The sequence below is a fragment of the Indicator indicator genome, chromosome 33 (assembly GCF_027791375.1).
Source record: "Indicator indicator isolate 239-I01 chromosome 33, UM_Iind_1.1, whole genome shotgun sequence".
Classification (NCBI taxonomy): domain Eukaryota; kingdom Metazoa; phylum Chordata; class Aves; order Piciformes; family Indicatoridae; genus Indicator; species Indicator indicator.
The window spans coordinates 294,781-365,034 of record NC_072042.1 but is presented as its reverse complement, the minus strand read 5'-3'; the positions used below and the strand labels follow the sequence as shown (position 1 = coordinate 365,034).

The 70,254-nt window shown below is 52.2% G+C and overlaps 1 protein-coding gene across 1 annotated transcript; it reads left to right on the top strand.

Annotated features, from left to right (window-relative positions):
* The first annotated feature begins 42,525 nt into the window (after positions 1–42,525).
* On the top strand, positions 42,526–46,380 carry EDN2 (endothelin 2). Its single transcript, XM_054395477.1, has 5 exons — positions 42,526–42,589; positions 42,926–43,058; positions 44,202–44,321; positions 45,105–45,209; positions 46,269–46,380. Exons 1-5 carry the CDS (start codon positions 42,526–42,528, stop codon positions 46,378–46,380), a joined length of 534 nt encoding a protein of 177 aa, XP_054251452.1.
* The last annotated feature ends 23,874 nt before the right edge of the window (positions 46,381–70,254 follow it).

Below are 70,254 nucleotides of genomic sequence, written 5' to 3'. Positions count from 1 at the left end.
TCTGTGGCCATGGCAATTGAGGCCATGGTTTAGTGCCCATGGTGGGGTTGGCTTGATGGTTGGGCTGGATGATCTTAGAGGGGTTTTCCAACCAAAACAATTCTGTGAATCTATATTTCCACCTCTCATCTCCCTGGGCAACCTGGGCCAGTTTCTCACCACCCTCAGCACAAAACCAACCTTCACAGGATCACAGAATCACAGCACTGTCAGGATAGGAAGGGACCTCAAGGATCACTCAGTTCCAGCCCCCCTGCCATGGGCAGGGACACCTCACACTACAGCAGGTAGATGTTGTCCTTCTCTGCAGTCTGAATGCCTCTCTTTTAGTGGAAACCATCCCCCCTTGCCCTGTCACAACAGGCCCTGCTCAAAAGCTTGTCCCTCTTTTCTCTTTCAATACATACAGACCCCCCACAGACCTGTGGTGTGGACTCATAGACCTCCCACACAGACACAGAGAGCATTGGTTCTGATGTTTGAAAAACAGGGAGAATCATAGAATTGTATTGCTTGGGAAAACCTTCTAAGGGCATCCAGTCCAACATCCACCCAATCCCACCATGGGCACCAAACCCTGGCCCCAAGTGCCATGGGCACAGGTTTCTGGAACACCTCCAGGCATGGGGACTCCACCACCTTCCTGGGCAGCCTGTGCCAATCCCTGACCACTCTTGCAGCAAAGAAATTTCTCCAAGTACAGAATGATTTCTTGGATACCACAGCATCCCTTTGCTGTTGAGTACCTTCATTCCTGGGAGCTACAACAGCTTGCCAGGGAAGGAAGAAGTTCTTCCCCATGAGAGTGGTGAGAGCCTGGAATGGGTTGTCCAGGGAGGTGGTTGAGGTCCCATCCCTGGAGGTGTTTGCAGCCAGGCTGGATGAGGCTCTGGCCAGCCTGCTGTAGTGTGAGGTGTCCCTGGGCATGGCAGGGGGTTGGAACTGGCTGAGCCTTGTGGTCCCTTCCAACCCTGACTGATTCCATGATTCTATGATTCTAAGGAAGGATCAGAGCAGGGTTTTGGCTGCTTGACCAGGTACATAACAAAGAGGAGCAGTCTCTGGAGGCCAGGTGGTTTCACAGAACCATAGAATTGTTTTGGTTGGAAAAGCTCTCTGAGCTCATCCAGTCCAACGTTAACCCAACCCCACCATGACCACCAAACCCTGGCCCCAGGTGCCATGGCCACAGGGTTCTGGAACACCTCCAAGCATGGGGACTCCACCACCTCCCTGGGCAGCCTGTGCCAATCCCTGACCATTCCTGCAGCAAAAAAATTTCTCCAATATCCAACCCAAACCTGCCAGGTCCATCAGAGCTACCACAGAACCTGGTGGGTTGACTGTTTCTGCCCACTCTGGAAGTGTGTTTGATGCTTGCAGTATTTTGGCTGTCAAAAAAGCTAAGAGCTGGCAAAAAAACTTCTTCCCCTTCCACCTTCTCTTTGTGCTGATAGGTCTGATTGCCTGAAGTCTAAAAATCAGGAAAAAATAATCGATTTTCATTTTCTTTTAAATAAAGTACTGAAAGTGAGGCTGCCAGAGGGGTATTTTGTGTCTGCTGCCTGTCATGGGCCCCATAAGCCTCTCTCCCAGCACAGATCCTCGATAGCATTAATCACATTTTACTCACTCCTTACTCAAATCACCACCCACAAATCACTTATCTGAGGAAAAGCTGAGTAAAGCCCTGAGAAGCTGGCAATCTGAAGTGGTAGATACTGAGCTATCTCCCAGCTCTCTGTGCACACTCACCCTCAGGAGATCCCAGAAGGACAACATTGCATCACCTCCCCACCCTGGATCCTGCCTGCAGCACCAGACCCAAGCTGTGGCCATGTGGCCACAGAGGTTGCTTTGGAGGGTCAGACCAGGTCAACATGAGTTGTCTCCTCTGTTCTTCATAGGATCAGAGAATGGGTTGGGTTGGAAGGGACCTTCCCTCACCACTTTGTTGGAGAGATTCCTGCCTCTGCTGCAGAGGAGCTCTGTGTCTGTGATAGGAGGAGGCAGAGGCAGCAGAAGATCTGAAACTGCACAAACAGTTGGCAGACCCAGAGCCTGGAGGCAGGCCCCCTCCCCATGTGTCATGGAATCACTGAATGGTTTGGGTTGGAAGGGACCTCAAAGCTCAACCAGTGCCAACCCCCTGCCATGGGCAGGGACACCTCCCACCAGCTCAGCTTGCTCAAGGCCTCATCCAGCCTGGCCTTGAACACCTCCAGGGAGGGGACAGCCACAGCCTCCCTGGGCAACCTGTGCCAGTCTCTCCCCAGCCTCACTCTCAAAAATTCCTTCCTCATCCCCAGTCTCTGTCTCCCCTCTTCCTCCTCCTACCCAGGAGGCCCCATGCAACAAAGAGAAAGAGAGAAAGGCTTCCCTGAATCGCAAACCCAGCTGGAGGCTTAGATTCCCAAGTGGGATGGCCAAGCTTGAGAACATTTAGCTTGGCTCTGGCTTCTGTCTCCTTGCTTTTGGCTGCTCTTGAGCTCTCTTATTTGTGTAATTCCTCCTCAGATAGTGCTGGTGCCTGGAGGAGCCTCACTGTGAAAAGGCTCCGTGTTTATTTGCTGGATCAACCCTGTTGCTCCACTCAGGCCATTCCTGCCCTTGTTTCTCTTGTAGGGGAAGGAGAAAGAAGTTTGATTTATGCCAAGTGAGTTCCCCTTCTCAGTGAGCCTGATGCTAACAGTGGTGGGGACCTGCTGGTGGTGACTCCCAGCTGCAGTACTGATTTGGGATGGGCCAGCAGAGGCTTAAAAGGTCATCACCTGAAATTGTCCTGTCTGTCCCTAAAATTACAGCCAGAAGCAATTGGTCAGTGGGATGCCAGAATCAACCCAAGAGAGACAGGAAACTACTGGAGAGAGTCCAGTGGAGAGCAACAAGGATGAGGAAGGGCCTGGAACATCTCTCCTGTGAAGAAAGGCTGAGAGTCCTGGGGCTGTTGAGTCTGGAGAAGAGAAGGCTGAGAGGGGATCTGATCAATGCCTATCAATATCTGAAGGATATCTTTTGGGATGAAGGACTTCACGGTGCACTCCATGCATGGTGGCTCCACAGCCATTGTCATGGGCTACCAGCCTCTCTCCAGCAGAGCTAGGCTGGAGGCTGGCTCAGGCTGCTGGGCACCTGCCAAACCCTCACATGCTGTTTATCTGCAACATATTCCAGCTTGGACCAATCTGCTCTCAAGAGACCTTGGCCACAGCCATCATGGAAGCAGAGAAGAGACCCCTTTGGGAATTTGGCCCAAACAGAGTCCAAGCTGTTGGTGTGGATCCAAGAACATTAATTGGTGCTGCCAACACACACACACACACTCAGCACTGGGGGGCTCTATGCTGCCCCACGTGTGCCAAAGCTTCCCCCAGGGCCCTGCTGGTGTGGTGAACTCTTGGCATGCTCAGCACCCAGCACTGGGGCTCTGATCTCAGCATCTTTGTTGGTGACATGGAGAGTGGCACTGAGTGCAGCCTCAGCAGGTTTGCTGCTGACACCAAGCTGTGTGGTGCAGCAGACAGGCTGGAGGGAAGGGATCCATCCAGAGGGACCTGCACAGGCTGGAGGGAAGGGATCCATCCAGAGGGACCTTGACAGGCTGGAGAGGTGGGCACAAGCCAACCTCAGGAGGGTCAACAAGACCAAATGCAGGTCTTGCAGCTGAGTCAGGACAATCTCAGGCACTGATATAGGGTGGACAGGGACTGGCTGGAGAGCAGCCCTGAAGAAAAGACCCTGGGGGCTGGGGGAGGAGAAGCTCAGCAGGAGCCAGCAGTGAGCACTTGCAGCCCAGAGAGCCAAGCAGAGCCTGGGCTGCAGCAGGAGAAGTGTGGCCAGCAGGGCCAGGGAGGGGATTCTCCCCCTCTGCTCCACTCTGCTGAGACCACTCCTGGAGCTCTGTGTCCAGTTCTGGAGCCCCTGTTCCAGGAAGGATCTGGAGGTGCTGGAAGGTGTCCAGAGCAGGGCCAGGAGGATGAGCAGAGGGCTGGAGCTGCTTTGCTCTGAAGACAGCCTGAGAGAGTTGGGGTTGTGCAGTCTGGAGAGGAGAAGGCTCCAAGGAGACCTTCTTGTGGCCTTCCAGGATCTGAAGGCGGCTACAAGAAAGCTGGGGAGGGACTTTTGAGGGTGTCAGGGAGTGATAGGACTTGGGGGAGATGGAGCAAAACTAGAAATGGGGAGATTCAGATTGGATGTTAGGAAGAAGTTTTACACCATGAGGGTGGTGAGAGACTGGCACAGGTTACTCAGGGAGGTGGTGGAAGCCTCATCCCTGGAGGTTTTTGCATCCAGGCTGGATGTGGCTGTGAGCAACCTGCTGTAGTGTGAGGTGTCCCTGCCCATGGCAGGGGGGTTGGAACTGGCTGAGCCTTGAGGTCCCTTCCAACCCTGACCATTCTGTGATTCTGTGTGTCTATGGGAACACGGTGGAAGGGCCATGCTTGGTACCAGCTGCCAGCACCTGTGGGGATGCCATATACACAGCAGAGCATCCAGATGGGATCTGCAGTGAGTGATCACATCAGGGACACTGCTGGCTTTGCCTGGGTGTGAGTGGTGCCCCTGGGACAGGGCTTGGGGAAAGCTGCTCCCAGACCTACAGGGAACAGCATCACCAGAGGTGGCCAATGAACATCTGTGGCCCTTGTACAGCAGCATCCTGAGGACCTGCTGAGTGTTGCAGGCAGGCTGTGCAGCAGGCAGTCTGTGAAGCAAGCAGCTGTGATTCTCAGTGCAGCACTGGAAGGCTTCGCAGCCCTTTTGCATTGGCACAGACTACCCAGAGAAGGATCAGCCCTGGGGCTGCCTGCTCGTGTCTCCTAATTGAGGTGGGGATGAGGGAGTGAGGCACTGGGCCCAGATTCTCTATCTCTAATTAACTGCCTTGACTCATCCCTACTCGCCTGTGTGAAGCTCCAGCTGCTGCTGCACTTGCTGCCCCTCAAAAGAGCAGGAAGGAAGTTCCTTCATCTGAGGGCTGCTTGGTTGAGGGGTCTGGAGCACATGCCTGGTCAGGAGCAGCTGAGGGAACTTCAAATTGTTTGGTCTGGAGAAAACGAGGCTCCAGGGAGACCTTCCGCTCTCTGCAAATCCCTGAAAGGAAGCTGAATAGGAGTTGGTCTCTTCTCCCAAGTAGAAAGCGATAGGACAAGAGGAAATGGCCTCAGGTTGCCCCAGGGGAGGTTTAGTTTGGACATGAGAAACAATTTCTTCCCCAAAAAGATTGTCAAGGCCTGGGACAATCTGCTCAGGGCAGTGGTGGAGTCCCCATCCCTGGAGGGATTTCAAAGCTGTGGAGATGTGGTGCTGGTGCCCTGGCAGTGCTGGGTGAAGGGTTGGACTGGATGTTCTTTGTCCAACCAAAATGGTTCTGTGATTCTAAGCAGCTCAGAGGGAAAATGGAGATTGCTGGTCCATACAAAGTGAACCTGCTCACACTGGGTTGGGATAAGCAGGCTCTGTGCAGAGGGTTTTTTTTCTCCAGTCTCCCCTGAGAGAGCTGGGATCTGGAGCTCTCAATGGTGTTGTTTGAGCAGCCTTTGTGATGGTGATTCTGGTGCCAGTTCAGAGAATGCAGAGAAATGAAACAGAGCAGAAAGATTGACCAAACCCCTGGGAAACCTGTGGCTGCTCAGCTTGTGCTTGGCAAGGGGCAGAGGAAGAAGTTCCACTGCTTGCCACCAGTCCAGTTCTGCCTGGTCTCCCACTGCTTCTCCTCATGCCCACACACCACAGCTGTGCCAGACAGATGGGGAAACAGCTTGGAAATTGCCTGATATTCCCTGGCAGATTGCCTGGAGCTCTGCTCTCTGTCCTGGAGCTCTGACACTCTGGAGTACCAACACTTCAGGGAGCTCCTGACCGGATCCTGGGGCGGCATGTTGAAGCCATGTGGCCGTGCAGCCTCTCCTAGCCTGCCTTACATCACCATGCCAGAGCCAGCAAGCAAAATGCATGCAAGCAGGAGAGGAGAACGTGACAGGAGCGATAACTCACATGCCACTCTGCTTGCTCACCCCCAGCAAGGCAGGCAGAAGCTATATATAGCAGGGAGATTGCAAACAACTGGCACGGGAGAGCCTTCAGCGTCTCTGTTCAGCTCATTTACACCTCCCACAAAGAAGACAAAGAAAGCCTCTTTGAAGGATTGCCAGCCTGCTGCCATCTGAGTCACTCACTCTCAGCCACAGCCTCCAGAGCAGCCTCCACCACCCCATGTTGTGCACGTCCAGGGCTGGATTCACAGCTTGCTCACCTCCAGGTGAACTGCTGAACCAAGGTGGTGCTGCTGCTAAAGCCAGCATCTGGCCTCTCCAGCCCTCCCCTCCTTAGCAAGACTCCAAAGCCCTCTGGTCAGCAGAAGATGGCATAGGGGAGACCTGTTGGAGCAGGGCCAGAGGAGGCCACAGCAACGCTGGCAGGGCTGGAAAGTCTCTGCTGGGAGGCCAGGCTGAGAGAGTTGGGATTGTGCAGCCTGGAGAAGAGAAGGCTCCAGGGAGACCTTCTGGTGGTTCAGTGCTTAAAGGGACTGAGAAAGCTGGAGACAGACTTTTGAGCAGGGCCTTTGGTGGCAGGACAAGGGGTGATGGTTTGAACTGAAAGATTCAGACTGCAGAGAAGGAAGAAATGTTTGACACTGAGATTGATGAGACCCTGTCTCAGGTTGCCCAGAGAGGTGGGAGCTGCCCCATCCCTGGAACCACTCCAGGTCAGGCTCTCTGGGGCTGTGAGCAACCTGCTCTAGCTGTAGATGTCCCTGCTGAGTGCAGAGGGTTTGGACATTTAAATGCTCCTTCTAACCCAAGCCATTCTATGAGTCTATGATCACTTAGCTTTGATTTTGGAGCTCCCTTTCATGGCCAGGTGTCACAGGCTCCTTGGTGCTGGAGATCAGCTGTGAGCTAAGGCCAGCAAACAGCTGCCCATGAACCTCATGCTGAAAAGTTCCTCCTTTGTCAAACAAAGGGACATGTTTTCAGCACCTGCATGTTTTCTGCATGGCAATGTTTTAATTGCTGCAGAGATAATGAAGATTTTCTGTTATAGTAGGTTTCTGTAGCTCATTGGTTTGAGATGATGGCTCCAAAGGGATGCATGAGAGATAAGAACAAATAGCTCCTCTTGAGTTTTATCTACACAGTCTCCTCCGTGGGACCTCTGGAATAGGCAGTGCCAGGATGTTTCCCCATCTGCCTGGCCCAGTTGGGACTTGTGGGCATGAGGAGAAGCAGAGGGAGTCCAGGCAGCACTGGACTGGTGAAACTTCTTCCTCTGCCCCTCGTCAAGCAAAAGCTGAGCAGTCACAGGTGGGTATCATGGAATCATGGAATGGTTTGGGTTGGAAGGGAGTTGGGGCTGTTCAGTATGCAGAAGGGAGATGAGGAAGAAATAGTTGAGAGTGAGGCTGGGGAGACACTGGAACAGGTTTTCCAGGGATGCTGTGGATGTCCCCTCCCTGGAGGTGTTGAAGGCCAGGCTGGATGAGGCCTTGAACAAGCTGGGCTGGTGGGAGGTGTCCTGCCCATGGCAGGGGTTGGAACTGGATGATCTTTGAGGTCCCTTCCAACCCAACCCATTCCATGGCTCTCTGATTCTGTGTTTCCCACAGGGCTGTCAGCCCAAACACTCTCTGACTGGATCCTCAGAGGACAACAGCTCCTAACTTTCCTCACTGGACTGGTGGTAGAGAAGGTGGTGCCCATAAGGCACCCATCAGTACCTGGATGTAGGGAAGCTGCAGGCCATGAGGGCTTCTTGTTTCTGCCCTGAACTGCCTGTTGGTTTCAGCAGTGTGTGCTTCAGGAGGGGTTTGGTGCCTGCTTGTGTGACTTGGGACCACTACTGGAGGTAGTGGAGGTCCCTCTGGATGTCCCTTCCAACCTTTACCATTCTGATTCTGTCAGCCTGCACTGGGCCTGCTGTGTGAAGACAGGTCCACCACTGCCCCCCAGACACACAGACACTGCAGAAAGGTCAGAGGAGCAAAGCAGACAGAGCAGCTGTCCTGTGCTTAACCTTGCAGGCACCTGTGGTGTGGCTTTGCCCCAGTGCCACAGGTGAGGGAGAGCTGTGCTCACTGGCTGGGCACACAGCAGGTGCCATTAAGATCACAGCATCACAGAATCAACCAGGCTGGAAAAGACCTCAGAGATCAAGTCCAACCTATTTCCTGATACCTCACGCCTCCTGACAGCTAAACCATGGCTCCAAGTGCCACATCCAAGCTTTTTTTGAACACCTCCAGGGATGGTGACTCCACCACCTCCCTGGGCCATGGCCAATTACTCTTTCTGTGAAGATCTTTCTCCTCACCTTGAGCCTAAATTTCCCCTGCAGGTTGAGACTGTGTCCTCTTGTTCTGTCACTGCTTGCATGGGAGAAGAGACCAACACCCACCCGGCTACAACCTCCCTTCAGGTAGATGTAGAGTCTGTGGTGGTTAATCTACTCCAAACAGAGCTTGTTTCCCAACTCCCACATGGAAAGTCAAGGAGATGAAGTCCAACTGCAAGACAGGTTGTGGTTTAACCTCCTGACAGGCAGCTGCCCAGGCTAGATGGAGGTGAGGATGTGTGTGCAGTGTGCTGTGTGTAGGAGGCTGAAGGCTCTTCTGGCTGCTGCATTCACCAGAGGTCCATGACTCCAAGTCACCCCCAGGGCTTCGACTGTGGACACCAAGTGCTGGCAAGTCAACCCTTGCCCAAGTCAACCCTCGCCCAAGTCAACCCTTCCTCAAGTGAACCCTTGCCCAAGTCAACCTTTCCCCAAGTCAACTCTTCCCCAAGTCAACCCTTCCCCAAGTCAACCCTTCCCCAAGTCAAACCTTCCCCAAGTCAACCCTTGCCCAAGTCAACCCTCCTCAAGTGAACCCTTGCCCAAGTCAACCCTTCCCCAAGTCAACCCTTCCCCAAGTCAACTCTTCCCCAAGTCAACCCTTCCTCAAGTGAACCCTTGCCCAAGTCAACCCTTCCCCAAGTCAACTCTTCCCCAAGTCAACCCTTCCTCAAGTGAACCCTTGCCCAAGTCAACCCTTCCCCAAGTCAACCCTTGCCCAAGTCAACTCTTCCCCAAGTCAACTCTTCCCCAAGTCAACCCTTGCCCAAGTCAACCCTTCCCCAAGTCAACCCTTGCCCAAGTCAACCCTCGCCCAAGTCAACCCTCACCCAAGTCAACCCTTGCCCAAGTCAACCCTTCCCCAAGTCAACTCTTGCCCAAGTCAGCCCTTCCCTGCAGCAGCATTCCAGGGCTGAGCTGTGCTCCCTCTGAAAGCCCTCTGCCTTGCTTGCAGCCACAGCCACAGCTTCTCCAAGGTGCTGATTTGGGAATGGCTGTGGTGCCAGCCCCTGCACAGGTGAGAGCAGACGCCGGCGCTGATCGACGGAGGCGCTGAGGGCGATGCTGCAGACAAGGAAGTGTTGACAGAGGCAGAACTGAGATCTGCCCAGAGCCTAACAAAGGTGTGAGGCTGGAGCCACTCCAAGGAGCCATGGGAGAGGCCACTGGGTTGAATGTTGTTTTCTCTGACCCTTTGCCAATGCACTTCCCAGATGGTGACAGACGATTTGGGGTTCCATTTGCAGCAGGCACTGTTTTCCTGACTGCCTGGTCCCTCAAGCTTCCACACCTGACTGACCAGAGGGAGCAGAGCACTGTGCCCATCAGCATCTTGGCAAGGTTGAGGATCAAAGTGTGGCCACATTCCAGGGAGCTACAAATGTCCCAGCAGCAGCCTGCAAATAGGAGCAAAGAAAACATTGGAGGTGCATTTATGAGACTCCCAGTGGGATTCTGTCTCCTTTGGACATCCCCCAGGGACTGATACTAATCTTGCTGAGATTCCTTCAGCTATAGCTGCTGTTTTCAGCTTCTCATGACCTCAGGCATTAATGAGGCTTGGACTGCAGTGGGTCCCATTTATCAGCCTCCAAAGAATTCCCCTCTACTCTAATTCAATGAGCTGCAGAGAAGTGGTATCTGAAACCCCACAGATTGCATTCCAGTGGCCAGCAAAGACCCCACAGGGTGCCCACGTGGGGCAGGAATACCTGCAGGAAAGTGGCTTTCAGCCTGGAGGAAGGAAGAAACTGGACATGCCCAGAGAGTCTGCTTGAACCCTGACAAGTGCACAAGGCCAGAAATGATCTCTTCTCCAACCTAGAGTGTCAGCAGCACTGGGATTCAGCCACCTGAGCATGTATCTTGGAAAAGCAGATGTCTGTATTCAAAGTAGTCAGTCTTTGCCCCAGTGGTGTGCAGGAGACATCTTCAGAGGGTGGGGCAGCTCAGAGGAAAGCCCTTCAGAGGCACATGGAGCCCTCCACAAGGGCTCACCAGATGCAGTGGTCTGGTCTCATGCTAAAGGGGATGATGCCCAGCCCAAGTGTCCTGCACTTTGGGGTGCATTAACAATCACAGGAACACAGAATGAAAAAGAAGGGACCTCCAAAGCTCATCCAGTCCAACCCCCAGTCCAACCCCCTGCACTCAGCAGGGACATCTCCACCTAGATCAGGTTGCCCAGAGCCCTGCCCGGCCTCACCTTGAATATCTCCAGGGATGGAGCCTCAACCACCTCCCTGGGCAACCTGTTCCAGTGTTCCACCACCCTTATTGTGCAGAACTTATTCCTCACATCCAATCTAAATCTGCTCTGCTCTGGTTTGCAGCCATTGCCCCTGGTCCTGTCCCTGCAGGCCTTTGCAAACAGTCTCTCTCTATCCTTCTTGTAACCCCTTCAGGTCCTGGCTGGCTGCTCTAAGGTCTCCCCAGAGCCTTCTCTTCTCCAGGCTGAACACCCCCAGCTCCCTCAGCCTGTCCCCACAGCAGAGCTGCTCCAACCCCCTGATCATTTTGGTGTCCTCCTCTGGACCCTCTGCATCAGGTCCATGTCTTTGCTATACTGAGGGTTCCAGATCTGTACACAGTGCCTGTTGCTGGACCAAGAGCACAGGGAAGAACAGGAACCTACTCCCTCTCCCCAAATTTGCTTCACCTTTATGGATTTGAAATCACTGATTCCACTACTGATATGCAGCTAATTCCAGAATGTTGAGGATAGCAGAGGGGTTGGAGTGGATGACCTTTGGAGGTCCCTTCCAACCCAAACCATTCTATGATCTGTGATCTAAAGGAGATTTCTGCACCTGGTGCTCTCCCCACTCAAAACAGGGAACAGCTGCTGGACAACAATAAGAATGTGGTTAAGATTTGCCACGCTGTGCAAAGCTAAAGCTGGACAGTGGTGAGCAAAATGGTCCCATCCATGATCACTATTGATTAGTGGAGATCAATAAATGGCTGACAGAGTTGGGACTGTTCAACCTGGAGAAGAAAAGTCTCCAGGCAGACCTTAGAGCAGCCTTCCAGTACCCAAAGGGGCTCCAGGAGAGCTGGGGAGGGACTTTTGGCAAGGCCTGGGAGTGACAGGATGAGGACAATGGCTTTGAGCTGGGAGAGGGGAGACTGAGAGTGGAGATGAGGAAGAAATTGTTGAGAGTGAGGGTGGGGAGACACTGGAACAGGTTGCCCAGGGAGGCTGTGGCTGTCCCCTCCCTGGAGATGCTCAAGGACAGGCTGGATGAGGCCTTGAGCAAGCTGGGCTGGTGGGAGGTGTCCCTGCCCATGGCAGGGGGTTGCACTGGATGATCTCTAAGGTTTCTTCCAACTCTTGGCCATTCCATGAATCTATCATTTTATGGGAATGGAGATCACTCTTCCCTTCCCCCCTCCACCCTTAACTTTTGTGGTTCATGATCACAAGAAGTTTATTGGTGGTTTGCTGCTTTTGTGCTCCCTATCCTCACCTCCCAGGCCACAAAGTCTGATTCCTGCACACATTTTCCCATAAATGAGCAACCTGCTGAAAACTTGAAGCCACTGCCAGAGGCAGAAATGCTCATTGGAACCCATGTGTGAAAAACTGCACTGGGAGGAGTGGTATTGGCCATGCCAGGCTCTGTGCCTGGATTTGGGCTCAGAGATGTCTTCCAGGGGCACATGAAGATCTCAGTGTCCCTGTTGACACTGAGGCTGGTCACAACAGCTAATTATCAAAGCTCGGAGTAGACAACAGATCCAAACAGCACAAGGACATAGAGGCCAGTGCCCAGCCCTGCTTTGGTTATGCTTCCATCTGACATCCTCATCCTTCCCCTGTGGGGAAGGGCATTGCTGCCAGCCCCTCTTGGAAGCCAGGCAGCTGAGCCACTCTCTGTGGCTGTAGCAGCCCAGAGAGGTGAAACTCAGTGCTCTGATTTCCTGTGAAATCTTGACTGATGTCAGTAGAGATAACTGTGAGGAAAAGCCAGCCATGAACATTCCCAGACCTGGAAGCTCATTGTAGTGCAGGGACTGCAGAGAACAGCCTGTGGGGCAAGAGCCATAGGTGATTAATCTCCTTGTAGGAAGCCAGCCTGCTCTCTTACTCATGCTTGGTGAGAACAGCAAACAAAGCCTTTGAGCCAGGCTGATAACAATGGTGTCTTGCCTTCCAGCCTCCCAGGCACCCACTGCAGCAGGGACATGACTCTTCTTGTCCTCCTCTGCTGCCCAGTGCACAGCACCAGAGGCAATTCCTCCCTGCACTCACAGCCCTCTGTCTTCTTCACTCCACTGAGGTCACCTGGGGCTTTGAGCAGCTATTGCTCCTCACAGTGCATTCACTTTGTGGTTGAAGGGCTTAGGCTAAAACAACTTCCAGAGAGCTCCTTTGAGACTGTCTCCCCCAGCATCCTCCTTCAGGAACTCCTGGCACAAGGCTTGGCTCAGTGCCCTCTGCTCTGGGTCAAAAACTGGCTGATGGCTGGGCCCAAGGAGTGCTGGGGAATGGAGCTGAACCTGGCTGGTACCCAGGCACCAATGGGTCCCCCAGGGCTCAGTCTGGGGCCAGTGCTCTTTAATGTCTTTATCAATGATCTGGGTGAAGGCATTGAGGCACCCTCAGAAAGTCTGCAGATGGCACCAAGCTGGGTGGGTTAGAGGGCAGGAAGGCTTTGCAGCAGGATCTGGACAGGTGAGAGCCATGGGCCAAGGCTCACTGGGTGAAGTTCAACAAGGCCCAGGGCCAGGTCCTGCACCTGGGTCACAACAACCCCATGGGGAGCTACAACTTGGGGATGTGTGGTTGGAAAGCTGCAGCTTGGAGAGGGACCTGGGGTTGTTGGTTGGCAGTCACTGACCATGACCTGCAGTGCCCAGGGGGCCAAGAAAGCCAAAGGCCTCCTGGCTGGGATCAGAAGCAGGGTGGGCAGCAGGGACAGGAGGTGACCATCCCCCTGTGCTCAGCACTGGGGAGGCCACACCTGGAGTGCTGTGTTCAGCTCTGAGCCCTCCCTGCAGGAAGGACATTGAGGGGCTGGAGCCTGTCCAGAGAAGGGCAACGAGGCTGGAGAAGGGCCTGGAGTCCCTGGGCTAGAGGAGGGGCTGAGGGAGTTGGGGGTGCTTAGGCTGGAGAAGAGGAGGCTGAGGGAGACCTCATTGCTCACTGCAGCTCCCTGAAGGGAGGTTGGAGTGAGGAGGGGACAGCCTCTGCTCCTTGGTGACAAGTGACAGGAGCAGTGGAAATGGTTCCAAGATGCCCCAGGGGAGGCTCAGGCTGGATCTCAGGAAATATTTCTGCACTGGAAGGTTCTCAAACATTGGAAGAGGCTGCCCAGGGCAGTGCTGGAGTCACCATCCCTGGGGATGTTCAAGTAGGTGAGGACCTGGTGCTTGGGGACATGGTTTGGTGGTGACCCTGTAGAGCTGGGTCAAGTGTAGGACTGGATGAGCTTGGAGCTCTCTTCCAACTGGATGGATTCTGTGATTCTGTAGTATTTGAATCTCCATGGCCTTGGATGGGAGGGTTTAGACCATTATAAGGACCTGGATAGGGAGGTCTCAGCCCAGCTTCACCACCTCCCTGGACAACCTGTGCCAGTCTTTCACCACCCTCATGTGGAGGAATTTCTTCCTAACATCCAATCTGATTCTCCCCATTTCTAGTTTTGCTCCATCCCCCCCCCAGTCCTATCACTCCCTAAGGCCCTAAAAAGTCCCTCCCCAGCTTTCTTGGAGCCCCCTTCAGATAGTGGAAGGCCACAAGAAGGTCTCCTTGGAGCCTTCTCCTCTCCAGACTGCACAACCCCAACTCTCTCAGGCTGTCTCCAGAGCAGAGCAGCTCCAGCCCTCTGCTCATCCTCATGGCCCTTCTCTGGACACCTTCCAGCACCTCCAGATCCTTCTTATAATAGGGACTACAGAACTGGATGCAGTGTCCTCTCTTCCACCTCCTTGTCACCCCACAGGGCTAATCCAGGCAAAGTCATGGGCAGGTCAGTGATAGAATTTAGGCTCTGTGGCCACTTGTAAACTCAAACATTTAAGTGCTTGGTTCCCACCATGGAGCTGAGAGGTTGAAGCCTGCCTAGGGACAAGCAGGGGGATAATGAAGAGCATGTCTCAACTCTCCCTGCTCACAGAACATAAGGATTTGGGAAAGCTACAGGGAATTTCCTCTTCCCAATGGCACAGCTCTGCCCTGAAAGAAGGCTGAGGTGTATATCAAATATAGAGTGAGTCCTTTTGGACAGGACACATTTGGTTGGTCTCTTCTGCCAAGTAACTAATGACAGAACAAGCGGAAATGGCCTCAAAGGGAAGTTTAGGTTGGATATTAGAGTCAAGTCAAGAGTGGTCAGGGATTGGCACAGGCTGCCCAGGGAGGTGGTGGAGTTACCAACCCTGGAGGTGTTCAGGAAGCCTGTGGCCATGGCACCTGGGGCCAGGGTTTGGTGGCCATGGTGGGGTTGGGTTGGCACCTGGACTGGATGATCTCAGAGAGCTTTTCCAGCCTTAATGATTTGATGACTCTGGGAAGAGCTACTCTCCAGCTTTAGGAAGTAACTCAGAGCTTTAGAGAATTGCACAAGCACTTGGTGACCAGAAAGCAAACTCAAATCTATACCATTCCTAACAGCCTGGGTTAAAACTAGGGTGGGAGAAGTGTGCAGAGTTCCCTGCTCCTCCTGCACACCTCGGCTTGAGCAGCAGACTTTGCACCTGTTTGCAGAAGCCCAGCTTCATGGAATCACATAATCATAGTCTTGTTTGGGTTGGAAAAGCCCTCTGAGATCATCCGGTCCAACCTCAGCACAGCCATTAAAGCCTGTTCCCAGGTGCCATGGCCACACAGTTCTTGCACACCTCCAGGGATGGAGACTCCACCACCTCCCTGGGCAGCCTGTTCCGACTCCTGACCGCTCTGGAAGCAAAGAAACTTTTCCTCATCTCCAACCTAACCCTCCACTGACACGATTTTCAGACCCAGCTTTCCTCCTGCTTGCATGTCAGAGGTGCTGAGGGTCCCACCCCAGCCCTTTGCAGGCTCTGCCTCCTTGCTGCCCCCCAGGAGCCCTGTGCTGGGCACTCCACGGCGGGGCAGGTGAGCCACGGCGCTGCGGCTGATCGATGAGCTCCGCCTCGCATTGTTTTCATTCCTGCCCGGTGCTCATTGCCCAGGGAGCCGATTATGTCACTCATTAACCTCCCAGACCTCTCTGTTTTCGTTGTGCAGAGCCTGCTTTTGTCAGGCCAGCACGTTCATATTTCGGCTGAGCTTCCAGAACAAAGAGTCCTCACCAATTCCTTTCTGCTTAGTCAGACCCGAGTCACGTAGAAGGCTCTTACCAAAATTGGTACAGAAAGGTTGCCAAGCACAGGGCTGCAGCCCAGCTGCATGTGGTGAGATTTGCATATCAGGGAGCTGAGGAGAAGGCTGGGTGCAGGCAGCGCTCACCGCAAGAGCTGTTTTTGTTCATTGCTCTGAGTGAGTGTTTGTAAAGTCAGAGCCTTTCCCAAAACAGTGGAGATAATCCTCCCATCTGGCCTGTCCTCCCAGAAGCTTTTATCCTTTCTCAGCAGTTCTGTCAAGGGCAAACTTGAGCTGGTATCTCAGTGGATTAAAATCCAGTTTGGTTTGGATTGACCACATGGAAGTATTTGCTTCCCGGCAGCTGAGGAACTGTGGTGCCCTGGAAGCAGCCCACAGCCTTCTCCACCACTACATGCTGCAAAGCATCACCTCAGGAAGGTGCTCAGGATCTGCTGCATGACTGCCCCATTCCAGCCAGGATTAAGGCAGGCAGCACATGTGGCAGCAGCACAGCAGTGGGGCAGCAAGCTGGGGAGATAGTCACATCTAAGAGGCCATGAACTACTCTGCTTCATAATCTCTTCATTGATCTCCCCCTGTGACAAGAAGACCAACTGCTGGATGAGGGAAAGGCTGTGGATATTGTCCCTAGACTTTGGAAAAGCCTCCCCACACAACCCTCATGGACAAACTGGCTGCTGCTGGCTTGGCTGAGCAACGCTCTGCTGGGTAAAGCACTGCCTGGGGGAAAGGGCCCAAAGAGTGGAGCTCAATGGAGCTACATCCAGCTGGCAGCCAGGCACCAGTGGTGTTCCTCAGGGCTCAGTGTTGGGAGCACTTCTGTTTAACATCTTCATTGGTGACCTTGAGGAACACAGAGTGTGTCAGCAGGAAGTTCACAGATGACACCATTTAGGTGCAGAGTTGATCTGCACCAGGCTAGGGAGGCTCTGCAGAGGGACTCGGCTAGGTTGGATCCATGGCCAGCATGAACAGGAGGGGCTTCAACAAGGCCAAGTGCCAGGTCCTGCCCTTGGGTCACAACAACCCCAAGCAAGGCTCCAGGCCTGGGGCAGTGTGGCTGGAAAGCAGCTGGCAGAAGGGGACCTGGGGGTGCTAATGGACAAGCAGCTGAACAGGAGGCAGCAGTGTGCCCAGGGGGCCAAGAAAGCCAAAGGCATCCTGGCTGGGATTAGAAATGCTGGGTCCAGAGGAGCAGGGAGGGGATTGTCCCCTGGGACTCAGCTCTGGGGAGGCCACACCTCGAGTGCTGGGTTCAGTTCTGGGCACCTCAATCCAAGAGAGATGTGGAGGTGCTGGAGGCAGTGCAGAGCAGGGCAAGGAGCTGGGGAAGGGCCTGGAGAATAAATGGGATGGAGAGTGACTGAAGGAGCTGGGGATGGTTGGTGTGGAGAAGAGGAGGCTGAGGGGAGACCTCATTGCTCTCTACTACTACCTGAAAGGAGGTTGTGCAGAGCTTGGTGCTGGTCTTTTCTCATAGGTTATTAGTGATGGAACAAGAGGGAACAGCCTCAAGCTGCCACTGGGGAGGTTTAGACTGGACAGTAGGAAATGTTTTTTCATGGCAAGAGTGGTCAGGGACTGGAACGGCTGCCCAGGGAGGTGGTGGAGTCACCAAGCCTGGGTGTGTTTAAAGGTGGTTTGGATGTGGTGCTTGGGGATATGGTGTTGGGGTGACCCTTGGAGAGTAGGGATAATGGTTGGACTTGGTGATCCTGAGGGGCTTTCCAACCTGAATGCTTCTGTGATTCTGTGATTCCATGATCTATAGAGTGAGGTTTCTGCAGTGGTGGTCTCCCTGTAGCATCACTGCAGCAGCCACAAATGTTCCTCCAGAAGGAAGTCAGGTCCAGGCTGCATTCCCAGCCCCTTCTCTAAAATCATGGAAGAAGCTCCTCCACATAAATATTTTTTATCTGAGTTAGGATTTTTGCCATCCAGTTTTACCTTGAAGCTACACAGACTAAGAAACCTCCGTTCAAACCATGTGAGCTGAGGCTCTCACAGCCCCACATGAGACCAGAGCCTGGGATTTTAAGGAAGATTTTCGTAAGATTTGCATTTGTGGAATCATGGAATCCCAAACTGGTTTGGGCAGGAAGGGACCTTTAAAACTCACCCAGTCCAACCCCCCTGCACTCAGCAGGGACATCTGCAACTACAGCAGGTTTCTCAGAGCTCCAAAAAACCTGGCCTGGGATGGTTCCACCTCTCTGGGCAATCTGGGACAGGCTCTCACCACCCTCAGTGTCTAACATTTCTCCTTCAGGTGACCAGCCTGGTGGACGTGGGAAAGGCTGTTGATGTAGTCTACCTGGACTTCAGCAAGGCCTTTGACACTGTCCCCCACAGCAAACTCCTGGCCAAGCTGTCAGCCTGTGGCTTGGACAGCAGCACTCTGCGCTGGGTTAGGAACTGGCTGGAGGGCCAAGCCCAGAGAGTGGTGGTGAATGGTGCCACTGCCAGCTGGCAGCCTGTCACTAGTGGTGTCCCCCAGGGATCAGTGCTGGGCCCCACCCTGTTCAATATCTTTATTGATGATCTGGATGAGGGGATTGAGTCCATCATCAGTAAATTTGCAGATGACACCAAGCTGGGAGCAGGTGTTGATCTGTTAGAAGGTAGAAGGGCTCTGCAGAGGGACCTTGCCAGGCTGGACAGATGGGCAGAGTCCAACAGGATGGCATTCAACAAGTCCAAGTGCCGGGTGCTGCACTTCGGCCACAACAACCCCATGCAGAGCTACAAGCTGGGGTCAGAGTGGCTGGAGAGCAGCCAGGCAGAAAGGGACCTGGGGGTACTGGTTGGCAGCAGCTGAACATGAGCCAGCAGTGTGCCCAGGTGGCCAAGAGAGCCAATGGCATCCTGGCCTGCATCAGGCATAGTGTGGCCAGCAGGAGCAGGGAGGTCATTGTACCCCTTGTACACAGCACTGGTTAGGCCACACCTTGAGTACTGTGTCCAGTTCTGGGCCCCTCAGTTTAGGAAAGATGTTGAATTGCTGGAGCATGTCCAGAGAAGGGCAACGAGGCTGGGGAGAGGCCTTGAGCACAGCCCTATGAGGAGAGGCTGAGGGAGCTGGGACTGTTTAGCCTGGAGAAGAGGAGGCTCAGGGCAGACCTCATTGCTGTCTACAACTACCTGAAGGGAGGCTGTAGCCAGGTGGGGGTTGGGCTCTTCTCCCAGGCAACCAGCACCAGAACAAGAGGACACAGTCTCAAGCTGCACCAGGGGAGGTTTAGGCTGGGTGTGAGGAGAAAGTTCTTCTCAGAGAGAGTGGTTGGCCATTGGAATGTGCTGCCCAGGGAGGTGGTGGAGTCCCCATCCCTGGAGGTGTTCAAGAGGGGATTGGATGTGGCACTTGGTGCCATGGTTTAGATAGTCATGAGGTTTAGGGTGACAGGTTGGACTCGATGATCTTTGAGGTCTCTTCCAGCCTTCTTGATTCTTCTTGATTCTTCTCTCCACTCTGAATCTCTCTTTTTCAGTTCAAACCATCCCCCCTTGTCCTATCACATCAGGCCATGCTCAAAACTCTGTCCCCAGCTTTCTGCTCAGCCCTTTAAGCATTGCAAGGCCACCAGAAGGTCTCCCTGGAGCCTTCTCTTCTGCAGGCTGCACAACCCCAACTCTCTCAGCCTGGCCTCCCAGCAGAGGGCTTCCAGCCCTGCCAGCATTGCTGTGACCTCCTCTGGCCCTGCTCCACCAGGTCCCTGTCTGTGCTGAGGGCTCCAGAGCTGCCCCAGCACTGCAGGGGAGTTCAACAGAGCACAGCAGAGAGGCAAAATTCCCTCCCTGCCCCTGCTGCCCACACTGCTGGGGATCAGCCTGAGTGACACCACTCTTCACACATCTCCATATGGAGTTGAAGTAATTGACCATTACCTCTGGATGTGACCATTCAACATCTGCACATCAAATCCCTATCTCTCCAGTTTGGAGAAGGATGTTGTAGGGGATTCTGCCAAAGGCCTGACAGAAATCCAGATAAGTGACATCCAGAGCTCTCCCCTTGTCTACTGAGGTAGTCATTTCATCACTGAAGGTCACTAGGTTGGTCAGGCAGGAAGCCATGCTCCCTGCCCTCCATATGCCTCAGCACAGCTGCTACTTCCATGACCTTCCCAGGCACAGAGATGAGGCTGACAGGTTGGTAGCTCCCAAGTCCTCCTTTCTAACCTTTAGAACCCACACTCTTGCAGTAGGTGCTGGTGCATTCCTCAGGTGAGAAGATGTCCTCCAAACCAGTGCTGTACCTCAGCCTGAGCCCCTGCTCTGCTTGCACAGGGTTAGAGGATCACAGAATCACAGTCACAGAGTCACAGAGTCAGAGAGTCACAGAATGTTAGGGGCTGGAAGGGACCTCAAAAGCTCCTCCAGACCAACCCCCCTGCCAGAGCAGGATCACCCAGAGCAGATCACACAGGAACACATCCAGGCAGGTCTTGAATATCTCCAGAGAGGGAGATTCCACAATCCCCCTGGGCAGCCTGCTCCAGTGCTTTGTCACCTTCACAGGGAAAATGTTTTTCCTCATATTTCCATGGAACTTCCTATGCCTCAACTTCCACTACTGCCCTTGTGCTGGCATTGGGCATCACCCAGCAGAGCCTGGCTCCAGCCTCTTGGCACTCACTCTGCACATCTTTATCACCAGCAATGAGGTCACCCTCAGGCTCCTCCTCCCCAAGCTACAGAGCCCTCAGCTCCTTCAGTCTCTCCTCCTAAGGAAGATGTTCCACTGCCTACATCATTTTTGTGGCTCTGTGCTGGACTCTTTCAAGCTAAAGCTCTCCTAAGTGGCATCCAGTGGTGATGACTGGGTCCAGAGGGCAGTGATCTAAACTCAAGGTGGCACAGGGTATAAGGGAGGAACAGCTCCCTGGCTGCAGCAGTCATGACAAATGCTCTCAGGAGCAGTCATGCTCAACCCTTGATTTGCTGAGGGGAGCACCTTTGTGCTTATCTTGCCACCTTCACCAGCTAGGAACCTGCTGTGTGTAACCTGACTGCAAATCTGCTCTGCCATTTCCATGCTTGGCAGGTGCATTGATGGACATTTCTGCTGGAGCTGATGGAGCCCAGAGAAGCAGGAGGGAAGCTCTGAGCAGAGAGAAGTGCAGAAGCTGCAGAGTCTACAAGCCTGGAGCAGTTTGTAGAGGGGGGACTCTCCCCTTACCCCCATGCCCCTCTGCTTCTGTGGTTGCCTCTGGCTCTGTGCTGTGTTTCCAAACAGCACTACCTGGATCTTCTCTGGGAGAGGAGAGCAGATCTGGGGGCATCATGGATGTTTCCTGGGCTAGAGGTTCTGGTCCCATCACTCCAGCAGCAGGACAGTCTCCCAATGCCTTGGCTGTTTGTCTCAGTCTTGGGCTCTCAGGTGTCTGGGGCAGAGCCTGGCCAGAGACATGGGAAACAGGGTGGGGTCAGACAGGTTGGAGCAGATAATCCTTGAGGTCCCTTCCAACCTGGTATTCTATGATTCTATGATTCCATGACTCCATGATTCTATGACTCCATGATCCTATGACTCCATGATTACATGATTCTGTGACTCCATGATTCTATGATTCCATGACTCCATAACTCCATGATTCTATGATTCCATGACTCCATGATTCCATGACTCCATGATTCCATGATTCTATGAGTCCATGATTCTATGACTCCATGATTCCATGACTCCATGATCCTATAACTCCACGATTCCATGATTCCATGACTCCATGATTCTATGACTCCATGATTCCATGACTCCATGATTCTATGATTCCATGACTCCATGATTCCATGACTCCACAATTCCATGATTCTATGAGTCCATGATTATATGATTCTATGACTCTATGATCCTATGACTCCATGATTCCATGACTCCATGATTCTATGTTTCTATGACTCTATGATTCTACTTTTGCTGGGTCATGGCCAAGGGGGAGGTACATCCACCAGTGCTGTTGTGCCTGTGACTGTTGGTTGCAATCACCTTTGGAGAAGCTGAGGACCCTGCCAGAGTGCAGGGCTGGGTGCACCATGCCCTTCTCAGGCAAAGCCTTGTGCCTCTGTAGGACTGTGCCTCAGGGCTGCTCTGCAGAGCTGGGTGGGAATGTGCTCCTGGTTGCAGCTTCTCTGCCTGCAGGGATGTGTGCTCTCCATGAACTGTCATCTGAAGAGTTATTGTGAAGTGTTCACTGAGGTTTGTGTTACATCATCTGTCTGTAGCACAGATCCTTCTTCCTCAGGTGGCATCTGTCACCAGGTAGATAAAGAAGATGCCTCCCAGGGCTGCCACAGCTCATGATTTTCACACCTCTCTCATTATGCCATTAACCTAGGGCAGATCTGCCTGCTAGTGTTTCTGCTCATCCCTCTGACACAGCTAGACCAAGGCTTTGCTGTATCATGTCCAGGCAATCCCAGCACAATGAGGCATCTGCTGCTGCCTGCAATTAGATGTGCAAGCAGCCTGTCTTATTGGCACCAAATTACAGAGGTTTGAGCCTAAAAACACTGTGATTTGAACAACTGCAGAAGCAGGGCAGGGGATGACTGAGCCAGAGCTGAGCCTTTCACAGCTACACTCAGCTCAGAATTTACCAGGGTAAATGTTAACAGTAGGGTTAAAAGCTGCTCCTGGAGGACTCCTTTCACTCTTGCTACACACAGGCAACAGCATCAGGTCCTGCTGAGAGCAGGGTGAGAGCAGGCAGAGCTGTGTTGGAAGCTGCAGGGCTCTCAGAGAAAGGAAGAGCTGAGCTCTCTGCTTTTCACACCAGGTCATGTCAAAGCTAAGGATGGAAAGACTTTGCTGAAGCTAGCTTTGCAAGGTGGACAGATCTGCAAAGGCAACAAACAGCTTCAGGTGTTTTGATAAATGTTTTAAGACATTAGATCATGAGAAGTTCCATCTAAACACAAGGAGGAACTTCTTTACTGTGAGGCTGGCAGAGCCCTGGAGCAGGCTGCCCAGAGAAGTTGTGGAGTCTCCTTCTCTGGAGACTTTCAAACCCTGTCTGGATGTGTTCCTTCCCTGGGTGACCCTGCTCTGGCAGGGGGGTTGGGCTGGATGATCTCTGGAGGTCCCTTCCAACCCTACCATGCTGTGATTCTTGGGTGTCCAGTTCTTCAGAGGAGTATGAGTTTGCAGTGCAACAGCAGACCCTGCTCTAAATTCAAGTTCCCCTCCTCTGGATGCTCAAGCAATGCCAGCAGACTCTTCAGTCATTTTGATGCTGTAGTCTTTTGAATAGAGTCTTCTTGTCCAGTCACTTGGGCCCCCTTTGATGTAGGCTCTTGAAAAAGTCTTGGCTTATGAGGAGCAATCAGTACTGACACACATCACCCCACTCTGCAGCCAAATTCCCCCCTTCCTTTCACAAACAAAGCTCCAACTGGAGTGGGAACAAGGTGTCCTGCACAGGTCATCCAGGAGAAGGCCTTGGGTTTTAATTTCAAAACTCTGCCCCCCTGGTGGGAACTCCAAGGGGAGGATGTGCTGAGCTTTCCTACAGAAAGGAGCTCTGATGCCTCTCAATGACCTGCAATTTGCAGTCCAGCCGTGCATGGCCTTCTGCAAACACCAACTTCACCCTAAGCATCTGCTGGTGTTTCCTCATGAGTTCCCTCACAAGACTCATATCCCCTTGTTGTCTCTAAGTCTGTGGGGACAAGATTGAGCTCCACAACCAACCAACCTTGAGTCACACCTGCAAACACCTCCCTCCTGCTCTTTCAGTTCAAGAAGAGGATCAGAGAGCTGAGAATCTTCCCTATGAGGACAAGCTGAGAGAGTTGGAGCTGTTCAGATTAGAGAGGCGAAGGCTCCAGAGAGACTAGAGCAGGCTTCCAGTACCTGAAGGAGCTCCAGGAGAGCTGGGGAGGGACTTTGGACAAGGGCTGGGAGTGCCAGGACAAGGGGGTTATGGCTTTGAGCTGGAAGAGGGGAGATTGAGACTGGAGATGAGGAAGAAATTGTTTCCAGTGAGGGTGGGAAGACACTGGAACAGGTTGCCCAGGGAGGCTGTGGCTGTCCCCTCCATGGAGGTGTTCCAGGACAGGCTGGATGAGGTCTTGAGCAAGCTGGGCTGGTGGGAGGTGTCCCTGCCCATGGCTGGGGGTTGGAACTGGATGAACTTTGAGGTCCCTTCCAACCCAAACCATTCTGAGATTCCATGAAGAATGTCCTGAGGGATGTGTGAGGCAGTGAGGGGTGTGTGAGGCAGTGAGGGATGTGTGAGGGATGTGTGAGGCAGTGAGGGATGTGTGAGGCAGTGAGGGGTGTGTGAGGCAGTGAGGGGTGTGTGAGGGATGTGTGAGGCAGTGAGGGATGTGTGAGGCAGTGAGGGAGGTGTGAGGCAGTGAGGGGTGTGTGAGGCAGTGAGGGAGGTGTGAGGCAGTGAGGGATGTGTGAGGCAGTGAGGGGTGTGTGAGGCAGTGAGGGAGGTGTGAGGCAGTGAGGGATGTGTGAGGCAGTGAGGGATGTGTGAGGGGTGTGTGAGGCAGTGAGGGATGTGTGAGGGGTGTGTGAGGCAGTGAGGGGTGTGTGAGGCAGTGAGGGATGTGTGAGGCAGTGAGCAGTGCCATGCAGGGAGCTCCTGGTGTGCAGTGTCTGCTGATGTCTACAGTGAGGTTAGGTTGCAATGCAGAGGCACAGGCAGCCAGTTGCAGGTCACTCCATTGCAGACAGCTGGAGGAGCAGCACAGGCACACACTCCTCTCATGAGCACTACTTCTGTTCTTTCTTGTTTTGTTCTCTTACCCAACACAAGCCCCTCCTGGCTCCGAGCACCTTTGCTCACCGTGGATAGAGAGGAACACAGAGTTTTGCCAGCACCTCTCCTGAAGAGACAGCCTGCAGGGATATCCTGTCTTCACTTTTCCTGCCATGAAGCAGAGGGTGGAAGCCTCACTGGGGGAGCCATCAAGCCCCCACTCTGCTCACTGCTCTGCCAGCACTATCAGTGTTTGTGCCTCGCTCTGCTCCGTGTCCTTCGACCTGCCGCTGGGTTCCTTTCCAAGATGCCATCAGCCAAGGGGACAGCTCTGTTGTTTTAGGAAAGAGGAGCAGAGTCTGAGTGTGGTGGGGAATGTTTGTGCCATGGGGATGTGCACGTACCCTGTGCAGCAGCAGAAATATGAGTGGCAAAAGGCCTGAGGTGTGGAGGGTTTTGTGTGAGCTCCTTTGGAGGAGTGTCAGCATCCAGGCACCTAAGGCACCTCCAGTGTTCGGTGGCAGCTCAGGTTTTAGGTTTCTCAAGGATGCCTACATGCTAGGCTTGAGCACTTAATCCCCTCTGGATTTAGCTCTGTTGGCCATGGAGAGCTGCTTGTGCACAAGCCCTGCAGAGCCTCTTAAACTGGGCGTTCCCCACTCTCTGTTTTTGGCAAGACCTGATCCATTAGGCATGTGCAGAGCTTGCCAAACCCACACAAAAGACAGCAGAGACGAGCCCTCAGACATGTGTGTGTACAGCAGACTCAAAGCCTGCTGCTTGCAGCCCTTCCTGGGCTCTGGGAGAGGCCAAGTGTGAATGACTTTACCTGTTCTGTGCTGTGGCTATTAAACACAGAGCCCTCCTGGCAGGAGACAGGGAGGTTATCAGGGATGGGACTTTCATGTCTTTCCTTGTGTTTTGTACAACTAATGAAACATTGGCTAGAGATGAAGCTTGGAAGTAAGGTGGCTGGTGGACAGAGAGAGAAGGGAAGGAGACACATTTACAGAGTGAGAAGGCAAGGAGAAACTTTTACAGAATGAGGAGGGAAGGAGAGACCTTTACAGAGTGAGAAGGGAAGGAGAAACTTTTACAGAATGAAGAGGGAAGGAGAGACCTTTACAGAGTGAGAAGGGAAGGAGAAATATTTATAGAGTGAGAATGGAAGGAGAGACCTTCTCCTTCCCAGACATCATTTCCTATGGGGAGTACACAACCTGTTCTCATACTGAACCTAGAGAGTCATAGATTCATGGAATGGGTTGGGTTGGAAGGGACCTTAAAGCTCATCCAGTGCCAACCCCCTGCCATGGGCAGGGACACTTCCCACCAGCCCAGCTTGCTCAAGGTCTCATCCAACCTGGCCTTGAACACCATCAGGGAGGGGACATCCACAATCTCCTGGGGAAACCTGTTCCAGTGTCTCCCTACCCTCACTGTCAAGAATTTCTTCCTAATCTCCAGTCTCAATCTGCCCTCCCCAAGGTACAGCCTATTCCCTCTCATCCTATCACTTCTGGGGAACCTTCACAGTTAACACTTCTGCTGCCTACCTCCCTTCTTTGCATTTCGTACTAACTCAGACAACTCACACTGGGGCTTCTCTGAGTCCTGACTCCCCCTTGCCCATGGCAGCACTTTGTGGAGGGCAGCATCTGAAGAAGAAGCACCTCTGAAAATTCATGGCTTTGAAGCATCTTCACCTTGCCATGCTGGCAGCAGACTGGCTAAAACTTTGAAGTCTATGTTTGGGCATTTCCCAGGGCCCTGGAGGCAGCTTGCAGCAGAAAAAAAAAATGAGACCAACCTCAGTTTTCCAGTGTAGAGGTTTTGTAGTCATTGATTCATGACCTCTGTGAGAGCAGATGAGGTTTGTTGAGGAGAGGGAAATGGGGGGATGTGGAAATTTGGTTCTGTGAGAGGGCAAGGAGAAAGAAACTTGCCATATGGCTGAGCAGAGATGCTTCTGTGAGAGGGGAAAGGAAAGCAGTGGTGGAAGGATGTGGCTTGCTGAGCCTCTGCTGTGGTGGGCAGCTGCAGAAGGAGCATGGAGGAGAGCAGCCATGGCTCAAGTGAAGGAGAGCTCAGCAGAGGTTACTGAGGACTATGGAAGGGCTGGGTGAAGATATGGCCCAGGCCAGTCTGCTCCCTTGATAGTTTGGGCTCAGTGGAAGTTTCCACTGAAAAAATGAGGTAGTGACCACCCCAAGGACTGCTGAATTTCCTGACACCTCCTCAGGCCACATCCCTGCTTGCAGATGAAGATGGGATTTGAGCAGGCTGCTCCCTGCATCCCTCTGAGCTGAGAAGTTCTTCTCCATGAGAGTGGTGAGAGCCTGGAATGGGTTGTCCAGAGAGGTGGTTGAGGTCCCATCCCTGGAGGTGTTTGCAGCCAGGCTGGATGAGGCTCTGGCCAGCCTGATGTAGTGTGAGGTGTCCCTGGGCATGGCAGTGGGGTTGGAACTGGCTGATCCTTGTGGTCCCTTCCAACCCTGACTGATTCTATGATTCTATGATTCAGGTTGTAGGTATCCATCCTGATCAGATGCAAAATACAGCTCTGGGCCATCAGGATGGGCTGGGACCTGCCTGCCCAGCCACCCTTGGCTGCAGAATGCATTGGTGACAACTGATGTCTCTGGGTCTGAGCTTTCCCCATCAGAGGAGCTACAGCACCTGGCATCAGCTGGGCCATGAGTGGACAACAGATGAATCAAGGTGGGTGAGAGGCTTGGACTTGCTCCAAGCTGACAGCATGATGCCCCAGTGGTCAAGGAGAGGAGTTGGCCTACGAGTAGCTAAGGATGGGTTTGGGTGTCCTTCCTCATGGCACCATGAAAATTTCTTATCCCCAGCCTCCTGCCAGGGCTGAGCTGGGGAGATCCCAGGAGCTGTGGTCAGTGCTGAGCAGGAGGAACACGGGTCTCTGTCTGATTCATGCCAAAAAAACCACCACCCTGTAAACACAGCAGAGGCTATTTTGAGGAATCCCTAAAGTAAAAATAGTAACAGCTGCAGGGGAGCTGAGTCCTCTCACCTCCTCTGCTACTCATCTACCTTGTTTTCCCCCAGACTTTCTATTATCTCCAGCAACAAAGGAGATGGTTTGTGGCATCCAGGAGACGTCAGACACAACTAACCCATGGCCTTCAGAGCAAAACCACTCAATGGTCTGCTCCCAGCTCAGCAGCTCCCGTTGGAGACCTGCTCTCTGAGCTGCAGTCAGAGAGCTCAGAACCATCCCAGACAGCCAAGGAGACAAAACAAGCAGTGGGAAGCAAAAAAAGGAGATTTCCTCCTTTCTCCTCTGCTCCACTGGGAAAGGGACCCCAAGTGAGTGTGAGAAATGCAGCAGCTCTGGGTGAGTGGCAGACACAGGCAGTGTGGGCAAACAGCCTTCACAAATGCACTGCCTGGGCTGAAACCACCAAATTAAGAGCAGAGCTGAGAGAATTGAGCACTGTTCTGAATCTGCAGGGTCTCCTGCCTACACTTTTGGAATGGATTCATTCATTTGCTGTTTCAATTTACTTTTCCAAGTGAAAGCTTTGCTTTAATGTAATGAGATTCTTTTTTAAAAGACCAAACATTTCCAGCTGCTTGCTCAGAATAACAAATTTCTGAGCCCTGGCACAATATTGCTGATGAGATTATTATGATTTTCTTTTCTTTCTTTTTTTTTTTTTTTTTTTTTTTTTTTTTTTTGTATGAAAATCCTGATATATCCCAGAATCACATCAGGGAATGGTTTGGGTTGGAAGGAAGAGAACATCCAAAACCACCCTAGAAGACCCAAGGCCTGGACCCAGACCACCAGAGAATCATGGAATGGGTTGGGTTGGAAGGGACCTCAAGGATCATCCAGTTCCAACCCCCCTGTCATGGGCAGGGACATCTCACATTGGAACAGATTGCTCAAAGCCTCACCCAGCCTGGCCTTGAACACCTCCAGAGAGGGGATAGCCACAGCCTCCCTGGGCAACCTGTTGAGTTGTGCAGTCTGGAGAGGAGAAGGCTCTGATGAGACCTTCTTGTGGCCTTCCAGTATCTGAAGAAGGCTACAAGAAAGCTGGGGAGGGACTTTTGAGGGTGTCAGGGAGTGATAGGACTCAGGGAAGTGGATCCAAGCTAGAGGAGAGGAGGTTTAGATTAGCTGTTAGGAAGAAGTTCTTCCCCATGAGGGTGGTGAGAGACTGGCACAGGTTGCCCAGGGAGGTGGTGGAAGCCTCATCCCTGGAGGTTTTTGCAGCCAGGCTGGATGTGGCTGTGAGCAACCTGCTGTGGTGTGAGGTGTCCCTGGGCATGGCAGGGGGTTGGAACTGGATGATCCTTGAGGTTCCTTCCAACCCTGACAGTTCTATGATTCTGTATCTCCCCACCCTCACTCTCAAGAATTTTTTCCCCATCTCCAATCTCCCTTCTTCCAGCTCAAAGCCTTTTCCCCTCATCCTCTCACTCCCAGCCCTCCCCAGCTCTCCTGGATCCCCTTCAGCTACTGGAAGGCCATAAAACTGAAGAGCTTTACGTCATTTTATGTGGGAATAGAAAACTGCACAGTTCCTAATGAAGCAGAAAATCTGCTTGCTCCCCTCAGCTCTGATCCCTCCAGACTTGCAGTCAGATCCCAGCAGGCAGAGCAGAAAGCAGGCTGTGGAGGATGGAGTTTCATGGCAAACTGGTTAACCAGTAACTGAAATTCTGGTTACATCTATCCAAGGGCAGAGACATGCAGCAGAAAGACACTGAGGCCTCGCCAGCTCTGTGTGGTGATTCCTCAGCACCTAATTACTCCAACTTTAATTAAATTTTCTTATACAACTTTCCTTGTTTCCTCCCCTAACTGCTCTTTGCTTCTGCAAATTGGAGCCTCTCGTCTCCTACCAAAGCTGCAAAGAGAGCTGGATGGAAATTATGACCTTCTCATTTTGCTGGAAATGGGTTTGGGGAGGTTTTGTTGGGTTTCTTCATTTCATTTTGGGGTTTTTGGTTTTGTTCTTTTTTGGCTTTGTTTTGTGTTTTGTTTTGTTTTTTTTTTTTTCCCCAAATCAAGAATTTCTGATTTTTTTTTTAAAGGCAAGAGGTTTTAAAACCTTGGCAAGAAGCCTGGAGGGAAGGAGTATTCATTGTGAAGATGATGGAAGAGGATGGTTCCTACAGCACTTGCAGAGTGCAATCCATTCACAGTGACACAGGAGGCAGCAGCTGCTGGAGATCTGTCACTGCAGGGCTGCAGTGGCTGGAGGTAGCTGCAAATGGCTTGGCTGAAAGAGTCACTGATGATGTTTAACTGTGTGGGATGCAAAAACCTGGCTGGGGAAGGCCACACAGAAGACAGCAGAGACAGGAGGAGGTCAAGTTAGAGCTTCCTTAAGGAATGTCAAAGGAATTGCCTTAAGGCATCAAAATAACTGTTTAAAAATTGAAAGAAAACCTGCAGGCTTCAGACACTTTGAGTTTGAATGGAATAATAATAATAATAATAATAATAATAATGATAACAATAACAATAACAATTATTATTATTATTATTATTATTATTATTATTATTATTATTATAGATCTGGGGCTGTTCAGCCTGGAGAAGAGAAGGCTCCAGGCAGACCTCAGAGCAGCCTTCCAGTACCTGAAGGGGCTCCAGGAGAGCTGGGGAGGGACTTTGGACAAGGGCTGGGAGTGCCAGAATGAGGGACAATGGCTTTGAGATGGCAGAGGGGAGATTGAGAGTGGAGATGAGGAAGAAATTGTTGAGAGTGAGGGTGGGGAGAGACTGGCACAGGTTGCCCAGGGAGTCTGTGGCTGTCCCCTCCCTGGAGGTGTTCAGGGCCAGGCTGGATGAGGCCTTGAGCAAGCTGGGCTGGTGGGAGGTGTCCCTGCCCATGGCAGGGGGTTGGCACTGGATGATCCTTTGAGGTCCCTTCCAACCCAACTATTCTGTCATTAAAATGCTGATTTTTGACAGGAGAATTTTTTTGTTTCCATTACAACTTTGAGCCCCTGAGTAAAGAAATTGCAACCAACTCCTTCATCTTGAACAGATTGCAAGGCTGAGGGCTGAAATAATTTGCCTTGAGGTAACAAACTGATTGAAAGCTCTGGACTTCAGCTCTTACTCTGCCCACAATTTGTGTGTGTGTGTGTGGGGGGGGAACTGAGTTATTCTCAGTTTTCAGTCTTCCAGCATCTGCATTTCTTAGAGAGCCTTTAGGAACTCCTTAGATGCTGGCATGGGAAGAGCAGGATCTGTCCTCTAGGTGGCACAAATGAAGGCATCAATGCATCAATAAAGCATATCAATAATTAATCATTAACCACCCACACAAGGGCTGAGGTTTAAAGGGCAGCCACTTGCATTTTTTTCATTGTTTTCCTTTGTTTTCTTCAAAGTATCTTTAACTTGGGCCATAGCCTCCTGTGTGAATTTCTGTCTCTGACTGAGCTTTGCAGTTCTCTCACCACAACACTTGCCCCACACAGCTCCCCCCAAAAGAATGACCTAGAAAGAGAGATCTGCTCTGGGTGAGAGCTGCTGGGCAAAGAAAAGTTAGTTTCTCAGTGAGGATTTCAAGCATCTCTACAGATCCCTGAAAGGAGGTTTTCAAGGGGTGAAGATCAAGTTGAAGCACTGCTCCCAGGTCAAGTTGAGCCTCCAATCCTAGTCCAAGTCCAATCCCCCAGCCCATGGTGTGAAGGAGGATTGACCATTCTGGAGAACAAGGCTGGTGAGGAGCAGCTGAGGGAAGTGGAGGTGTTCAGCCTGGAGAAAAGGAGGCTGAAAGGAGACCTTCTGGCTCTCTACAGCTCCCTGAAAAGAGGCTGGAGCCTGGTGGGGGTTGGACTCTTCTCCCAAGGAACAAGTGATAGGGCAAGGAGAAATGGCCTCAAGCTGAACCAGAGGAGGTTCAGGTTGGACATTAGAAGAAACTTGACTTAAAAAGTTCACAAAGACTGTAACAAGCTCCCCAGGGAGGTAGTTGAGTCAGAGATGTGGTGCTGAGGGCCTTGGTAGAGTTAGGGAATGGTTAGACTCCATGATCTTAAAGGGCTCTCCCAACCAAAGCAAGTCTTTGATTCTAGGATTCTGAGCAGCTGCTCTTGAAGCCACCACAGGTAGACACCAGCAGAACAGTGTGGGGATGGCTGATGCTGAGGCAGCTGCTTCACACCGTGTCTGGACACTCTTCCTCACAAGCCTAAAGGCAAATGACCTTGTAGAAAGCCATTGTTGTACTCACAGAGCAATTCTGCAGCTCTGGGCAAGGCTCTCAGAGCATGATCAGTTCAAAGCAGCTCTGGTCGATGCAATCCCAACCTTACCTCTTTTCTGCAAGGTTCCTGCACCCCTGCTACAAATGGAGACTTTTGTCCAATCCTTTAAGATCTTTGAAAGGCTGTGGGCCAGGCTCTCAGATCATGATCACCTGAAACACTTCCACGGTTCTGAGTCAACTACTGCTCAGAAGAGAGATTTGCCATTGGGCTGTGCTGCCCAGGGAGGTGGTGGAGTCACCATCCCTGGGAGTGTTTAAAATAAGCCTGGATGAGGCACTTGGTGCCATGGTTTACTTGATCAGATGGTGCTGGGTGATAGGTTGGACTTGATGATCTGGAAGGTCTTCTCCAACCTGCTTCATTCTGTGATGATTCTCTGAGCTGGGAGCTGAACCTTGCTGCGTCTGCATCCTGCAGCACCATGGCATTTGCAGGGAGCAGCTGTTGGAGCCAGGGCCATTTGCCTGCCCAGGTGGTTGGAAGCCCACTGAACATGTCTGGGCTGGAAGCAGGGATGCTGCCCAAGCTCTTCTCATGCACTTGCTGCAGAGGGTTTGGAGTCGTAAAGCAGTGAGCGACAGAAGGCAGCTCCCAGGTGGTGATTAATTGCATGACACCTATTGTAATTATAAATTCCAGGTCACTCATCATGCTGGAAAGCTGATGGAGTTCAACCATCAGGGTGGAGTAAAGGCAGACATCCATATTAAAGTGTTCCAATGAACACCCAATGTACAAGGAATGTCTCCACGGGGCTGTCTAAACACACACTGCACTTTTCTTTCCTTGCCCTTTGGGCACAGAAAGATGTAATCAGGCAGGCACACAGGACAGATCTGTAATTGTCATGCAGTTGAGTTCTGTAAAAAAAAAAAATACAACCAACCAAACCCAAAACCTCTTTTACCTGCAAATGTTTGCCTTTGATGAAACTTTTCCATCCAAAGGGAAAAAAAAAAGTGAACGAGGCTTTGCTTCCCAGGTAGTGAGGAAGGAATGGGATGAGGTCACAGCCTTTGGACTCCTTCATTTTGTGCAAGAAGGAAGAGCTGGTGCTGGAAATATCCAGCAAATTCCTTGGTGTGGGAGAGTTGCAAGTTTTTACCAGTGAGCTCCCAGAGCAGCAAGGGAAGGTGTCATGGAACCATAGGATGGGACCTCCAGAGATCATTGAGTTCAACTCCCCTGCCAGAGCAGGGCACACAGGAACACATCCAGGGGGGGCTTGAGAGTCTCCAGAGAAGGAGACTCCACAACCTCTCTGGGCAGCCTGCTCCAGGCCTCCAGCACCCTCACAACAAAGAAGTTTCTCCTCATGTTGAGGTGGAACCTCCTGGGTTCCAGTTTGTGTCCATTGCCCCTTGGCCTGTCCCAGGACACCACTGGCATGAGCCTGGCCCCTTCTTGCCCCCCACCCTTCAGCTATTTGTGAGCATTGCTCAGATCCCCTCTGAGCTACTCCTCTCCAGGCTAAACATCTCAATTTCTGTCACCTTTTCCTTATAAGAGACATGTTCCAGTCCCTTCATCATCCTCATAGCCTCCACTGGACTCTCTCCAGTAGTTCCCTGTCCCTCTTGAATTGGGGAGCCCAGATCTGGACACAATTCTCCAGATATGATCTCACCAGGGCAGAGAAGAGGAGGAGGAAAAGTTCTCTTGACCTTCTGGCCATGCTCTTCTTAATGCACCCCAGGAGACCATTGGCCACAAGGGCACATTGCTGTCCCATGGAGAATTTATTGTCTGCCAGGACTCCAAGATCCTTCTCCACAGAACCGCTGTCATCAGGAGCACATAAAACCAGACTAGAGAGGGTCTGTGACAGCAATCAGCTGGAGATGAAGAGGGAGGTGGACAAGCCTTCTCCTAAGGGAAAAGGCCTGCTGCTGCTGCAGGTCTCATCCAGGTCTAATTTAACAGGAGGATCCTGATGCTTGAGGTTCAATGTCCCTTCCAAAGCTGGCCACACATCCAGGTGTCCACAATACCCCCAGTTTGTCTTCTGCCTTCCTGGAAGAAAGCTGGGGACAGACTTTTGAGCAGGACCTGTGGTGATAGGACAAGGGGGGATGGTTTGAATCAAAAGAGGAGAGAAGGAAGAAATGTTTGACACTGAGGGTGGTGAGAGCCTGGCCCAGATGGCCCAGAGAGGTGGAACCATCCCAGGTGATGCTGTCTGGGGCTCTGAGCAACCTGCTCTAGCTGCAGATGTCCCTGCTGACTGCAGGGGGGTTGGACTGGGTGAGCTTTAAAAGTCTCTTCCCACCCAAACCGTTCTGGGATTGTGTGACCTCATTCTAACTGGCATCCTAGAGGCAAATCCTGCCTCTCCTCCTCTTTGGTTCACTGGTTACTTTGCTATCAAATTGGTTCCTCCTGTACAACAGAGTGGTGATCACCTAAGACTCCAGGCATTCAATCCAGTCCATTCCTAAGGTCTCTGAGACACTGAACTCATTTTCCCCCTTCAAGATCACCCCAGAATGCCATCTGCCTTTCATTGCCCTTTAGGTTTCATTAGCACCTTCCTGAATTGGCAGCATTGCAGAGATCTCCTTCCTGCCACATCCCAAGGCAAGTCTATCACTGCCCCAGCCCCAGTGGTACCAAACCTGCCCTCTTCAGATGACCTTTGAGACCTCTGGTTAGAGTGGAGAAGCTCTGCAGAAAGGAAGCAGGACTTTACCTGGTGCCTGCCCTCTCCTTTGCTATCCCATTGCAACTCACAGCTGCTGTAAATTTAACCTCTCAGGCAGGAAAATATTTCCATGGCCTCCAGCACAAAGCCCACAGCTCTGTCTCCTCTGCATGCAGTACAGCTCTGGGATCATTCATTCCTGCAGTTCCCAGCAAGGAAGCCAGGCAGATGCCAGCCTGAGCACAGAAGTCTGTCTCAAGACACAGGCAAAGGGCAGCCAAGGGATCAGTACTGCCATGGGGACAGACTCTCATTGTTTTCTGGGTGTTGCTACAACCAGGTTGGCCCTTCTGGATGTGGAGATGGTCCAAGCTTCTGCTGCTTGTCCCCTTCCCACCTCACTGGAAAGGATGGAGACAGCAAGCCCCAGGCTGCAGGGTGCAGTCTTCACCTTCATGGAACCACAGAATCATTTAGGCTGGAAAAGACTGAAGCCAACCACTGACCCAGCACTGCCAAGTCTGCTGCTAAGCCATGTCCCTCAGCACCACATCTACACAGCTGCTTAATGCCTCCAAAGATGATGATCCAAACATTGCCCTGGGCAGCCTGTTCCAGGCTTTCAGTCTCACCCCACCTTCTCTCACCACTCTCCTGGAGAGATTCCTGCCTCTGCAACAGGGGAGCTTTGTGCCTGTAATGTGAGGAGGTGGAGGCAGCAGGACATCTAAAACTGCTCTAGCAGACCCAGTGCCTGGCCCCAGACCACCTCTGCATGTGTCATAGAATCACAGAATGCTTTGAGTTGGAAGGGACCTTAAAGCTCATCCAGTGCCAACCCCTGCTATGGGCAGGGACACCTCCCACCAACCCAACTTGCTCAAGGCCTCATCCAGCCTGGCCTTGAACACCTCTAGGGAGGGGACATCCACAGCCTCTGTGGGCAACTTGTGCCAGTGTCTCCTCACCCTCACTCTAAAGAATTTCTTCCTCATCCCCAGTCTCAATCTCCCCTTTTCCAGCTCAAAGCCATTGTCCCTTGTCCTGTTGCTCCCAGTCCTCATGAAAAGTCTCTCCCCAGCTCTCCTGGAGCCTCCTTTAGGTACTGGAAGGCTGCTAGAAGGTCTTCTTAGAGCCTCCTCTTCTAGAAGGACACTGAGTTTCCCTGGAAAATCCTAGGATGGGGAAAGCACACCAAGATCTGGAAACTGGCCCCAGAGCAAACAACCCTTGATGGTAAATTCAGGCTCTGATAATGCAGACCACAAACAAACAGAGAGCAGGGCCCAAGCTGTTATCACAAACCATGCAAACACTTCTGTCTTAAAGCTGCTTTGCTTTAGGGCTGCCATTGCATGACTGCCTTAGACTCACTGAAGTCCTTCTTGCTGTTGAAAGAGCAATCCCATGCCCAGCTTGGCCAAGCACTCCTACCTCTCCCTAATGCTGACAGCAACCTTCATGTTAAGCAGCCCAGAGCTGCTGAACTCTGCTGGGAGATGCCTGAGGACCTTGCAGAGCACACCTTGGAACGCTGAGGACACTCTGGATTTTCAGTAACAGCCCAGTAATGACTGAAAGCCATCACAGCCACATGGGGATTGCCTGCCCATCCCAGTCCTCTCCTGGGAGTCATCCTGTCAAAAGAAAGGGGGAACTGCCATAGGGGGAACTTCCAAAGGGGAATTTGAGACCTGCCTCGCAGATTCTTTTTTTCACACAGAAATTCTCCAGCTGTTGCCACAGCTCTCAGAGAAGGGTCAGCTGGAAGCAGCTCAATGCAATCTCAACCTCATCTCTTCTCTGCAGGGTTCCTGCAACCCTGCCACAAACAGACTTGCATCCATCACCCCATAGCCATTAAACCTGAGTGCTGCAGGTGAACTTCAGGTCACTGTATGACATTAAACCGGAATAAGAAAGAGAGTCTGAGGCCTGCAGGATGCCCTCATATTGCTCTTGTCATTGAGAAGCCTTTAAACTTGGTTGAAATTCTCCAAGCACCACTCTTTGTGCAGGACTGTCTCCTAAGTTCCCTTCCACTCTTGGCACCTTTGAATCTGGAAGGACAAAGCTCCATGGTGATGCTTTGTCAGCTCAGAGCCCTATGAAGCTGATGAGGCTTCTGCTCCTTTGTCCTTACAGGTGTCCAGACCCTTGTGTGGACTCTTTGCTGCATGGAGCACACTCCTCAGGCAGCCCTGTGCTCAGCCTCCTGGCACCACCACTGAAATTCCTCATAGTCAGCAGAAAGCAGAGGTTTACAGCAGCTGATGTGGTGATCTGGTGGCAAAGGGGGGGATGAATCTCCCAAAGGAAGCTTCCTTTGACAATGTCTCCTTTCCTACACTTCCTAACAGGGACTCACTGGGGGATGACCAAGTGTGGAAAAATGTTGCCAATGTCCCAGGACAAGAATTATGCTTATTTGCTGGGCTTCCATCCACCCTGGGGAATTCTGGCTGGTGACATCACCCCATTGTTCCTGCTGCTGCCAAGAACACGCTGGGGTCCTGTCCTCTCAATGGTTAAAGCCCTTTCCTGTTTGCTCCTTCCCTGCTTGCGAGCAGTGCGGCGCAGGAACGCCGCACGGACGTCTCCTCGCTGGAGCTGCTTTGTCCTTTTCGTCATGTCTGCCTGGAACTCCTGACAATGAGGTGAACAATGTGCTCCTAGGGGCAGAAACAAAAGGGAAAAAATAACTGCAGGAGGCAGAGCCCATCTTTGGCATCTAGGACCCTGCGTACGCCTTTGTTCCTGCCCTGGAAGCTGTGTTTGTGCAGCCCGGGGCCGGTCCTCGGCTCCCAGCCTGCTGTTTTGCTTTGTGATTTTTATTGTGCTGATAACGCCAGGAGGGTTGGCCCTGGGAAGCAGTGGCCCCTGCTCCTTATCAGGGGAGCAGGGACACTTGCAGGAGCTGAGCAGCTTCTCAGGGTCCATAAAGTCAAGTTGAAGCACTGCTCCCAGGTCAAGTTGAGCCACTGCTCCGAGTCCAATTGCAGTCCCCCAGCCCATGGTGTGAAGGAGGATTGACCATTCTGGAGAACAGGGCTAGTGAGGAGCAGCTGAGGGAAGTGGAGGTGTTCAGCCTGGAGCAAAGGAGGCTGAAAGGAGACCTTCTGGCTCTTTACAGCTCCCTGAAAAGAGGCTGGAGCCTGGTGGGGGTTGGACTCTTCTCCCAAGGAACAAGTGATAGGGCAAGGAGAAATGGCCTCAAGCTGAACCAGAGGAGGTTCAGGTTGGACATTAGAAGAAACTTGACTTAAAAAAGTTCACAAAGACTGTAACAAGCTCCCCAGGGAGGTAGTTGAGTCAGAGATGTGGTGCTGAGGGCCTTGGTAGAGTTAGGGAATGGTTAGACTCCATGATCTTAAAGGGCTCTCCCAACCAAAGCAAGTCTTTGATTCTAGGATTCTGAGCAGCTGCTCTTGAAGCCACCACAGTTAGACACCAGCAGAACAGTGTGGGGATGGCTGATGCTGAGGCAGCTGCTTCACACCGTGTCTGGACACTCTTTCTCACAAGCCTAAAGGCAAATGACCTTTTAGAAAGCCATTGTTGTACTCACAGAGCAATTCTGCAGCTCTGGGCAAGGCTCTCAGAGCATGATCAGTTCAAAGCAGCTCTGGTCGATGCAATCCCAACCTTACCTCTTCTCTGCAAGGTTCCTGCACCCCTGCTACAAATGGAGACTTTTGTCCAATCCTTTAAGATCTTTGAAAGGCTGGTGCCAAACATCCATACATGTGCTGGTCAGGTTTGTGCCTGCCCAACACAGAAGGGTATTTCCTGGAGGAAAAAAATTGCTTCAGTAGGCATCTGTGAACAAGAGGGTGTAACACTTGCTCCATTTTTCTATGAGAGTTAAAATTTCTTTGGGATTAATAAGAAATGAAGAAAAGAAGTGAGAAATCTGGGAGTAAAGGCCTGGTTTGTAGAAGTGGCTTTGCAGCTGGCATTAAAGGCAGGTTGGGCTTGCACTGACCAGGGCTGCTTTGAACTGATCATGCTCAGAGAGCTTTGCCCCTAGCAGGTACCTGAGCTCTTGTCTTCCTCTAGCAGTGAAAGAAGATTTTACAGACAATCAGGAGTAGCTTCAGGCACTTCTTGGAAATAGAAGCTATGTGACAAATCTGTGGCCACAAAAGGAGCCTGGTAAAGGAAACAGCTTGAACCCAAATCCCCAAACCCTCACGTTAACCTGAGACTCTTCTTCCTTCCTGGAAACATGAGAGGTCTTCAGATGACAAAGTTCTCTGCTGATCCTTTCAGCAAGTGGACCCTGGAAAGCCATACAGCTGTGGCTCTGCCTCATAACTCATGCAGATGACTGCAGACACCTTTGCTGAGAAGGAGCCTCTGCTTTAAGCAAAATGATGTCATTGATACCCCAGCCCTCCCTCTGGGGGGGGGAACTGCTGCTGCGTTACCTTCCCCACGTCGAGGATATCTTCTTACAGCCTGCAGTGACCAGAGTGAGGATCACAGAAACAGGAGCCAAGGGAGGGTTATGATATCATCGAGCTGGCATCTGGAATGTCACACAGGATCTGAGCTCTGACATAACTCTGAAACTTGGCACAGCTGGAGCTGGGACAGGTAATGCTGCTATTGTACTTCCCCATGCTCCTCAGGGTGATTGCTGCATCAGTGCAGAGGTGAAAACCTTCCCTCTGATTGCTTGCCTTGCACACTGCAGCTTCCTTTTATCACTTGTAGCTCCCTTTTATCACTTGCAACTCTGGATTTTATTGTTTTAAAATAGAACTTTCACAATTCCTGATTTTCTCTGCTGAACACCCTCTACCCTGCAATTTTTGCTCCAATCCCACTTGTACATTTTCCATCTTCTGTGGCTTCTTGTGCCCCCTTGCTTAACACAGCTCTGGACAGTAGCTGTGCTCTCATAGAGTCATAGAATTGTTTGGATTGGAAGAGACCTCTAAGATCATTGAGTCCAACCATCAACCCAAGCCATTAAACCATGTACCACAGTCTCAAGGCCACAGGTTTCTTGAACACCTCCAGGCATGGGGAGTCCACCACCTCCCTGGGCAGCCTGTGCCAATCCCTGACCACTCTTGCAGCAATGAAACTTTCCCTCATCTCTGACCTAAGCCTCCCCTGGCACAATTTCAGGCCATTTCTTCTCCTTCCATCACCTGAGACTAGGAGAAGAGCCTAACCCCCACCTCATTGCAACCTCATTCAGGGAGCTATAGAGAGCAATGAAGTCTTCCCTCAGCCTCCTCTTCTCCAAACTAAACACCTCCAGGTCCCTCAGCTGCTCCTGACCAGCCCTCTTCTCCAGATCCTTCCCCAGATTTGTTGTCCTTCTTGAACCTGCTCCAGCCCCTCGATGTCCTTCTTGGAGTGAGGGGCCCAAACCTGAACCCAGTATTCAAGGTGTAGCCTCACCAGTGCCCTGCACTGGGGCACAATCATCACAGTGAGACAGAGCTGCTGGAGAACAGAAGATTCCCCTGAGCAGATCTTTTTGACCCCGCTCTGGGTTTTGCCCTGCATGCATCTTCTGCCTGCATTTGCATGGATACAAAGAGGGAGCTGCTGCTTGGGCTGGCTGAATGCTGAAGCTTCTCCCCATCCTTTCTGTAAGCTCTTAACTCCATGAGATGCTGCGAGCCGAAGCTGCTGCCCAGCAGTTTTCCACACCCTGGCTCCCCCCACTCTTTCCTGTTTCACTTTCCCTTCCCCACACAGCTGTTCTGCTTTGCATGACCCCTTACACTGATTCACTGCAATTGCCATCACCATGCACGCAGTGCAATCAACCCTCTAAGGAATCTCTTCATGGTAATCCAATCAAAATACACTCTCTTTTCCCAAGACAACCATGGTGAGACAGCGAAGACATCAGCACTCTCTACATCTTCCTGAAAGGAGGCTGGAGGGAGGTGATAGTGATAGGACATGGGGCAAAGGCTCTGAGCTGGAAGAGGGGAGATTGAGACTGGGGATGAGGAAGAAATTCTTGAGAGTGAGGGTGGAGAGACACTGGAACAGGTTGCCCAGGGAGGCTGTGGCTGTTCCCTGCCTGGAGGTGTTCAAAGCCAGGCAGGATGAGGCCTTGAGCAAGGTGGGAGGTGTCCCTGCCCATGACAGGGGGTTGGAACTGGTTGAGTTTTAAGGTCCCTTCCAACTCAAACCATTCTGGGATTCTAAGTGCAGTATCTCTGCAGGCACCCCTAACGTGTTTGCCCTTCGAGTTACGCTCCACTCTGAGGATTCATCCAAGATTTCACAGAATCACAGAACTGTCAGAGTTGGAAGGGACCTCAGTGATCATCCAGTTCCAAACACCTATAGGGTGGCTACAGGGTGTCTGGAAGCTGTGGTCCATCCCTGCTATGGTCAGTCCCCAATTCTTCTCTGGAGGACAGTTTCCTTTTTCTGCATGACACACATGATGGGGGAGATGAAGCTGCTTTGCCTCCTGCACACCAGAAGGTGACTTCTGTATTTCACATACTTTGTATGCTCAAAAAGTGAAGATTTTGTTGATGTTGAAACAAAACCAGACAGTTTTAATGCAAGAAATTTTAATTGTTCAATCTATCAAAAAAAAATTAAAATTATTTCATTAAAAAAAAGGAGGGGGGTGAGGGGGAGGAAGGGGAGGAGGAGAACAAGCAACAACTTTCCTTGGACAGTTGTATTTTTTTGAATTGAGCGAAAATGTTACCTGAAATTTAACTTGCCTTGAATTCCACCCAGGTTCCCCAGCTTAAATCAGCCTTCCCGTGCAGATCACCTTCACCTGCTCAACTGCAGTTTCATCCCTCCTTTTTTCACCGTGCCTGGAACAGCAGCCTGGGGGATGTGCTTGGGGCTGAGACTGACCCCCACGCGTGGAGCCCGTGGGGCTCCCGCGGCAGCAGACGCTGCCTCCACCCCTCCCGCTCCATCTGCCGGCAGCCACCGCAAACTGCCTCCAAAACTCGCTCCGGGTTTGGGTTCCTCACTCCGAGAAGGGCATTGAGGGGATGGAGCAGATCCAGAGAAGGGCAACAAAGATGGAGAAGGGTCTGGAGCACAGGGTCTGGAGCACAGGGCTGCGGAGAAGCAGCTGAGGGACCTTCGGGTGTTCAGCCTGGAGAAGAGGAGGCTGAGGGGAGACCTCGTTGCTCTCTGTAGCTCCCTGAAAGGAGGTTGCAGTGAGGTGGGGGTTGGTCTTTTCTCCCTAGGAATGAGAGTGAGAATGAGAGGAAATGGCCTTAAGCTGCAAGAGAGGAGACTTAGGTTAGACATCAGAAAAAATTTCTTCCCCAAAAGAGTTGTCAGCCCCTGGGGAAGAGGTGGAGTCCCCATCCCTGGAGGGGTTTCAGAGCCATGGAGATGTGGTGCTGAGGGACATGGTTTGGTGGTGACCTGGCAGTGCTGGGCTAATGGTTGGTTTGGATGATCTTAAAGGTCTTTTCTAACTTAAGTGTTTCTGTGATTCCATGACTCCTGCCTTCATCTGCTGCTGGAAGGCTCTGAACCCAGACCCAGCCATACAGCAGGAACAGCAGCAGCCCCCACTCAAGGCTGCCAGGAAAGAGACCACCTGCCCTCATAGAGCATCCCATGCACCACACCCCTGCCCACACTGCTTCCACTCCCTGACACCTCCTGGCAACGCTGCCCCAGCTTCACTCCATGCTCCCTGACCCTTCCCAGCACAGGGGTGGAAGCCCCCACACGTGTTCCCTGCGGGATGGATGGCAGGAGAGCCTGGAAGAAAGATTTGCCCCGGAATGGGGGTCTGCCTGGGGTGGAGATCTGTTCTGCCCTGAGGAGGGGGAGATCTCCCTGGGGGGGTGAAGTCTGCTCTGCCCCAGGGGGAAAGGTTTGCCCCGGAGGAGTTGGTCTCTATGGGGAAGGGTAGACTTGCCCGGAGAAGGTCAACCGGGGAGCAGGAGCTCTGCCCCGAAGGATGAAGGTTTGGCCCGGGGCTGGGAGCACGGCCAGCCAGAGGCTGGGGGTGTGCGAGCACCTCTTCCCCCGTGCCCGTGCCCGGTTGTTTCCCCGCTGCACGCTGCGGGGCGGAGCGGGGCCGTGACGCGGCGGCTCCGGGGCTATAAAGCACCTGCCAGGAGCCCGCCGGCTCCAGAGGCACCGCGGCGGCGGCTGGGGAAGCACCGCGCAGAGCTAAGCGGCGGCAGAACGGGGGAACGAAAAGAGAAAAAAAGCCCAAACAACCCAAGCCCCCAACTCCCGCAGCCCCAACTCCAGCTAGAGCCACGACCATGCCCAGCCCTGCCACCGGCACCGTGCTGCTGGCGCTCGTCCTCTGCGTCCTCCTGGGAGATGGTGAGCCCCCGGCAGGCAGAGCCTTCGGACTCCCGGGGAGGGCCCGTCCCGGCCGGGGAACCCCTCGGATGGAGGTTTTGGGGCTGCGTGGAGTTGCCCATGGGACTCTCCCCAAGGCTGGCTGTAGGGTGGGCGCTTGCACGGCGCCCGTGCTCTGGGAGCACCCTCGCGGGTGTGCGAGTCCCTAATGAGCCAAAATCGTCAACTCCTGGAGCGTTGCTGCCCTGCTGAAATCACCGGAGGGCTCCCCGGGAGTGCCTGCACAGGTGACGGACCGACAGGCACTGCAGAGCTCTGCACCGACCCTCGGCTCATCCCTTCCTCCTTCTGCTGCAGGTATGGGACATCATCCCCCGGAGACCCACCTGGCTGCCCACTCCAGGACCAAACGGTGCTCCTGCAACAGCTGGCTAGATAAGGAATGCATCTACTTCTGTCACCTGGACATCATCTGGATCAACACACCGGGGTGAGCATAGATGGAGCTTTCTGGAGGGGTTGGTGGGGGCTCTGTGTGTGAGTAAATGATTCTGCTTTCTGATGGAAGGTGGGCTGAGGTTAGAGGAAGGTGCAAAAGGGTCCCAGTGCAGTGCAGCTCTTGTAGCACCTGCTCTGAAGAGCATTGCAAGTCCACGCCTTCCCTGGGTCCCGCAAGGGACAAGCTGTGCCCCTGCTTGGGACATTCAGTGTAACCCACACGAGGAGCAGAGTGAAAGCTCAGGGTGCTGCTTCCTTTGTGCTTGGCTGAGGTTTACATCTCTCTGCAAGCCAAAAGCAACACCAAGATGTTATAGCTGCAAGTCAGAAAGTTCCTCTGCCTGCTTGCAAACTGTAACCCAGGCTGCTGGGTGCCAGTATTGTTAACGAGACAGTGGTGGGTTGGCACTAACCTCCTGTGGCTGCCAAGTCCTGCCCTCAAGAATGCTGGAGCAGCTCTGGGAGCAGTTTTAGACCAATGGCCATCACAGCACAGCACATGCACTCAGGTGTGGTTATAATCACGCTTCCCAACGTGCAATTACAACTCGCTGCTTGCTCAGAGAATAGTTTGCTGCCAGTTGCTGCCAATCCCAAACCCTCTGGGAGAGTAGATTGTGATCAAAGATGGAGTGGGAATGTGCTAACGGCTCCCAGAGCCTGCTGTGATCAGAGGAACCTGTTATGGCCTCGAGACATCTTGATTTGTGCTGTGTCCTGTGTGTTGGGCGGGGAGGGGGAGTCCTGACATCTCTGTACTCCACAAACTGCTGCTGCTGGTGGACTGGGCCAGCTGTGCTCCTCGTGTGCTTTGCCATGCAGGTGAAGTGCCAGCTCACCCAGCCCATCTGGCCACCCTTGCACGGGCACCTGGGCTGCTGTGAGGAGAGGAAATTCCACTTGCAAGCCAGCACACAGTGCCAATCTCCCTGGGAGGGGTAGGGTGGGGAAAACAGGAGGTGGGAGAGGAGCTGGGGTTTAAAGGCTTAGACATATCAGTGGCCTTTTCACCTTGTAGCTATAGATGAGTCTTTTATTATCCTGGCACTGGCTTGGCCACCTCCCAGGGCTGTGTTATAAAGCTGTGGGCTAATAAAAAGTTAGGGGCAGAGCTGATTTCTTTTGTTTTGAGCAGGCACACCGCTCCCTATGGCCTGGGAAGTCCGCCAAGGCGGCGCAGGAGAGCGCTCAGCAGGTGCGAGTGCACTCACTCCAGGGACAGCATCTGTGCCACCTTCTGCCAGGCACAGCCTGGGTAAGTCCAGGGAGGGTCTTGAGGATGTCCTTTAGGGGTGTGAGTAGACTGAGCTGACAGCTGGAGTGACTCCACAGCCTCCCTGGGGGTGACTGCGCAGCCATTTGCAAACAGCTGGAACTTGTCTAGTGGCTTTTGTACCCCTCCCAGGAGGCCCTGGCAGAGTGTCACTGGGGTGGTTTTGTTGTACAATAGACTCTTTACAGCTGATATGAAGCAATGTTACCTTCATCCCTCCTGCTGCCAGGAGGCTGAGCAAGGGTTGAGTGCACTGGTGGGAAGGGAGGAGTTGGCAGCACACTGGGAGAGGGACAAGTGGAGGGTGTGAAGCTTTGGGACCCCAGTGTCTGCTGCATGGGACAGGTGGAGAGGCTGCAGGGGAGTAGGACTGCTCTGAGCTGGGACTCGATGTCCTGTATCTTCTGCACAAGCTCTTTCAAGTGCATGTGGGCTCTCAGCTGCCTCACTTCACCCAGTGGCACAGAGGACCCGTGGGGAGGTGGGAGCAAAGGCCCTGCAGGGACCTGTCATTGGTTTCATAGCAAGGCAGTAGTTACAATCCCCAGTCATTAAATATGTCTGTGAATAGAGCCAGGCCTGACAAAAGAGGGGAGCCACAGAAGTGAGCTGTGAATAGCTCTCAAATAGCTGCAATTAACCCTTCAAAACCCCACATTCAACTGTCATAGTCTGTCACTGGTGACATTAGAGCAGCACTCCCCCTGCTACCTACCACAGCATGGCTGGATAGGAGTCGTTCATGCATCTCCTCTTGCTCATTAGGTACCTCCAAAATCTGAAGCTCCCAGTGAGCTCTGGAGCATCCATGAAGTCTCTACAGAGCAGTGAGATGAGGCCTTCCCATGATGGGCTGCTGAGAGCTCTCAGGTGAGTACCACCTAAACCACCTCAGAAGGTCCTTCATCAGCACTTCATAGTCTGTGGTTGTGACCCCAGACTGCAGTTACTACTTGGATTTGACCTGCCCTGCCCCTCTTGTCTCCCTTTAAATGAGCAGACTTGACTCTTTCTGCTTGTTGTAGAATAGAAGGCTGAGAGCTGAGGGAATCAGAGTTGCTCAGAAACCTTCTGCCCTTCCAAGACTAGAGGAACATTACATAAAATGGAACTCCTGATTGGAGTGGGCAGTTCCTCTGGTACAGGACAGACAGAAAGGTGTTATGCAAGGAGGTGAAAGTCAGCATCATGTAGGAAAATTCCTGATCAGAACACACATCCAGGTGGGTTTTGGATGTCTCCAAAGAAACTTTGGAGTGAAGGAAATAACTTTTCTCCCATCACATTACTGGGGTGGAGAGCTCGTTGATGGAAGAAACCATGGACTCCAAGAGTGTAAATGATTTAGAGCTGGCAAGCTGAAGGGGTTTGTTCTATTGATGGCAGTTAAATCAGATGCAGTGACAACACTTTCTGAAAGCACATCTGGGGAAGCATAGAATCATAGAATCAGTCAGGGTTGGAAGGGACCACAAGGCTCAGCCAGTTCCAACCCCCCTGCCATGGGCAGGGACACCTCACACTACAGCAGGCTGGCCAGAGCCTCATCCAGCCTGGCCTTAAACACCTCCAGGGATGGGGCCTCAACCACCTCCCTGGACAACCCATTCCAGGCTCTCACCACTCTCATGGGGAAGAACTTCTCCCTCATGTCCAGCCTGAATCTCCCCACTTCCAGCTTTAGCATCACTTGGGCCATGCTCTGCTGCAGGACTCCTTGAATCCTGGCTGCTGGTGGACAGGGGACATTGGGCTGGACTGTGGCTGTGGCTGCAGCTAGAAATCCCCCTCCTTTCTTCCTCCATGAATAATGGAGTGGTAGATAAATAACTTGGCAAGGGGGAGGTAAATATCATGCCATAGGTTGTGGCTGAGTAGTGGGAGGATGGCCTGCAGAATGACCATCTCCTGGTGCCTCTCCTTTCACAGGGACCTCGCTGCCTCCCGCCTGCGGCTCAGCAAGCATCAGCACCGTTCCTGGAGGAGCACACAGCCAACGCTTCTGCCTTGGGAGAAGAACATCTGGAAGAAGAAGAGATAAAGGAGCAGGTGCACACCAAGCTCACCAGAAGAGTCTGGAGTCCCGTGGGTGCCACTAACACCGCTGTCCTGTCGGTAGTTAGAGCTGAAGGAAAGGCCATGAGCGGAAGGGGGAAGAAGTGGAAGTCTCCATGCCCCTGGCGTGAAGCAGTGCTGCATGCACTCCAGAGACTGATGTAAAGGGAAACCTCTCTCTCTATACAGTCACAGATGTGTCGTGGAGCTGAGTTGTGCCTCTTTGGATCAGGCAAGGGTCTTGCTGGAGGAGCACGAGCTGAGCTCTGCACTGGAGTGCTAAGGCAGAGGGGCAGCCCATGCTGGGTGCTTGTTTCATGTACAAACTGGTTGGCTCCACACAGTTCTGGACATAGCAGCATGGAGCCCATGTCACTGGCCTGGGCTGCTCTGCCTTTGAGTCATCTTTGAGCATGGTTCCATCTTGGCCCCAGTCACAGGTGGCTTGGCTGGTGGTATGAGACTCCCCTGGTCAAACAGCTCCCAGCTTCTATTAAAAGGTAGACATCACCTAGAAGCCTGAAAGCCAGCTGAGTAGGCAGTGGCATTCTCTGGCTGGGACACTGACTGGAGGATCAGCCTGAAGTGGCTCTTGCTCAGGTGCAGGACAGCTTGCTCACCCTGGAGCTTGCATCAGAGCCAAGCATGACCTGGCCATCAGGGCAGGGGTTGGGAGGCTGGAGTGGAGCTGTGTCTCTGCAGGAGCTCTGTGCATGCAGCTCCAAGTAGCCTGGGTCAGGGAGCCCCACTAGCTCTGAGGCAGAACTGAGCTGCTAGTCTGGGTGAACTCAGTGCTGTGAACCTGCCTCATCTCCTTGTCCATGACCTTTGCAGGGTAGAGCACTTCCATCTCTTAGCCTAATATCCCACCTTGCATCCAGCTCTGCCTGAAAGGAGAGGCCAGGGGCAGAGGAGATGGGTGGTTGGAGTATAGCACACAAAGGCTTGCTTGCTGCTTCGCTTCAATCAGGTCTCTGGGATCATGAATGACAATGGACAGCATCTCACTATGAGAAGTGTAACCTGAGCAGAGGTTGGACTAGGCAAGGGGCAGCCAGGTGGGATTGCTGTGGAGGAAAGGGTTGGTGAGAAGAGAGCACAGCACTGTCTGCACAGCTTTAGGAGAAGGGCTTGGATTGAAATCCAGCACCAAATTCCTGATTGCTTCCCCAGGCAGGGAGCTGCTGGCCCACAGGAGGGAAGGTGTAAATGGATAAAACACTGAGCCCAGGAACTGCTCTTGCAGGCAAACACAGACTCAAGGCTCTGGAGCTGTATCAGAAACGCACTTTTGTTTGCCTGGGCAGATTAAGTTCTGCTGTCAGCCGTGGCTGCAGCTGTCATCTGGTTAGTGCAGGTAGATAATTGCTCTCCTGGAACTGCTGCTGGGTCCCTCTTGCTGCCCAACCCAGTATTACACAGGAGCGTTTAGAAAGGCTGCTTGAAGTTGGTGGTGGACCAAAAATCTGTGGCTGTTGCAAGTGTAGTCCCATTGGATACACAAAATACTTCCTTGAGATTCTTTGCTTGAAGCCCTAGAAGGGTGCAGAATGAGACCAGTTGATTGTATGGCAGATGAAAGGGCAGACTGAGCATTTGGTCCCCAAAGCTGCAGAGAATATTAGTTTTATTTCATATATATATAGAGAGATTTGATCTCCTGAAGGTTGGAGTCATTCTAAAAACCAAAAAAGGAAAAGAAAACCCTGAAAGGGTTTGTGCCAGAGGAAAGAAACTTTGCACAGGGTTTAATGTGAGCCTAGCAATTGAAACCAGAACTACTGCTGGAAAGTACAAAGTGTATCTCCTTGTGTGTATGATGTCCTCAAGTGACTTGCTGCACACATGCCATATGTAGCATCCTGAAATCTGTGTATTTATTTAAATCTATTGATTATTGGTTTGTTGTTTGGTGGTTTTGTTTTTTTTCCCCACACCGATTTGCAAAATTTAATTTGTAATAAATAATGATAAAAGTCAATAGTGTTTTTTTTTCCCTTTGTTTTCTACCTTATGGGTGGTGGTGGATGAAGTGAAAGAAATCCAGCTGGCCAGAAGCACTCTGAAAGGGAGAGGGACAGCAGAGCTGGTGGGGGGAGGGGGAATAGGGAGTTAATTGAAATTTGCTGAGGACTAAAGTGAATCATCATAGAATCACAGAATGGTTTAAGTTGGAAGGGACCTCAAAGATCATCCAGTTCCAATCCCCTGCCATGGGCAGGGACACCTCCCACCAGCTCAGGTTGCTCAAGACCTCATCCAGCCCGGCCCTGAACACCTCCAGGGAGGGGACAGCCACAGCCTCCCTGGGCAACCTGTGCCAGTCTCTCCCCACCCTCACTCTCAACAATTTCTTCCTCATCTGCACTCTCAATCTCCCCTCTCCCAGCTCAAAGCCATTGTCCTCATCCTGGCACTCCCAGCCCTTGTCCAAAGTCCCTCCCCAGCTCTCCTGGAGCCCCTTCAGGTACTGGAAGGCAGTTAGAAGGTCTCCCATCTAGATGACTTGAGCATTCCTTCACTTAGAATATTCTCAGGTTATTACCTTTGTGCTGCCTTTCTAGATGCTTCTATATAAAGGAGCAACACATTGGTTCCCTTCTAGAAGTCTGTGGGAACATACCTGAGGAATTAACTCCAGCTTGTACTTAGGGATTTGGAAAGAGAAAAACTTTCAGGGAGGAATTCTTCTGAGTGAGGATAAGGAGACTCTGGAACAGGTTGCCCAGGGAGGCTGTGGCTGTCCCTTCCTTGGAGGTGTTTAAACCCAGGTTGGATGAGACCTTGAGCAAGCTGGGCTGGTGGGAGGTGTCCCTGCCCATGGCAGGGGGTTGGAACTGGATGACCTTTGAGGTCCCCTCCAACCCAACCCATTCTATGATGCTCAGACCAGCCTGAACCCTTGCCCAAAGGATCCTGTTGAAGTTTTCTCATGGTTGATCTTTTACCTCAATCTCTTTTCGCAGGTCTGTGGCTGGATGTCAGCATCTCAGGGACAGAGTAGCCACAGCCCTTCACCTGCATTCCCCAATTTAGAGATCTGAGGTTTGCTGATTGGTTTTAATTCTTTTGAAGTACAGTTGCAAAGCCACCATCCATGATGGATGACTCTGGTGCAGTTAGAATCACTGAATCAGTCAGGATTGGAAGGGAGCACAAGGCTCAGCCAGTTCCAACCCCCCTGCCATGGGCAGGGACACCTCACACTACAGCAGGCTGGCCAGAGCCTCATCCAGCCTGGCTGCAAACACCTCCAGGGATGGGACCTCAATCACCTCCCTGGGCAACCCATTCCAGGCTCTCACCACTCTCATGGGGAAGAACTTCTTCCTTATGTCCAGTCTGAATCTCTCCACTTCCAGCTTTGTTCCATTCCCCCCAGTCCTGTCACTACCTGATAGCCTAAAAAGTCCCTCCCCAGCTTTCTTGGAGCCTCCTTCAGATACTAGAATTCCACTGGAAGTCCTGGGAGCCTTCTCTTCTCCAGACTGCACAACCCCAACTCTCTCAGTCTGTCCTCAGAGCAGAGCAGCTCCAGCCCTCTGCTCATCCTCATGGCCCTTCTCTGGACACCTTCCAGCATGTCCATAGCCCTCTTGTAATAGAGGCTCCAGAACTGGACACAGAGCTCCAGGAGTGGTCTGAGCAGAGTGGAGCAGAGGGGGGGAATCCCCTCCCTGGCCCTGCTGGCCACACTTCTCCTGCTGCAGCCCAGGCTCTGCTTGGCTCTCCGGGCTGCAGGTGCACATTGACAGCTCCTGTTAACTCAGTGGATCTCAGGGTGCAGCTGTGAGAAAGGAGTGAAGAAGAAAGCTGAATGGCAAAGCTGGCAGTGTGCTTGCTGCATACCCAGGAACCTCAGCACTTCTTTGTGGCTTCCTGAGAACCGTAGCCCAGAGAGCTGCAGCCCCAACCCTTCCTATTGCCCAGCTTGGCTGAGCTACATCTCCCATGGTCAAGGCTCCACCCTGTGATTTGATGCTAGAGGTGAGATCTGGGTTCCTTCAGATGTTTCTGTGCCACTCAGTCATAGTTTCTATGGCATTAATGATAAAGGTCTGTGATAAAATGACCTTGAATCACAGGTAAAAGGGAAAAAGGTGCCCTGAAGCATGGCAGATGTCCTCTGTGCCAGATCTAAGGTACAACTCTCCTCTTTCCTGCTCAACCTTGTTCCAGATCAGGTCTGGAAATGTTACCTTCTTGGGGTAATTTCCATGGTGTTTGGCCTGGATTGGTTTCAGGTGGGGTGGATGAGGAAGCTGAGGGCTGTTAGAAGTTCATAGAATTTCCCAGGGAAGATTTACCCATTGTCTGGAATGTCTGTTGAGCACAGCCTTGGGCCCAGCCTCTTATTTGTCTTTCTTAAGTCACAGAACAATTATGGCCTTAGTCAGAGCTTGGTCTCAGAGAACAAAGCATCCCTGCCCTGGGCAGCTTGATTACCCTGGAAAACAGCCCAAAGGGAGCATCACATCTGCTGGAGGTGGGAGCATCAGAAATGTTCTCCAGCTCTGCCACAGCATGTGGGATGGAAGCCAGACATCAGAAAGTCACAGAATCATTTTGGTTGGAAAACTCCTTTAAGATCATGGAGTCCAACCATTCTCTAACTCTACCAAGGCTGGGGCTAAGCCATGGCCCTCAGCACCACAGCTCTGCCTCTTGGAAACACCTCCAGGGATGGGGATCCAAGCACCTCCCTGGGCAGCCTGTGCCAGGCTTTGAGAACCCTTTCAGCGAAGAAGTTTCTTCTAATGTCCAACCCAAACCTCCCCTGGGACAACTGGAGGCCATTTCCTCTCATCCTATCACTTCTTACTAGAGAGAAGAGACCAAGCCCCAACATCCAGAGAGAGAGAAACTTTGAGCTAATCCATTTGTGGGTGGGTTGATAATCAATTAGGTTTTCTTTCCAACCCTAAGATCAATGAACAGAAGAACACTTGACCATCTTTGTGGCCTTCCACTGGACCTGCTCTAACAATTCCATGTCCTAGACCTAGATGGCAGCTACCTTTCCTCCTCAGGTTAGGCTTTTTCTTTAAAGCAGCTTTGCTCACCTCTCCTATCTGCTGAACTGATGGGTTCTGCTCAGGAGAGGATGTGTTGACATAAAATAGGAGGATCTAGAGTGGATGTCAGCTCTGGAATTCACACCTCACAGGCTGGTGAGCTGTCTGTGGTCAGCTGCATCCCATATCTTCAGGATCTCCTAGCCATGGGGCAAGGAAAGCCATGGGCTCCTTGGCTGTTCTGCCCAGGTGCAGGCATCACAGGAAGCACTCACAGCCCTCTCTTATCTGATCCAGGCTACACTGAATGTATCACAGGATCACAGTACATCAGAAGTTGGAAGGGACCTCCAGAGATCATCCAGTCCAAGCCCCCTGCCAGAGCAGCATCACCCAGGGGAGTCTGCACAGGAATGCATCCAGGTGGGGTTGGAATGTGTCCAGAGAAGGAGACTCCACAACCCCCCTGGGCAGCCTGCTCCAGGGCTCTGTCACCCTCACACCAAAATGTTTCTCCTCATGTGGAGGTGAAACCTTCTATGTTCAAGCTTGTACCTCTTGTTTCTTGTCTTATTATTGCACACCACCAAAAAGAACTTGGCCCCCTCTGCTTGATGTCCACCCCTCAGATATTGATAGACATTGATGAGATTCCCTCCCAGCCTTCTCCACACTATACAGCCCCAGGGCTCTCAGTCTCTCTTCACAGGGAGATGCTCAAGTCCCCAAATCATCCTCCTGGCTCTCCCTTGGACTCTCTCCAGCAGGTCTCTGTCTGTCTTGAACTGGGGAGCCCAAAACTGGACACAGGATTGCAGCTGTGGTCTCAGCAGGGCAGAGTAGAGAGGGAAAAGAACCTCCCTAGCCCTGCTGGACACACTGAAATCTGTCCTGTGGGAACCAAGCCTCAAGTTTAACTCCTAATCACTTCCTTTGACAGCTGAGGCAGGCAGAGCTGGCATGTTGGCTGAAGGACATCTCCATCTGTCAAACCTCCCTCTGGCACTCAGCAGGAGCATTATACAACCCATGAACTGTTTGACATCCTTTCTTCAAGCCCACGTGTGCTCACTGATGAGTAACTGGGTGTCCCTCACTCACCTAACTCCTGGAAGGCCTTTGAGGAGCCCTCTCAGCCATTCCCTTCTCCAAAGGGAGCAGCATGCTCCTCTGCAAAGCCCTGCTCCAGCAGGGTGCCCTGCAGAGCCCTCACTGGGGACAGTGCTGGGGCTGATTTAACAGCAACAGAGCAACCTTCAGTCCTCATCCCACCTCTCCCCTCTGGCACTGACTGGTGCTAGACTAAACCCTGGTGAGAAAACTGAACTGGGAGAAATCCAGCTCAGGAGGAGTGAGGGAGGAGGTGTCTGGTGGTGTAGTGACTCCAGCTTGGTCCAGGTGAGTCTGGAGCTGAAAGAAGAAGCTCTGTGAACAGCTCAACATCTGTCTGAGGCTGAAATGTGGGAGACCACCAGAGTCATTTAGCCTTTGCAGGGGGAATTTCCCATAGAAATGGCTCTCAGTGACTTTGGTTTCCCACCTCAGGTGACAGCAGGAGCCTTGTGAGGGGGTGGAAGCTGCAGCAGAACATTTGAATGAGCAGAGTCAGATGAAGTCATCAGTTCAAAGCTGTGTTCAATAGCTGTCCAGATGCCCCACCCTGGCAATGAGCTCCAGGTAAGTACATCCTTCATCCCAGAAGGAGGTAACTGAAGCATGGGAGGTGTGAGCACCCTCAGCAATGCTGTGAGAAAGGAGCTGAAGCCTTCAACTCACCCTGCAGCCCAACCAGGCAGCCAGCAGAGCCTTGTCCCACCATGAGGTGCACCTTCTCCAGGAGCATGAGGCTGGTGCCTGCTTTGCCAGGCTCAGGGTGTGGGTTTGATGGAAGAAGAGCACTGGAGAGGTGTCCTCCCCCTTTTGTCCTCTGCTGTGATCTCAGAGGGTGCTGCTGAGGTGAGGAGCACAGAGGGGATGACTACCTGTTTTCTGATTTCTTTCTCCAGTTGTGGTGGTGAACCACAGAATGGGTTGGATTGGAAGGGACCTGAAAGCTCATCCAGTTCCAAGCCCCTCCATGGACAGGGACACCTCCCACCAGCCTGGCCTTGAACACCTCCAGGGAGGGAGCATCCACAACCTCCCTGGGCAACCTGTTCCAATGTCTCCCCACACTCACTCCCAACAATTTCTTCCTCATCTCCACTCTCAATCTCCCCTCTCCCAGCTCAAAGCCATTGTCCCTCATCCTGGCACTCCCAGCCCTTGTCAGAAGTCCCTCCCCAGCTCTCCTGGAGCCCCTTTAGGTACTGGAAGGCTGCTCTGAGTTCTCCCTGGAGCCTTCTCTTCTCCAGGCTGAACAGCCCCAACTCTCCCAGGAGGACAGGGAGGGTTCCACTGACTCAGTTACAAAGTCTGCACTGGCAGTCACGTTCCTCCAGCACTTAGGGAGCCATCAGAAGGTACAGCTCAGTGTGCAGCTGCTGTGGTGTGGAGGACAGGAGATGAACACCCTGCTGAGCAGCTTTCCCTTGGGATTTAACAGGACAACACCTGGAACACTGCATTCCAAAGGGAAGGATGACAAAGCTGGTCAGGAATCCTTGCACAACCTCTTGTCTGTGGTGGGGTTGTTCTGGCAGCATACCTCAGAGTGCTGAGAGTCTACCAGAGGCTGGAAAATCCTCCTCCTTTGCCTCCCAAAGACATGGACCCTCCCTTAGCACATCCATGCATTAATTTTGTTGTGACCCCAGTAGAAGATTATTTGCACTATCTCTTAACCACTTCCATAAGTCACCCTGATGGCTTTTGTTGTTGTTGTTGTTGTTGTCATTTCCAATGCATGCCAGGAAAACCTCCAAGACTTCATTTCAAGAGCAAGACCATAACAGTTTAGACACAATCTGAAATGGGGAAGAAGCCTCTCCCTGGAGATTTGATGGCAAATATGAGCAATGCCTCTGCCACTTTATTATTAAAACAGAGCCCTCTCCCTCCAGCTCCATCCCAGGGGGAGAAGGAGGAGGAGGAGGAGGAGGGAGCACACATGGAGCAATTAAGAAAAACGTCTTTGACCTTCAGCAACTTAATCAGCTGCCAGTGTTCCTCCTAATAGTGTGCTAATGGTTAAGTTCTTCTGGCTGCCATAAAAAGTGCTATAACTGGAGGCTACAATAAAGTGCTGATCAACCCATCAAGTGAGTCAATCCAAAAGCAATATCTGTCTTTGTAATGACTATAATAAAAGCTCTGCCAAAGCCAGGGGATGACGTGAATCAGAAGTGCTGCTTAATTCTGCTGGGCTGCAGGGCTGCCTGAATTTGCCACACTTCTGCCAGCTTGCTCCTGGGTGACATTCCTGCTCCTGCCCAGCAAAGGCAAACTTGAAATGTGTTGTGGCCACTGCTCCAAGGAAAGTCCTAAGAGGTTCAGGCAGCAGACAGCTCCATCCAAACCATCCTGCACTTTGAGGGTCAGAGAATTGTTTGGGTTGGAAAAGACCTCCAGGATCATCCAGTCCAACAGCAAGCCAACCCCATCATGGCCACTAAACCACGGCCACTAAACCATGTCCACAAGGGCCATGGCCACAGGTTTCTGCAACACCTCCAGGGATGGGGACTCCACCACCTCCCTGGGCAGCCTGTGCCAATCCCTGACCACTCCTGCAGCAAAGAAATTTTTCCTCACCTCCAACCTAAGCCTCCCCTACTACAATTTCAGGCCATTTCCTCTCCTTCTATCACCTGATACTGGGGAGAAGAGCCCAACCCCCACCTCACTGCAACCTCCTTTCAGAGAGGCAGAAGGTCTCCCCTCAGTCTCCTTTCCTCCAGGGTGAACCACCCCAGCTCCCTTAGCTGCTCTTCACCAGTCCTGTTCTGCAGACCCTTTCCCAGCTCTGTTGCCCTTTTCTGAACCTGCTCCAGCCTCTCAATGTTCTTTTTGTTGTGAGGGGCCCAAAACTGAACCCAGGATTTGAGGTGTGGCCTCACCCTTCACTATAATCCCATCTCTACTCCTGTTGGCCACACCATTGCTGACCCAGGCCAGGATGTTTTTTGGCCTTTTGGCCACCTAGGCACACCCTGGCTCATCTTCAGCTCCCCCAGGTCCTTTTTTTTTTTTTGCCCCAAAGCCTGGAGCATTCATGGGGTGCAGAACACCTGGTGCATACCAGGCTGCTGAATTTGGGCTGGGGCTGTTCGTCTCATCAGTAACTGCACTGCCAAAAAGCAGGGTGGAGGCATCACTGCCATTCCTTCCTCAAGAGGTTGGGGCTGGGAAGAGGAGAAAAGGTGAAGGGAGGGGTTGTAAGGGCTCCTTAAGGGTCTTACAGATTTTAGATGGGTGAGAGACCCCCAATTGCTCCTGCAAAACTGTGATGGGTCCTGGTGTTAAGGATACCCTAATGAAGGCCATGGGATTGGAGCAGGGAGAAGGTTCACTGAAGCACCCAACATAGCATCATGGGATGAGGTTTTTCAAGTGATGTAGTAAACAAAGGGATAGATGTGAAGGAGCAGAGAGCACCCCTGGGAGTGGGGAAAGGCCTGGGTGAATCAGAGAGACCCTTCCTGGAGCTGAGGTTGAAGAGCTTCTCTGAGTATCTACCATGAAGGAGGCAATGATCAGGTACCCTTCAATGGTACCTCACAGGGTAAAGGAGCAGAGGGACTGGAGCAGCCTCCCCTGTATGCTGCTTTTTCTCCAACACCCTGAGAGCTGAGGGCACTCAGCACCCACAGGCACCTCTTGCAGGATGGAGCACAACCCACACTGGGCTTGCCCTCTGCCCCTCATGCCCTATAAAAAGGGCAAGCCCTTTGCAAACCCACAAGTGAATAATAGGGTGAGCAGGCAGGGAGTAACCCACCACTGGGATCTCAAATCTCCTTACTTTGGGAATTTAGATTGGAGATTAGGAACAATTTCTTTGCTACAAGAGTGGTCAGGGATTGGCCCAGGCTGCCCAAGGAGGTGGTGGAGTCCCCATCCCTGGAGGTGTTCAAGAAAGGTGTGGCCATGGCACTCAGGGCATGGTTTGATGGCCATGGTGGTTTTGGGTTGATGGTTGGACTGGATGATCTTAGAGGGTCTTATCACCAACCAAACTCCATGATTCCATGGTTCTATGATTCCTTTGTCCATTGGCAGGGAGCACAGAGGCACAGCAGTCTCCTGGAGCCAAGGCACCTGCTGCTGTGGGTGGAAGGAGAGCAGCACAGGAGGTGTTGTGGGATCCCTTGGAGCACAAAGCTGCTCTCCAGGATGTGAAGGAGCAGGAACCCAAGTGACAAACCCAGCATGGAGCTGGTGGAAAACATGCCACAGCCTTTCAAGGAATGGGGGAGCAGATTCCTCCCCCAGCAGTAAGGAAAACAGGATGCAGGCCACATTCCTGTGCACACAGACAAGGCTCTCCACAGCAGCACAAACACATTTGCTCAGGCCCAATTAAAGCCTGGCTTTCTATCACCTTGCTGCTGATAAGGGGCTGATTAATGAAAGAATTGTCTTTTTATTTTGATGATTTTTTTTTCAGTCAGGTCTCTGCTGCTAATTGTTTGGTTTTTGGGGGGGGTTTTTTGATTTGCTTTTTTTTTTCTTCCCCTTCTCCCATTTGTGGTTTCAAAGGCGCTTTCGAGGAGGGCTGCTGATTGTGCTGGAAGCTGTATGGGAACACTTAGTCTTTTCCTGGTTTTGTTTTGTTGGGGGCTAACTGCTGCCACTGGGACCAGCAGGTCCACCAGACAAATCACCTCTGAGGATAAGAGGCACAATCCTGCCCCGGTGCCTGCCGATAAACAAGCACAGATCCCTCTGTTTGCTCAGGACACAGCGAGCAGCAGAACAATGATCTGCTGCCTTCTGTGCCGCTGTTGTTTCCTCCGGAGAGCAGACTTCCCTGGCCCAGCCTCAGGTGCTGCATAGCAACAGCTCAGCAAAACAAAAGCCAACCACGGGCAAGGCAGGAGAAAAATATGATCCTGGTCGGCAGGGAGTGGCTCAGCAGCTTCCCAGCGGCACCAGTGCTGGGTGTGCTGGCACCGGCGCCAAAGCTCCCCGCGCCGCGGCTGCCTGCGCGCCAGGGCGCCCGGCCAACCATCCTTGGAAGTGATGGAATCATGGAGTCATGAGGGTTGGAAAAGTCCTCTGAGATCATCCAGCCCAACCTTCTACCCAACACCTCCAAGGTCACAAGACCAGGTGCCCAAGCGTCACATCTACTCCTGTCTTCAATGCCGCCAGGGATGGGGACTCCACCGCCTCCCTGGGCAGCCTGGGCCAATCCCTGACCACTCTTGAGGCAAAGAAATGGTTCCTAATCTCCAGTCTAAATTCCCAACATAAGGAAATTTGAGATCCCAGTGGTGGGTTACTTACTGGGCAGCCTGGGCCAATCCCTGACCACTCTTGCAGCAAAGAATTTTTTCCTAACATCAAACCTAAACCTCCCCTGGTGAAGCTTGAGTCCATTTCCCCTTGACCTGTTGTTAGTTACTTGGGAGAAGAGCCCAACACTGGCTTTACTGTAACCTCCTTTCAGGGAGCTGTAGAGAGCAATGAGGTCTCCTCTCATCCTCCTCTTCTTCAGCCTAAACACTCCCAGCTCCCTCAGCCTCTCCTCACCAGACCTGCTCTCCAAACCCCTCAGCAGTTGAATTCTACTCCCAGGTGAAGATGTACAAGAGGCAACTGCTGCTCCAAGCCCTTGGGGGACAGTGGGATGATGTCCACATGTCACAGTGTAAATGAAGAGATGGAGACTTAATTTAGAAGTGTGGTTTATTTGGCCATCAAAGTGCCTTTGTTCTCTGCCCTCCATGGGGCAATGTCAGGTGGCAGTGGCTCCAGCACCATGTTTGTTGTCACAGGATCACAGAATCCCAGAGGGCTGGAGAACCTCTCTGTGAAGACAGGCTGGGAGAGTTGGGGCTGTTCAGCCTGAAGAAGAGAAGGCTGCAGGGAGACCTTAGAGCTGCATTTCAATGTCTGCAGGGGATCTCCAGGAAGACTGGGGAGGGACTGCTCAGAAGGGGCTGTGGGGATAGGAGGAGAGGCAATGGTTTGAAACTGGAGCAGGGCAGAGTTAGGTTGGACAACAGTACAGGGAAGTCATTGTGCCTCTGTACTCAGCACTGGTTAGGCTGCACCTCAAGCACTGTGTCCAGTTCTGGGCTCCTCAATTCAAGAAGGACATTGAGATACTGGAATGTGTCCAGAGAAGGGCAATGAGGCTGGGAAGGGGTCTGGAGCACAAACCCTACAAGGAGAGGTTGAGGGAGCTGGGGGTGTTCAGCCTGGAGAAGAGGAGGCTCAGGGCAGACCTCATTGCTGTCTACAACTACCTGAAGGGAGGCTGTAGCCAGGTGGGGGTTGGGCTCTGCTCCCAGGCAACCAGCAGCAGAACAAGAGGACACAGTCTCAAGCTGTGCCAGGGGAGGTTTAGGCTGGAGGTGAGGAGAAAGTTCTTCCCAGAGAGAGTTGTTAGCTCTTGGAATGTGCTGCCCAGGGAGCTGGTGGAGTCACCATCCCTGGAGGTGTTCAAGAGGGGATTGGACGTGGCACTTGGTGCCATGGTTTAGTGGTCATGAGGTCTTGGGTGACAGGTTGGACTTGGAGATCCTTGAGGTCTTTTCCAACCTTATTGATTCTGTGATTCTGTGACTATGAATTAGTGAAATACTGAAACAGGTAACCCAGGGATATGGTTGAGGTTCCATACCTGGAGACATTCAAGATCAGACTTGATGTGGCCCTGAGCAACCTGCTCCAGGTGGAGATGTCCCTGCTGACTGAGCAGGGCTGGACAGATAACCTTCAAGGGTCCCTTCCAACTGGATGCATTCTATGATTCCATTCTATGATTCTGCAATGGTGGGGGTTGGAAGGGACCTCTGGAGATCATCCAGTCCAACCCCCATTGCAGGCTCACCCAGAGCAGCTTGCCCAGGACTGTGTCCAGGTCTCCAGAGAAGGAGACTCCATGACCTCTCTGGGCAGCCTGCTCCAGGGCTCCATGCTCTAAGATGCAGAGCTGCTGCACACAAGAGGTCAGGCCCTGAAGATCCTGGCTCCTACAGGGCTGACACCAACACCTAGCAAGGCCAATGGTAGTCAGTTCCTGAAGTGTCCTTGAGCATCTCTCCTGCCTGTGCTGGAGCAGTTCAGCTCTGCCTTGTCCCTGCATCCCCGGGGAAGCTCTGGGGGAGATGGTGTTGAAATGACTGATAGAGCATTCCTGTCTGAGCCCATGAGCTCCTCTCCTAGACATGCCAGCAGAGGGGAAGCAGAGCCAAGGAGCTCGGAGGGACAGGATGTGAGGGAGCCCAGCAAAATCAGCAGCTGATAGAGCAAATGGAAATTTTGAACAAAGAAGGAATCAGCCAGTCTGGGCTGGTGGGGCTGAAGATGTCTGAGCTAAGAGGGGAAATGCTGTGTGAGAGGTCCTGTCTAGCTCAGGGCAGGCTGCTTCACAATCTGCTCTCTCTGAAGGAAACCTTCAGACCTCACCATGTTCCTCTGCCCACCAGGGCACCTGCTGCTTGGTGTAGCATCAGCTCTGTGCCTGCCGTGGGCAGGGTTTGTGTTGGGTTGTTCAGATCACCACAATTTCTCAGTGGGGTGGTGCTGCCCCGCTGATTGTTCCCCTGTGGTCACTGAGGGATGGCTGCTCTCCTCCAGCCAGACTGACCCTTTCCTCTCCTTCTATTCCCACATTCCCCTAGCTGAAGCTTTGCACAGTTTCTCTGCGCAGCAAATACTGGAACAGGCTCCCCAGAACGTGTAGATGTGGTGCTGAGGGACATGGTTTAGTGCTGAGCTGGCAGTGCTGAATTCTTAGTTGGACTCAATGATCTTGGAGCCTGGATTTTGCAGCCTTAATGAGTTTGTGATTCCATGTGGTTGAATCCCCATCCCTGGAGGGTTTCAAAGAGGCAGAGAGGTGGTGCTGAGGGCCAAGGCTTAGCCCCAGCCTTGGTAGAGTTAGAGAATGGTTGGACTCCATGGTCTTAAAGCAGTTTTCCAAGCAAAATGATTCTGTGATTCTCTCTTTCCCCACATCCATCCCATGGCTGGGATCCTCTGTTCAGCTTTTTCTTCCCCCTTTATTGTTGCTGTCATCACAATGCCATCACTATTTCCATTTTCCCCTTTCACCTTTTCCTCTCCCCTCTCCCTTCCCCTTCTGTTGTGCTTTACACAGCAGGTGAGATTTGAAATCTACATCTAAAGTAATGAAGAAGGCATCAGGGCAAGAATAGGGATAGGTAACAGATGTCAAGACAGGAGATGAGGATCAATGAAAGAAAGAAGCAGCAGGACAGGGCAGCTTGGTGTCAGCTCCCACTCAAGGGGTAAGCACATCCCCCCCTGCTGTGCTCTGCTCTGCTGAGACCCCCCCTGCTGCACTGTGTTCAGCTCTGGGCACCCCAACACAAGGACATGGAACTGCTGGAGAGGGTCCAGAGGAGGCCACATAGATGATCAGAGGGCTGGAGAACCTCCCCTAAAGGCACAGGCTGAGGGAGCTGGGGCTCTTCAGCAGGCTCCAGGGAGACCTTAGAGCAGCCTCCCAGTACCCCAGGGACATTTTGGGCAGGATGCTGCTGCCTTCCTGGGGGAACAGCTTCTGCTTTATGCTGCCTGAATGCTTTCTCCTGAGAAGGGATCATCACTTGTCTCAGCTGCTGGAGCAACAGTTGGGAGGCACAGCCCTCCTGTGAAGGTGGTTGTAGGTGAGGCTCTCAGCTCATGCCTGGAGCTGTCTCCAGGCTCAGCACTAAGAAGATGAGGCTGCTGCCTTCATGTCTGTTCTCAGTGCCAGGCAGGAGACTGGGGACATCATCCTGTGTCCACAGAATTATAGAATGGTTTAGGTTGGAAGGGACCTCAGAGATCATCTATTCCAACCTCCCTGCCCTGGGCAGGGACACCTCTCAACTAGACTTAACTGCTCAAGGCCTCATCCAACTTGGCCTTGAACACCCCCAGGGAGGGGACAGCCACAGCCTCCCTGGGCAGCCTGTTCCAGTGTCTCACCACTCTTGTACTGAAGAACTTCTTCCTCAACCCCTGTTCTCCCTCAGCTCCAAACCATTCCCCCTTGTCCTGTCTCTAGACACCCTCAGGAAAAGTCCCTCTGCAGCCTTCCTGGAGGATCCCTTTAGGGGTTGTGCTGTGTGCACTTGGCACATGTGGGGCACACAAACATTTGCAGCTGCTCAAGGGGATAGGCACAGAAGGTGCAGACCCAGACTTTCATCACAGCTTCCCTCTCCACCACTTCAGTCTCAGCACAGACATACAAATCCTGAACTGCAGCACCATCACTTCTGCTGCAGAAGCTCAGTTTGTCTACAGCTGTGTCCAGTTCCAAATCAGAGAATGATTAGGAGTTGGAAGGGACCTTTGGAGATCATCCAGTCCAGTCTCATCCTCCTGCCAGAGCAGGATCACCCGGGGCAGGTCACTCAGGAACACATCCCAGGTGGGTCTTGAAAGTCTCCAGAGAAAGAGACTCCACAACCTCTCTGGGCAGCCTGCTCCAGGGCTCCAGCTCCCTTATAGCAATGAAGTACCTGCTCAGAATGGGGCTTGGGTCCACCCAAAGCTCTCCTTCACTCCCTCTATTATCACTAACACAAGCCAAGGGTGCAGGAGACCACAAGAAAGCAGCACAAACAGCAAACCTGTTTGATGGCTGCTTGCCCTTCCCTGAGCATCTGCTCAAATTCCCTCATCCAGGGGAACTGAGGCATCTGAAGGTGCTTACTAGAAAAGAGGGAGGCAAAGAGCCAGGGAATGCAGGATCTCAGAGGTGGAGCTGGGAACCTTGCACTGATTGTGGAGCAAAGCAGGACTCAGCATGGATCACTGCAAGGTGCAGACCTGGGGGAAGTTCTCACCAGACTTTAGAGATGCTAGGGAGTGGAGGTGGTCAGAGGGCTGGAGCATATCTCCTATGAAGACAGGCTGGGAGAGTTGGGGTTGTTCACCATGGAGAAGAGAAGGCTCCAGGGAGACCTTAGAGCTGTATTTCAATATCTGAAGGGGACCTAGGAGGAAGGCTGGGGAGAAAGGGCTGTGGGGATAGGATGAGAAGCAATGGTTTGAAGCTGGAGTAGGGCAGAGTTAGGTTGGACACCAGAAGGAAGTTCTTCACAGTGAGGGGAACAAGTTGCCCAAAGAGATGGTGGAGGTTCCATCCCTGGAGACATTCAATGTCAGGCTTGATGTGGCCCTGAGCAACCTCATCTAGCTGGAGGTGCCCCTGCTGGCTGCAGGGAGCTTGCACTAGATCACCCTGGAGGGTCCTTTCCAACCCAATGCAGTCTCTGATTCTCTGATTCTAAGATGATGTTCTGGGCTGCCACCCATGTTCAAGGGGCTCTGCAGGAGACAGCTGCAGAGTTATCCATTCAGGTGCTGAAGTGATGCAAGCAGGATCTCAAAGACTCCAATGAGGAGCAAACCCTTACCTGTGGAATCATGGAGTCACAGGACTGTTGAGCTTGGAAGAGACCTTTGAGCTCCTCCAGTCCAACCCCTGACCTGAGCTCACATCCCACCACTGCTGCTGAGCCACCACCACCAACCCACAGCCCTCAGCACCACATCCACACAGCTTTTAAATACCTGCAGGGCTGCTGACTCCATCCTGCTCTCCAGGCCCTGCTGCTCCTTCTCCTCTCTGGATGACAAGTGTTATTCCCAGCCTGCAGGCAAGCTATAAATATCAAAACACAGGCAGCCTACCTGAACATTAGCAACAACATTTAAATCTCACTCTAGAGGCTAATTGGCTGGAATTCAAAGGTGACACAGAGAGAGCTGCCCTTGAAGAAAGCACCAGATGCTGAGGTGTTGTTCCAACTTGCCCACACTCTCCTGCTCTCTGCTCCCCCTAACCTGAGAGTGCAGATCCAGCACAGCTCAGGCAGCAGGGCTTTGGGCACTCAGCACATCCAGACTGCCAGGCCTGAAGGTCTTCACCAGTGTGTTTCTTTTCACAGGATCAGAGGATGTTAGGTGTTGGAAGGGACCGGTGAAGATCATTAAGACCAACCCCCTGCCAGAGCAGGAGCAGAGAACCCAGCACAGGTCACACAGGAACACATCCAGACAGGGCTGGAAAGGCTCCAGAGAAGGAGACTCCACAACCTCTCTGGGCAGCCTGCTCCAGGGCTCTGGGACCCTCCCAGTGCAGAAGTTCCTCCTCCTGTTGAGGTGGAACCTCCTGTGCTGCAGTTTCCATCCATTGCCCCTTGGCCTATCCCAGGGCACAACTGAGCAGAGCCTGTCCCTGTCCCCTCCCTCCTGACCCCCAGCCCTCAGCTATTGATAGACATTGATCAGATCCCTCTCAGTCTTCTCCTCTCCAGACTAAGCAGCCCCAGGGCTCTCAGCCTCTCCCCATAGGACAAGCTGCATGCAAGCAGGTGTCCAGCTGGACTGGAGCTCCAGGTTCCTCCCTGGAAGCCCAGGATGCAGCAATCAGTGTTACAACTTGCATTTGACATCTTCCTTAGATCCCCAGCTCCTAGAGTCATGATGTGATGTGAGGTTCCATTCCTCTCACAGAGATGAAAGCTTGCTCCCAGCTCCTCTGTTGAAAAGCAGACTTCAAACATGACATTTGCTGGCTCTGCATCAAAAAAGCAATTAAAGAAGACCTACACAGCCAGAGGTTGAAGTCAGTGTTACACTGAAGTCATTTTCCTACAGATTTGGCATCCTTTGCATTTCTGAGCTTGGTGAGAAAGTGCTGGGCTCACCCCTGCAGGGCTGTGACCAAGACAGAGGAGCTGAGCTGCACTTAGCACCTAAGGCTTCTGCAGTCTCCTTCACCTAAGTAGACTGCACTTCATTTTTTCCCAGTTTCCATGCCTGGCCTCAAGTTTTATGGTTGTGTGTTGTGGAATCACAGCCCCCAAACTCCCCATTTGTTCCCTGCTGCAGCCCTCCAGCTCATCTCTCAAGCTCTGAGGAACAGCTGGAGAACCTGGGGGTGTTTAGTCTGGAGGAGAGGAGGCTGAGGGAGACCTCATTGCTCTCCATAGCTCCCTGAAAGGAGGTTGCAGGGAGGTGGGGGTTGGGCTCTGCTCCCATGGAGCAAGTGACAGGACAGCCTCAAATGTGCCAGGGGAGGTTTAGGATGGAGATTAGGAGAAGTTTCTTCCCAGCAAGGGTTCTCAGGCACTGTCCCAGGCTGCCCAGGGAGGTGGTGGAGTCACCATGCCTGGAGGTGTTTAGAAGCTGTGTGGATGTGGTGCTGAAGGCTGTGGGTTAGTGGTGCTGGCTCAGCAGCAGGGGTGGGATGTGAGCTCAGGTGAGGGGTTGGACTGGAGGAGCTCAAAGGTCTCTTCCAAGCTCAACAGTTCTGTGACTCTGTGATCTACAGGTAAATGATTGCTTCCCATGGGAGCTGCTCAGTGGTCTTTGAGATCCTGCTTGCATCACTTCAGCACCTGAATGGATAACTGCAGCTGTCTCCTGCAGAGCCCCTTGAACATGGGTGGCAGCCCAGAACATCATCTTAGAATCAGAGAATCAGAGACTGCATTGGGTTGGAAAGGACCCTCCAGGGTGATCTAGTGCAAGCTCCCTGAAGCCAGCAGGGTCACCTCCAACTGGATGAGGTTGCTCAGGGCCACATCAAATCTGATGACCTTGAATGTTTCCAGGGATGGAGCCTCCATGACCTTGCTAGGCAACCTGGAAAGCCTTGTACACTCTGGGGTGCACTTCAAATGTGTCCTGAGGTAGCCTCTGCTAGCAGAGAAAGCAAGAGAGGCCCTGTTGGTCCTTCTGTCCTGGTCCTTGAAGAAGCCATCTGTGGCTGGCATCAGGAAAGTGATTTGTTCAGGCCCTTCCACCCCCTTCAGCTCCCAGTCAGAGGTTTAAATGAACCTCCAGACCCAGCAGGTGAAAAAAGCTTTCATGGCTTGGCTGGGGTGGCCTGGGGATGGGGGCTGAAGGTGGAGTCTGCAGCCTATGCAGGGTGAGTTCCCTGAGCTGCCTGTGGCTCCTGCACTGCTCCAGCAGAAGGCATTTGTGAGGTTCAGTGCTGCTCTGCTGCATGGGGGGTGGGGGTGGAAATCCTCAGCCCTGTTTGGCACTTTGGTCTCTGACTCAGCACAGTGGAGAGAGGCACCTTGGGTGGGACTGATGACCCTCTATGATTTGATGACCTGGGTGCAGAGCTCATAGAACCATAGAATTGTTAAGGTTGGAAGAGACCTCTAAGATCATCCAGTCCAACCATCAACCCAACACCACCATGACCACCAAACCATGCCCTGAAGTGCCATGGCCACAGGTTTTGAACACCTCTAGGGGTGGTGTCTCCACCACTTCCCTGGGCAGCCTGTTCCCAGTCCCTGAGCAATGCTCAGTCTGGAGGAGATGCCCAGATGGGCACAGTCTGAGTGTTTTGCATGGGTCAGCTTTAAGGCCACTTGCTGGAGTTGGACCCTGGAATGTCTGTCTGTGATTCTCTGCCCAGCCTGTGCCTCTCACTCCTGAACTGGGCTCCTCCTTGTGTCTTCTCCAGCATCACAAGACCCTGGTTAGATCATTGACTGACTGAAGGAGCTGGGAGCCCTGAGCCTCCAGACACTCCTCCACTTAAAGGTCTTTAAACTTCAAAGGGCTTGACCATGCAAAGGGAAATTTTCTGGGTGGAAGGGTTTTCCACTTCTCCTGTTTAGCTGAGACTCTGCTTGGATTCAAGTCCTGAGCTCCAAGATGCTGTAATGACTGAAGGTTGCCACAGGCTGGAGAACCAGGGCCAGAGTTGCCTTATTTCTGCAGCCCAAATGGCCTTGAGTTGTGAAGACCTAGGGAATGCTTTTGATCACAGGCAGGAGGTGTGTAGGGAGATTTCCACCTGAAGCCTTTATCCTCTAGGGTATCTCAGGGGCCTGAGATCAAGCAAAGCTTTCCATGATCATATTCTACAGTCCCCTACCTATCACCACCCATCACTATTTGCCTAACCTTCTGAATTTCATTGCTTGTCTTTACCAAGAGCACAGGGTTTGGAAAAGGCTGGCTGGACACATTAAACCTGAACCACCTCCTCCTCAGCCTCACAGACAGATCCACCAGCTGCTTTGTGCTCACCTTGCTCCTGGGTCCTTGTCTTCAGAGGTAGACGAGGGCTGCTGTTGCAGGCAGGATGGGGAAGCCTGGTGCTACTGTGCTGGAGGTGCTTCTGAAACTGATGAGAGGGCAGTGTGAAACCATGCCTTGGTTGGGAGTGCAGTCAGCCAGGAGTGAGGTGAGAGCAGGAGATCCTTCTGCTGACCTACCTGTGACACTGCCTGTGAAAGCTGTCTGGAATTTGGAGCAATTCTGCAAGCAAGGGATGGTGTTTCAAGGAAACTTATCATGGTTTACTATCAGTCAGGCTGTGCAACTCTTGTCCTGCTTTGAGGTTGTGAATGATTAACTTGCTTTGCCCTGCAGCAGCGTGGAGCAGGTCGATGTCTTTTCATGTGTGTGCTGGGGTACACCCATCCTGGATGGAGCTGAAAAGAACCCAGCCCCAGGTGGACAAAAGAAATTTAACCCGGGGGAGGGCTTGGCCCCTCCCCTGCTGGGAGAAGGGGGTCCCCTGACTCAAAGGTGGTCTATTCCACTCCCCCTTCCTGTCCAGCAAGCATCACAGGGTGGACATCTCACTGCTCACTCTCTTTCCTGCCTCGTCTGCTCGAAAAGGTCATTTGCTGCTGCCACTGCCTCCTGCACTGACCACGTGGTTGGGGCCCCCTTTCTCCCAACTGAATCCACTGACATCTAAGGGAACACAAGGCCATCCAGGCTTGCTTTTGTATATTTTTCCCACTTACCCTCATCCCTTACCTCTGTGAATCCCCTCCCCCGTTACTGAGATATATATATATATATATATATGTACAAAATTATTCTTTCTTTCCCTTTTTGTAAAAAAGAAAAAAAAATTACTTCTCCTACTTCCAAATTGACTTCAGGCTATTTCTTTCACGAATTTACTTCCTCTTCTCCCCTACCCTTTTTGTTTTTTTCTCTTTCTTCTCTCTCTCCACCCTGCCGAGAGAAAGGGAGAGGGGCAGGGGGAGGAAAATCTATTACCATTTGAGCTCCTAAACTCCAGTCAGAGCTCAAACCACCACAATATTTTTGGTGCCCAACGTGGGGCTTGGGAAATAATATTTTTTGCTTGAAAATAATACTCGATTGGGAAAGAAGGGTTTGGAAGTAGAGATGGTAATTTTACAGATTCTTATGGTTCAAGTTTTTGGATGGGCTGTTGGCTGGATCTTTTGGACGTATGTGTATAAACTACTGACTTACCATGTGCTTTGGTTAATTATAGAGATGCTGCTTGACTGGATAAAAACTCTGCCAATGCAGTTTTGCATGTACCTTTTGAATTCCATCAATCTTACCGGCGGTGGGCACTTCTCAAACTTTTCTGACGTAAAGAATTTCTCTGAAACCTATTATGAAACTAAACATGTGAATAAAAATATTGCTGAAGGAGAATGGGACTATGTAAAAATATGCTCTGTAGGCTTAAATGTAATCTTGATAATCATACTCGTTCTGGCCATGTGGGGAAGGGGGTGCCCCAACCCATTAAGAGCTATCTGTGGAGGGACAATCGGTTTAGGGAATTCCTTTGTAAGCCTTAATGGCCCAAAGGCGGAGAGCTGTAAGCACTGCAGGCACTGTGATAATGTTTATGAAAACAGGAGGGAGGGGTCTGGCTGCTGTGAATGCTGTCCAGCCCGATGGAGGCTGGCCAAACCTGAGGCCCAGCCCCGAGGGTTTGACCCCCCACCAACAGCTTCACACATAACCCCTGATGCTCCTCCACCTGTAGTTTCCCTAGCACCGGTTACCACACGCAGGAAAAAGATGCAAAAATCAGCTCCAAATACGGATGGTGAAGAAGGCACCTCAGCAGGACCCAGCACATCTCAGAACCCACCAGCAGATGGAGAGGACTCAGATCAGGAGATCATAACCATCACATCTCTGCCCAGAAAAGAATTAAGGCAAACTCGTCTGGACTACGCACGGAGAGAGGGTGAGACAATACTAAACTGGACCCTAAAATGTTGGGATGAGGGTGCAGAAACTGTAGATCTAGATAAGAGGGAGGCGAAGCTTCTAGGCTCCCTGTCTCATGATGCTGGTCTGGATAAAGAATTAGCAAAACTCGATGGAACACACACTCTCTGGGCCCGGATTACTAATGCTATAAAGCGCAGGTACCCTACCAGAGAGGATTTGCCTTGGGCCCCAATTAAATGGACGGCTATGGAACAGGCATTCGGTACCTGAGACAGATGGCTGTGCTGGAGATCATCTATGGAAATGGCCAGCTCCCCTTGGACCCAGATCAGGTGTCCATGAAACGGTCCTTAGTAAAGAAACTCACCCAGGGTGCCCCTCAAAGATATGCACACACACTAGGAGGGATGCTTCTGACTGGACAGGATGGAAGTCCTAAAACTGTGGGTGAGTTTGCTAGTGACCTGAGGGAATATGAGGACAGTGTCAGTCACAGGCCCGTAATCTCAGCCATAGAGGCTATGACTAAAGACATCATCAAAGAGATTAAGGCCTCCAAGCCTGAACTGAGGGAAGGGGATGACACCTTTTCTCCCCCTTCACCTTCTCCATCAGAATGGATCCATGTTTCAGCCATCAGGAATAAACGTCACTCTCCTCCCCCTAGGAGATCACCCCAAGCTAATCAGGGAATGTCAAGGGTGGCTCTGTGGAGAGCTCTCTGTGACCATGGGGAAAACATGAACCGCTGGGATGGCCAACCCACCTCTGCACTCTGGGCCAGAGTACGGGAACTGCAAGGTGGCCCCAATGGGAATAACTCACCCAGGAGAAGGGCAGCCCCAGTTTCCCAGGGTGGTTCCTCCCAGTTCAAGAGACCCTTCTCCCAGTAACACAGAGCCCTGTGACAAATGTGGGCTTCGCCGCCAGCATTAGAGGTGCCCTGCCTCCAGCCAGGCGGAGGTCAGGGACAACAGAGTGTACTGGGATGTGTTTGTGAAATGGCCTGGCACTTCAGAAGCCCTGAAGTACCGAGCTCTGGTGGACACAGGGGCCCAATGCACCCTAATACCATCAAGCTACAGAGGGACCGAGCCCATAACCATTCAAGGGGTCACAGGGGGCTCACAAGATCTGACTGTACTGCAGGCTGAGATAAGCCTGACTGGGAATGAGTGGGGAAAACACACCATAGTGACTGGTCCAGATGCACCTTGCATTCTTGGCATTGACTTTCTGCGGGAGGGATGTTTTAAGGACCCTAAGGCGCACAAGTGGGCATTTGGGGTAGCAGCTGTAGGGACTGCAGACAGGGAACAGCTGTCTGCCATGCCTGAGCTGTCAGATGACTCCTCCGTAGTTGGCAGCCATAAAGTGCAGGATTTGAAGTTACCAATTGATTCTCGCATAGTGCATCGCAGGCAATACAGGACCAACCGAGACTCTGTGCACCCCATACATCAACTGATTCGAAGACTGGAGAGCCAGAAGGTAATCAGCAAAGCTCATTCACCTTTCAACAGCCCAATATGGCCAGTGGGGAAGGCAAACGGGGAATGGAGATTGACTGTGGACTACCGTGGCCTGAATGAAGTGACTCCTCCGATGAGTGCTGCTGTGCCAGACATGTTGGAGCTCCAGTACGAAGTGGAATCGAAGGGGGCCAAGTGGTATGCCACAATAGACATTGCTAATGCTTTCTTCTCCATTCCCATTGCAGAAGAATGTAGGCCACAGTTTGCTTTCACCTGGAGAGGTGTCCAATACCAGTG

Excerpts from the sequence above, each read along its gene's own strand:
- EDN2 (XM_054395477.1), top strand. The coding sequence starts at position 42,526 with ATGCCCAGCCCTGCCACCGGCACCGTGCTGCTGGCGCTCGTCCTCTGC. Across the intron at positions 42,590-42,925 it reads CTGCGTCCTCCTGGGAGATG|GTATGGGACATCATCCCCCG; the intron begins GTGAGCCCCCGG and ends CTTCTGCTGCAG. Across the intron at positions 45,210-46,268 it reads GGGCTGCTGAGAGCTCTCAG|GGACCTCGCTGCCTCCCGCC; the intron begins GTGAGTACCACC and ends CTCCTTTCACAG.